This window comes from Pinus tabuliformis, chromosome 5_2, assembly GCF_031772625.1.
Source record: "Pinus tabuliformis cultivar Carrire ecotype Pingquan chromosome 5_2, CPIR1, whole genome shotgun sequence".
Classification (NCBI taxonomy): domain Eukaryota; kingdom Viridiplantae; phylum Streptophyta; class Pinopsida; order Pinales; family Pinaceae; genus Pinus; species Pinus tabuliformis.
In genome coordinates, this window is record NC_142306.1 from 553,923,388 (window position 1) to 553,984,335 (window position 60,948).

At 37.2% G+C, this 60,948-nt stretch overlaps 1 protein-coding gene across 1 annotated transcript; it reads left to right on the forward strand.

Annotated features, from left to right (window-relative positions):
• Positions 1-18,083: 18,083 nt before the first annotated feature.
• LOC149160154 (cell number regulator 8-like) lies at positions 18,084-60,581 on the forward strand. Its single transcript, XM_089436641.1, has 3 exons — positions 18,084-18,511; positions 56,588-56,790; positions 60,108-60,581. The coding sequence occupies exons 1-3, from the start codon at positions 18,289-18,291 to the stop codon at positions 60,345-60,347; spliced, it is 666 nt and encodes a 221-aa protein (XP_089292767.1). The 5' UTR covers positions 18,084-18,288; the 3' UTR covers positions 60,348-60,581.
• Positions 60,582-60,948: the final 367 nt, after the last annotated feature.

Genomic DNA, 60,948 nt, shown 5'->3' on the forward strand with positions numbered 1-60,948 from the left:
TTTGATGTATCTAAGCTTTTGAATGTTGATGACAACATAGAAGTTATTATAGGATAGCAAAGAGTGCGCCTGTACATCATTGGTGGAGTGAAGGATGACACAGTGTTTGCACCACAAACTAAAAAGGAGATTAGTGAAATTGCTTGGCATTGATTAGATGAATTGCAACCTACAAACAATGAGGCCAATTCTCGTGGACCGAATGGAATGAAGTGTTTATGATTGGACCTCTTGGCACATGCTTCTCTGCGTTGCTCTCCTCAGTGCCAATATACAAATTGCCGCAGAGTAAAAGGGCTCTTTCGTCATGGAAGACAGTGTAAAATTCGTGCTTCTGTGCATTCATGTGATTAGTCTGGGATCTAGCTCATTGGTGGAGGAAGAGCAGTATACGTGGATCATTACATGCTCAGTAACTTAGCACTTGTCAGTTTTTAGTTGTCATCCTTGTGCTGATCGCTGGAAAACTTTTAAAATCATGGCATCAAGGTGGTGTCAATTGGGTCTATTTGCCAGACATTGCAAAGTGGCTAGATTACAGCGGCCCTCATGTTACAAAATCTTTACGGATAGCCTCAGTTCTCTCAACTCCAACCGATACAGAGGTCATTTCTTAGGTGGCAGTTATTGCGTTATGCGTGCATGTGGCGGTTTGACCCGTATTTTAGTAAAGCAGCAGAACGTATCTCCAGAAATTGAGAGCAGTTGCAAAGTGGCAGTCAAGGATCATTTGCCTATTTCGGTCTTCACGCTGGAATAATGAAAAGCTTTCTATCTTTAATAGCAAATGGAGGATTTTGTGTTGTCTATCATAACCAAAGAATGCGATTTGATTTCAATCCTGATCCTATGAAGATCTGCGCTCCATGTGTTAGCCAGCAGAGGATTTCAAAAGAAACGCATTTGCCTATTTTAATCCATAGCCCTGATTCTATGAGATCTTAGCACCAGATTTTCTCTTAATGAGCCAATTGTCAAAAGAGTCAGAGAAACGCTGTACCATGTAGAGAATAGATGTAACGTTTTTTTTTTTTTTTTGGTAATGTTAGTTAAACTGCGCCCCTATTTTGGGCAGCGTTTCATGTATTGTATTAAAAAAAAAAAAATCATTTGAAGAGGGTTAAAAAAGGAGAGAGTCAGGGGAGATTTTCTGAGTGCTGGGTGCTAGAACAGAGCTTTCAATGTACAGTTTTATGCAGGGATTTTTAATGAAAATTTCACAGCTCTAACTTCTGAGATTCATGTGGTATGTTAATTTAGCATAAGTTTTCCCTTTGTCTCATATGTAAACTGTTATGTTTCATTCACCTCATGATCATATCTAATTGAGCAAATGAAGTATTTAGGTAGGAATTCATAGTATTGTATGCTCCTCCTATAAATTTGCTCATATTCAATGTTTTCTTCTGTTTAAGGAGGATTCAAAGTATTATTTGCCCTCCTTAGCTCCTCACCAGTCTTGCCATCCCATTTAAAAATCTAGATTTGGTGTTAAATTGCTTGCCTACCTTGCCTCAGTTGATAATCTATGTAGTCATTATATTTCTCTGTTCAAGCTGTGATTTTGCCCATGCAGCCCAGAAAAACCCCGTCATTAAAAACCCCCAAATCAACCTTCCTAATCAGTTTACTAGCCTAATATTAGTGTTACTTTTGTGGGTCATCTCGCCATTGAAGATTTTACCGAGATAGACCAGAGAGAGCCTTCTCATACCCCGTAGGGCTAGCTACGAGGTGAAATGGTTTGATGTTGCCTTGAAGGTTTACCTTCCTTAGCCTAGGGTGAAATCTCAAGCGCTAACATAGTGGCGACCATACTGGGGAAAAACAAACTTGTTTGTGTGTTGATGTGTGTGTTTCGCAAGTCTTAGACGGAGCCTGAAGTTACGCCAGGTAGCCTTTGAACACGCTCTTGTTTTACATCAGCGTTAGTAGATAAACGCTGCTTCAGTCAATCTCCGTGAGCTTGTGAAAACAACACTTCGGTTGCATTTTACCCCAGTACATGCGATCAAGGTGCAGATCTGATGCTGATGGTGGACAGCGGTCAGACACTTATGCAGGCTGAACCATTCACCCAGCGACTCCAACTCGATCCAGACATTCCAGTGCCTGTTGATATGTTCATGCAATGGTAGGGTATGTGGCAAACCCTGCACTTTGTGAAGCTCTAAACGAATTTAGAGAATGCTTAGTGGATATTGAAATTAATGAAGAAGTTTTAAGTTTTTTCCTTCAATGTTTGAAATCTCCGAATTATCATCCTAGCGTCTGTGAGTTACTTGTTGAAAGAATCGAGAAGGAGATTCAAGATTTAGATGAGCAGATCCAGTCTTATGATTTCCAAGACCCTAAAAAGTTCTTGGAAATCCTTCCTCCTTCACAACAAGAAATGACAGACTTGCCTATAGAGGTATACATTGACAGTGTGCAGCTGGAAGTATGTGTTGCAGAGTTGGGACAGCCAACAGAGTTCGATGTCCGTGATCCTATTGCGGCATACATGGACACATTTTTCAGTTTTATTGACAGATCAGGCTGTCTTTTCCATGACCAGGCTCAGTACGTGCATGAAGGGCTGCCAGCATTTGCGTCTGTGACTTCGTGGCAGCATTCTCAAGCGGCTTCATTGTCAGGTTTACTCGAATGGTTAATATGGCATTTTAGCATTACCTGATCTCTTGTTTATACAGCAGATTAGAGTAGATGTTGTAAATAAATAAGCAGCCATAAAGGCAGCATCTTGTTTTAGTTTGCTTCAAGATTGTTAAGTTATTTTCAGTTTGAGTTCAGTTTCAGTTGTGTCGATGATGACTCCATTGCCCAATGGGTGGAGGCACTGTCTGCTCTCCCAAAGTTCTGCGGTTCTTGGCACCTCCAGGAAGCTGCAGCTGCCATCCCAAATGGAGCCGATGTTAGACTCCGTCTCATGTCAGAGATTGATTCTTCTTCAAAACACTGTTTTGAAGAAGAAATCATTAATGTGGTGTTTTCGATTATGTAATTTATTCTTCAGCTCTTCAAAAGGCAGTGATTTCAAGCTCCTATCCCTGCAAAAGCACAAACAAAAGAAAACAAAACATCATCAGCAATCCCTGCATTTGATCATTTCTGGTAAACAGAGTTGTTGCTAATGTGACCTTGGCAAGGTGGCTCTGCTTGCCTCTACACCAAGTAGAGGAAGGACAACGCACAAACCAAATAAATGAGGCATTTCTCTAGTTGTGTACTATTTCAAGGGATATGAATATGAAAGTAAGAAGTGAAGCTCTTTACGCTCTCGGAAGAATGGGTCCCTTATCTGAAAGTGTGTTGCTTCAAGCTTTGAGTAAGAAGATTTTGGGGGCAAGCAACAAAGAGGGTATCAAATAACTTCTCTAGCGAAACTCCTGAGGGTGATAGAGACCTAGCATGCCATGGCAGAGGATTAGATCTTCTCACTCTTAGCGCTGCTGGAGCTTTTCTTCATGGAGTTGAAGATGAATTCTCAAAGGAAAAAACACATGCATATGTTTCTTGGTATGTTTGACGACATCAACTCTGATATACGTTCCGCAGCAAGGAAATTTCTTGGTCGAATAAAGCTACCCAGCATATCTATGTTTAAAATGACAATTGAAGCCCTTATGACTAATCTGGACAAGCATCCCCAGGATGAGCAAGATATTATCTCTGTTATGTATTGCATGGGCAAAAGCCATGGCACATATATCTTGTGCTCTGTGAATGAATTTGCACAACAGATAACAGCATATTCAAATAAAGATTTAGGTTTGGATCAACCTCAAGTAGCAGCATTATTGATCATGATATTGGCAGCAGAAGTCTCAAATGTAGGAATCCGCTTTCAAATCCCAAAAGAGGTGGTTTCATAGGCGAAATATTTCCATGGAAAGTTCATTAGTGGCTCTGGGATCAACTGTAACTGTAAAAATGCAGAGTCCACCTTCAGACGATTGGCGGAAGAGTTCAGAAAACAACAATTATGAAAACTTGATTGCGTCCAGTTCTATAGTTCCATATCAGGACGAGGGAATCTCTGAAGTACTGGGTTATGCTCTACAAAGTAGCACTGAGGTGATCCCCAAGAACTAGCATTATTATTTGTCCATTATTATAAAGGAGATGTACTCGAAGATTTGCCTGGACTTGTTGATTTCACTGTAATGTTGAATCTAAATGATAAACAGAGAGGAGCATTGAGCAAGGTATAACACTTGGTGGGAAATAGAGTGACTATAGATATAATGTCTTCAGCAGTCGGCATACATCCTTCACCTGAAGGAGAGAACCCTTCGGGATGATTAGAGCCCGACGTGACTAATATCGGGATTACTCTTAACAATGTTAATGCAGATCCAAATGATGGAGTGAAAACGAAGTTTGTTCTTGACATTTTGTCCCTCTGTGAGACAAATAAGGAGAAGACTACTTTTACTCCTTGTTTGGAGGCCATACCTCACGTGAAGTCTGCCGATGGTGATATACAGACGAAGCCATTTTTGGATGCCTGCAAGCTTGTATTACTAGTCATTGACAAGTTTGGCGCTGCTATGGCTCTTGTGAAGGCTGATGTTGTTGGCAACATTTCGAGATTAAATAAGAAACAGGATTTGATGTATCTAAGCTTTTGAATGTTGATGACAACATAGAAGTTATTATAGGATAGCAAAGAGTGCGCCTGTACATCATTGGTGGAGTGAAGCATGACACAGTGTTTGCACCACAAACTAAAAAGGAGATTAGTGAAATTGCTTGGCATCGATTAGATGAATTGCAACCTACAAACAATGAGGCCAATTCTCGTGGACCGAATGGAATGAAGTGTTTATGATTGGACCTCTTGGCACATGCTTCTCTGCGTTGCTCTCCTCAGTGCCAATATACAAATTGCCGCAGAGTAAAAGGGCTCTTTCGTCATGGAAGACAGTGTAAAATTCGTGCTTCTGTGCATTCATGTGATTAGTCTGGGATCTAGCTCATTGGTGGAGGAAGAGCAGTATACGTGGATCATTACATGCTCAGTAACTTAGCACTTGTCAGTTTTTAGTTGTCATCCTTGTGCTGATCGCTGGAAAACTTTTAAAATCATGGCATCAAGGTGGTGTCAATTGGGTCTATTTGCCAGACATTGCAAAGTGGCTAGATTACAGCGACCTTCATGTTACAAAATCTTTACGGATAGCCTCAGTTCTCTCAACTCCAACCGATACATAGGTCATTTCTTAGGTGGCAGTTATTGCGTTATGCGTGCATGTGGCGGTTTGACCCGTATTTTAGTAAAGCAGCATAACGTATCTCCAGAAATTGAGAGCAGTTGCAAAGTGGCAGTCAAGGATCGTTTGCCTATTTCGGTCTTCACGCTGGAATAATGAAAAGCTTTCTATCTTTAATAGCAAATGGAGGATTTTGTGTTGTCTATCATAACCAAAGAATGCGATTTGATTTCAATCCTGATCCTATGAAGATCTGCGCTCCATGTGTTAGCCAGCAGAGGATTTCAAAAGAAACGCATTTGCCTATTTTAATCCATAGCCCTGATTCTATGAGATCTTAGCACTAGATTTTCTCTTAATGAGCCAATTGTCAAAAGAGTCAGAGAAACGTTGTACCATGTAGAGAATAGATGTAACGTTTGTTTTTTTTTTTTGGTAATGTTAGTTAAACTGCGCCCCTATTTTGGGCAGCGTTTCATGTATTGTATTAAAAAAAAAAATTCATTTGAAGAGGGTTAAAAAAGGAGAGAGTCAGGGGAGATTTTCTGAGTGCTGGGTGCTGGAACAGAGCTTTCAATGTACAGTTTTCTGCAGGGATTTTTAATGAAAATTTCACAGCTCTAACTTCTGAGATTCATGTGGTATGTTAATTTAGCATAAGTTTTCCCTTTGTCTCATATGTAAACTGTTATGTTTCATTCACCTCATGATCATATGTAATTGAGCAAATGAAGTGTTTAGGTAGGAATTCATAGTATTGTATGCTCCTCCTATAAATTTGCTCATATTCAATGTTTTCTTCTGTTTAAGGAGGATTCAAAGTATTATTTGCCCTCCTTAGCTCCTCACCAGTCTTGCCATCCCATTTAAAAATCTAGATTTGGTGTTAAATTACTTGCCTACCTTGCCTCAGTTGATAATCTATGTAGTCATTATATTTCTCTGTTCAAGCTGTGATTTTGCCCATGCAGCCCAGAAAAACCCCGTCATTAAAAACCCCCAAATCAACCTTCCTAATCAGTTTACTAGCCTAATATTAGTGTTACTTTTGTGGGTCATCTCGCCATTGAAGATTTTACCGAGATAGACCAGAGAGAGCCTTCTCATACCCCGTAGGGCTAGCTACGAGGTGAAATGGTTTGATGTTGCCTTGAAGGTTTACCTTCCTCAGCCTAGGGTGAAATCTCAAGCGCTAACACATGTAACGATTCTTCTTAATGGAATCCTTCTTCTCTCTCTCTCTTATTTTTTTTAATGTATCCAATCATTGCATTTTTATTAATGATATTGTTATTAGTTTCATGGTAGATATGTCTATTTTCTCTCCTCCTCTTTGTAACAACCCCTAGTTTATTTTCCATGTAAAAAAGTATAAGACCAAGGTCACTAAACACATATTCCAAGTTGAATGGTGGGAAAAAACATCCTAGTGGGTGTCACTTTCAGTTTATTTATGACTAAGGAAATTGGCAAAGGAAAAGAGGCAATAATTGGTATTTTATTTATGAAAATAAAGGAAAATAGGAGAAAAGGAAAGTGAAGAAACACAACTTTGCATGCAAGGGAAATTAAAGGAAAAATGAAAGAAAATGAAGTAAATAGAGGCCTCAATAATAAAAAGGCTTATGAGGATCACCGCACGAGCTTTTTTAGTTTAGCTTTGTTCTCACATACTCTTTCATACTTGGAGTATTCTTGGAGCATGCTTGGAGCACTTTAGCATACATTGGATTTGGAGAAAGAAGGCAAAGGAAAGCAAGAAAGCACAAGGGAACAGTTGGATCAACAACTAAAACTGGATTTCTTTGTAGGTAACAGGTTGCATGTGTGATTTCCTTGTTGATTTATGGATGCATGGTATATGCATGTGATTTTATGGTTATGTGTTGTCATTGACATGGAGATTTTCCTGGATTGACAGTGGTTTTAGCCTTGCCTTGCCATTTCTTGGATAGCCATGGTGTTGTGGGTTTTTCCACTTGTTGTTTTTCTGATTGGTGCTCAGGTTCCTTATGGTTGTGGGTTGGAACAAACGCTCTGGAAGCCTTGGAACAACTTGGGTTGAGTTACTAATCTTGGAGCCTAGGTTGGGATAAACACTTTGGAGCCATTGGTGGGTTGAGTTACTAGTCCCTGGAGTTGGATTAGACAAATGCTCTAGATCCCTGGAAGGTTGTGGATTGAGTTAGTAGTTCCTAGAGCCCTTGACAACTTTGGTAGAGCTGATCTGGTTAGTGTTCGTGATGTCTGGTTGTGGAGGTGGAATCACTGTGGTTGAGGGTTGAGGTAGTTTGGCCTCTGGAAAGCCTGGTTTGTTTTTGTTTTGGTTTATTCCATGAGATACCACATTCATGCTTGGAATATGGTGCAAGGGTGATTGGATGAAAGAAAGATTTGGTGTAATCTAATATATGGTTAGGTAGTACATGGAAGTCCCTGACTTGGTTGGCATTTTTATATGTTAATACGAGACATTTTCCTATTGTGATCTATGAGCATTTTTAGTGATTATGTTGGCGATATTATGGCTGAGTTGCCATGGTTTCTATGTTGGTTATTTTCTGGTTATATGTTGGTTATATTATGTGTAATATCTATCGACCTTGTCATGAATTATTCAGTTATTGAATGGTTGATGAATGTATGGACTAATAAGTGTTATTCCAACTATGTGGAGATGGAATAGATCTTTCTTGGCAATTCTCAAGTGAATCTCAGACTATTATGATCAAATATACAATCATGACCTGTAGCTTACGTGTTTTCCATGTGTTTGACAGAATGTTTGTGATGGACTAGGCATGTCCTGGGTCAGTTCTTGTTCATGTTTTGTATGAAAATATTTGTCTTATGTCATTTATCATTTTGAGAAGTAACAGGTAGTTATGGGCAGTGGTCTAGATGTTGGCTTAGAAAGGTGGCTTAGATCTCGGGACCACACCCTTTGAACTGGAGATTTTTGGCTATAATCGCATGGAGGTAGTGTTGTGCATGGGGTTAGAGGCCAATAACTGCACCCAATCCTTGTCATGCATGTGGTTGGGGGTCTATGTTAGTGAAAAAGAGCCCCAACTTAGGGTTTGGTCACTTGGGGTGGTCCTTTGGCCTCTAAGTGTCCTATAGCCCTGAGGGATATTGTGATTTGTCAGTTTGTCGACCCCACTTCCATAACTGGAGCTTGGAGGTCGGGTCATGTCATAGTAACTCTTCGTCTCATGTTTACTTTGGCAGGCCAGTGAAATTGGGTAAATGTGGGAGGGGGTGGTTACACTCTCTTAACATTCAAGCCTTCAAGATCTGGATCATTAGTATCAAAGTAGGTTACCACTCCATGGGAACTAGGGTTTGAAGCATATTTCAGTCTCAAATTTTTGCAACAATCTCCAACCTCCTTTTGACACTTTTAAAGGCCATTTTTTGGGCCATACATTGTAAGTATCATACTTGGTCCACAAACATTACATGGTTTTCTACCCTTGGATCTTCATTCGCCATTGTAGGATCATTCTTACATGGATTCACTACATCCATTGGTTTGCAACATTTTAGAAGTTTTTTGGGTTTCCATGTTGCCCACAAAGGTTCCATGACCTCTACAACAACCCATGTTACTCTCCAAAACCTTGGCATCCTTTGTGGTCCTATGTACTTTGTGTTCTCACATTCACTGTAATTGCAATTTTTTTTATTTTTTTAGATACAACGTTGTATATTTCATATGAGAAATATACATGTAATGTAAATGCTATCAACATCCATCATGTCACTTTCAAGAATTGATCTTGGGTGAGGAGGATACATTCCTTCCTCCCAACCATTGGGATAACCCCAATTGATGAGTATTATTACAGATTTATACAAGCATGCTATAACTTAAAAAAATATGTATATAGCATCTAGCAACCTCATTTTAGACATTTCTTAGCTTGCCCATAGTGGTATGGCTACCATAAAAGCATAATAAGGGATGGAATACAGGGCAACAATCTTCAACAAACTTCATGTAGGTGTTGCAACATCTATAGAGCATTTAAAAGGGTCCATGTTAGATGAATTTAAAGGATTTTCTATTAGCTTAAATGGGCTTTTTATAGAATTTGATTTCATTTCCTGGTTTAAGACATATCATCGATTTAAGTCACAAACATTTGTAAAGCAACATGACTTCTCGTGCCTTGAACTTCAAGAATGACTTTCTTACTTCACATATAATTATAGAGAAATAATTTTATATCAATGTAACGTTCTCTTGAATATCTCAAATGGGTCTTCAACGAAATTTGATTTCATCACATGTAACAAAAGCTATCAACAAAGTTGTAATGATAGGTCCATGCAAAAAAAATTGAAAAAAAATAGAGGTTATGGGTCATCCACAAACCCACTGTTATGGTTAGACCACACAAAGTCCCTCTCCAAGCTTTCCATTGCCAACTCAATCCACAAACCCATGGTTATGGGTTAATTGCAGAAAACCCTTGTCTTCATTGGCACTTGGCACATTGTAATCATCATAGTTATGGTTCCTCGACAAACCCATGGTTATGGGTTAACCGCATAAAACCCTTCTCTTCGTTGGCTTATAACATATTGTAATCATGATGGTACATCAAACATAGTGGGATCCCTCTTTTTTTAGTATGAGTAAATAATGAGGATCATCATTTTCTAATGGAGGAGGATTGATTCAAATCTTAGGAAGGTTTAAAGCCTAAGTTCATATGTATAAGTCATAAAGTCATATTTTTATGTAAAAGGGAACTTGGTAGATATGTAACTGATAAAATAAAACCTAATTAAAATTGACTCAGACAACGACACATCCTATAAGAAGGCAATATGAAGAGAGTGAAGGTTATGAAGAAGAGGTCCCAAAATTGGTCTCATTGCATGCAATGATTCTTCTTAATGGAATCCTTACTCTCTCTCTCTCTTTCTCATTTTTGTGATGTATTTAGTTTTTGTATTTTTATTAGTATTGTTGTGATTAGTTTCATTACAAACCTATACGTTTTCTCTCCTCCTCTCTCAACATTCAAGCCTTTTGGATCTTAGCCCCTACGATTTGGATCAATAAGAGAGTTCACATAAGGCCCTCCAATCCTATATAGGACGAGAGTAACACGAAGTGAAACTTCAAGAGACTAGCCATGGTCCGACTGAGACAACAAGATACAATTACAAAAGACATGAAACAAGTTTGGTATACCTAATTATGGGGCCTCATATGGTTTTTACAATGCTTTTGACTTATGACCTTGGGCTTACAATGGTGATGAAAAACGTTATGCTGATATCTATGTACCCTTGTTGTCATGTGGAGTAATAGGACATTAACGCAGGGAGTGCATTAACAATGCATTTATTTTTTGTTTGCTAGTCTATCCATGACTTGCAGGACTAGCCTTGGCTAAGAAACTTTAACATAGGGGAATCTAAGATGTCAAAATCACCTAAGGATTACACCCAAACTTGCCCACACAACCCTTAAAATGGTTGGATATTTGGGCGCCATGAGGTTTCTGACCAATGATATTCACACAAGGAGTGTCTTAACAGAACACCCTATCATTAATTGTTCTACATCTCGTGGGCTATTCATATTTTATTGTTATTCTTCACTTTTTAACTTCTTTTTATTTCTCTCTCTCTCTCTCTTTTGTTAATTAAAAACTTCTATTGAATCATAACCATTGCCCTTTCAAAATTTCACCTACTTATCGTCGTAGTATGCCACAAGGGAAACCAAACTGACGACAGTGAGGGTTGCTAACTTATTGTGCCAACATCCAAACTTTCTTAAAGTAAATATTGTTCTAACTAGCCTACTATTAAATGACTGTTGGAAAAGTTTGACAAAATTACACTATATCGTTTGCCAGTAATCATGACCATACATCTAACTAAGAAGATAAAATTATGAAACCAAAATTCAACCAAGAGATCTGGAAAATCATCATTTGTTGGATGACGTTACTAGAATTTGGTCTTGTGCGCTAGAGCTTGTTGGATGTTTGAGGCCACACGGGAGATGGCCTTCGATATGTGCTAAGCAAGCATCGAGGTTGGCCAAGTAGGAGCGCTAGTGGCATTGGACTTTTTGAATTTCATTGAGGCACACAATGATCTCACTGTGATCCTTATATTTTTCTTTGAGTACTCAACCCAAGAGTGTCTTCATTTTCCAATGAAGAGTGATGGAGTTCAAGTATTAAGTGCACCATCCCCTAGTGTGACTAAGATAAGGCACCCAACTAGCAACATCAGTTTGTATTTCTGAATTAAAATAGGCTTGTCAATCATTAGTGGTCAAGGCTCTAATTGATGTATTTCTGCCTAGATTTTAGGGGGGAGGTGGTAGAGTAGAAGATGGCAGCAACAACCTGAGCTTGCATATGAGATTGAGGCTAACTTGGAGAGTCACGACCTCCCGACCCACTTTAGGATCTCATTCTCTGACACAACATAATAATTAGGAATAAGCTAGATACAAGAGTAAGAAACCCTTAGAGGAGGTAAAGACCAATTTATTGGACAAGACTTAGCTAGGAGAGAGCCAAGAGGGAGGCTAAGGATTGGGTCTAAACAAGTAGAGGGACATGTGAGGCGACAATTGCGGGGGAGGAAATGTTAGGGATGAGCTCTAGGCTTTGAAGAAAGGCCAAATAAGCTAGAACAATCCCTAAGTATTTAATGCCACCAGGTCGCCCTGCACACCAACCACTTAATGCCACCATGCGAAGAGAAACAAACTCATAATCTAATAGAGGCTGAGCATAGGTAATATCACTTGTTTCCTGACAGCTCACTAACCGCCGAAAAGCAATGTTAGTGTCCTCCATTTTATTTCTCAAAAAATGATCTTAACAAATTATATATATATATATATATTTCAACATTTAATATTTTATTTCAATTTTAACATTGACATAAATTGTTTTTATTTTTAACAACTTTTCTATTAATTTTAGAACATGTTGTAACTCTTTTTCATAATTCAAGTTGAATTTTGTCTTAAAAAACTTTACCCTAAAACTCTTTTTGAATTATTAGGTAAATTTTTACTTCCAATGTTAGATATTTTGAAATTTTCCCCAAAATTTTTAACTATTTTAACTATTTCCACACTGAATGATATTTTTTAACAATTATTCTTAATTTTTTTAAACATCTAAAAACTATTTATTATTGTTATTTCAACTTTATTTTTACAGCGAAGGAGTCCCTTTTTGAAATTGGTTAGGCTAACCATTGTCTACCCTTTTCATCTCTGTTTGGCATTTGTCCTAATGTACAACCATGACATTTATCCGTGTGTATGCTGCTACGGGTTGGAATCCTTGTTCGATTGGGGCCTCCATAACTCTACGAATATCATGGCGTGCAAAATGGACTTTCGCAGAGATGGCCATGCCACATATTAACACATGGAACTCCAAGTTCGCGTGAGATCCTCCACAGGAATGCGGGTTATGCAACGAGTTATCATTTGTTCACCACATCATGCAAATGCCAGGTTGCCACATCAACTTTGTCAATCTCCTCCTTTAACAGAGCCCAGGTGCATTTGCTTCCTCTCCTATCTTTGCCTTAAGTTTATGATGCAAACCATGAAGCGTCGACACCGATGAAGAATGGCCCATATGTACCGTTTCGATTTTAATGACAAAGCATCCACGAGAACATCGTAGAGGAATACTGTCATTGCCATGTATTCATATAAAATTTCATGTTCCAGGAGTCGAGCCTTGCTTGAATTCCCACTTGTTGGGGGCACTAGCAGCTTCTATTCTATTTGTCTTAGCATCGAGCTGCACTTGTCTAGTTTAGAGTGCTTTGGGCAAGAGGCCTGTAGACCCTACACCTCTTTCTTGACAGAATGCTTGCCTTTCATGAACAATCCCCCTCTCAAGCTTTAGTCACAACAAAGTACTTACTTGATTCAACTGCAACTAAACTTTCCTTAAATTCCACTCACTTGCACCTTCTCATGTTCTTATCCTTCCTTTTATTCCTAAGAATTCAAGGGAAAAGTATGCCCAACCTTCCTTTGATGTTAATGCCTTTGTGAAACATGTTCCCTCAGGTACATGGAATTTTATGAAACTAGAAAGTCAAAGTCATAAGGCTATCAGGGTAAATGCAAACATGACAAAGATCCATTGTTTGTGGCCTCTATGCCACATGTTACTCACCTCTGAGATAGATAAACTAGAAACTTTATATCCTTTCATTTTTAGATGAGGAGACCTTTAGAGTTATCATTAAGCTTCTACTAGCATTATTTTTTCCTACTATGTTGAGTCCCCTTTTTTTGGCTATATCTTGCACGTTTTCTGTCTGCTAATAGTTCAAAATACACCTGTAACAAATACTTGGAAAAGCATATGTTGCTGTTGTTATGACAATACATTTATTTTGTTTTTCCTTCATTTGGTTTTTGGTGAATGCTACATTTCGATGAGTAATACAATTTAAACAATTAAGAGTAGGTGAAAAGAGAAAATCTTTGAAACATATAACTTAAAAGGGTCATAATGTTGATATGTTTAGTTTCTTTCTTTCATTAACATTTATTTATAAACTAACAATATATTATAAAATATTTTTACTCATATATCTTCTTACAAAACATATTTAATCATATATCTCCTTACATATTTGTGTGTTTTAGGGAAAATTCATTATATAATTTAACTCATCTTAAAATTCATTATTTAGCATTCCCTTTCTTTTCACAAACAGTGTGAAATGAACAAACTTTTATTACCTATTATTACTAAAATAACATTAATCTATGATAAGATTTTATCATTTAACATTTATATTCTTTTGAGAAACAAATTTTTATTAGCAACACACTTTCATTGATAAAATGACATTTATAATTTTAAATTGTTAAGCCCCTTTATATCAATCCATGTAAAACATAATAAATTTTCTCATATTCCCTGCATTCTAATGGAACCAACAAAAAAAAGAAAAAACATAACATCCACACTTTGGTGATTTTCTCAATTAACTTTTAAATATCTTCAAATTGTTTCTATATTATAGTAAAACGATCGTCAAAACAAGTATACGACATTGCTTTTATTTACTGTGTTTTTAATCAAAATTTTGACCTCAATTTCTAGATATATGGCCAAATTTTGCGTACTTTTTGAAATTATTATCCACACAAAACTCTGACAAATACATTTATCTCGCAGCTCTTTGGCATAAATAACCGTTCACGCCCACTGGTACATAGGATTAATGTGCGATTAAATTTCGAGTGACATTTACCCTTAGCTAACTGTTCACTGTAGCAATTATTTATGGAGATTAACATTAATTGAGCTTTATCTTGACCATCCATTCATCGCGTTAAGTATTAGTTTTTTACAAACTACGCATTGTGGAGATTGCAACAATTTACGCTCCGTAATACCTTTCCTCGACATTCGACATATAATTTTAAATTTTTACTGCAATTAAATTAATAATATTTTGTTAATATTTACGCCTTTTTTTTTTATCTCTGTTTGACATGTCCCGAGTAATAAACAAATTGCTTTTAATTGAAGAATCCTGGCAACAAATAAGTTGCATAATTGAAGAATCTTGGCAACAAATAGATTGCTTAATTATATGGGGTGGTTAGGTGGTTATGTCATGCATAATTAATTTACAATTTCTTTCAACATCAAACCAAATACCTCTTTCAATCTCATATATTATAAATTTTCTTCGCAATTGGAAAAAGAATCATCTTGAGAGCTACTTCGCTCGTTCTTCTCAAAATTCATTTCTTAGTCGATTCTTAACATGAACAGTCGCACGCCTCAATATTTGCATAAATCCCTGGTAAAACGGAAAAATAAATACGCCTCTACAAGAATTTACAACCATTAAGGCTTTTTGATTGATTGTTTAAAAAAAAAAACACCCTTTGTAAAAACAAATTCTTTTTGCTTCAATATTTACATAAATTCCTGGTAAGACGGAAAAATAAATACGCCTCTACAAGAATTTACAACCCTTGAGGCTTTTTGATTTTACAACCCTTCAGGCTTTTTGATTGATTGTTTAAAAAAAAACAAAACTTTGAAAAAACAAATTCTTTTTCAAACTGGCCCTTTAAACTGCACCAGAATACATAACTTCTTTTTTCAGAGAAACCAGAATACATAACTACAAACATGCATATTTTCAAAAGATAAAACAAATGCATGACAAGATGCCGAAAGAATCGCAGATTTTCACAATCTCTCCAAAATGAGACTCCAAAAAAATACTAAAACTTATAAAGCGAGTAATCCAGAACCAAACTGCTCGCAAGTCGACAAAAATTGAATAAAATCACAAAAAAAGATCGACTCACGAGTGCAACATTGCCTAGGTACATACAAGCCAAAAATTCACAAATGTAGTGGCTAATACAACTTCGTTTTTTTAATACTTTAAGTCTCAGACCTGGATGAGCGGTTGACAATGGATACACTTCGATTTAAACGTGCAATTGACACACAATTTCCCCTTCCATGTCTCAATGATCCAACTTGCAAATTGTTACTCGAAACAGCTGATGACAACTGATACACCTTGATTCAAAAGTGTGTGGTTGACACCCGACTTCCCCTTTGATGTATCAATTAATTCAACTCTAAAATTGCTTACCCAGATGAGCCACTAACAATGGATACAACTACTCCTCTGCATCACATGGCCACAATGTTTAATTCAACGTCAAACATTTATTTATATTCATATGATGAAGGTCATAGATTTTGTAACAAGAGAAAATTTTCAACTGAAGTATATCTCTAAACAATATCACAAGAGAGAGCCACCGTTTTTTGAAGTCATTGTATAATGAAATATAAAACTAATAAAAAGTAACCTATGTGAATCAGTGCTTAGCCCATTGATATAACCAATTTAAACTATAATTATAGTAACGGAAGTAAATATAAAAATTCTAAGAAAAAAAATTAATGTATCTGAATCAATACCGAGTCCATCCACATCATTAGAATTTAAATGTACCTGAAATAAATATTATTATTCCAAAAACAATAAATATAATTATATTTATATTTATTATAAATATAATAAATATAAAAATATAATAAATAAAATTTATTGTAAATATTTATGTTTAAATATTATTATTTCAATAATAATAAATATAATAATATTTATATTTATTATAAATATAATAAATATAAAATTATAATAAATAAAATTTATTGTAAATATTTATATTTAAATATTATTATTCCAATAGTTAAATATAATAATATTTATATTTATTATAAATATAATAAATATAAATTTATATAAATAAATTTTATTTAAATATTTATATTTGAATATGAAAATTCTAATATGCTAATATTATTATTTCCATAGCAATAAATATAATAATATTTATATTTATTATAAATATAAATTTATAATAAATAAAATTTATTGTAAATATTTATATTTAAATATGAAAATTCTAATATGAGTGTGGCAGAAGTATATTCATTGAGTATATCTTTTATCTGTAAAATTAGTTTAATGTATTATTGTTAAAATTGTTGTACATTTACTAATTATATGGAAGGTGTCTCTCTGCGGGGTGGGGGTTGAGCAAAGACTATGTCAAACTAAGACAATTCCTAGCAATTTTTGCCACGTCAATTTTTTTTGTCTAGCTCTTTGAAGTTGTCCTCTAAGTTGTATTGACTGGGCAAAGACTCTGCAAAACTAACAAGTTGACAATTCCTAGCAATTTGTGCCACGTCAATTTTTTTGTTTAGCTCTTTGAAGTTGTCCTCTAAGTTGTATTGACTGGACTAGTGAAAGCTATAGTGTAAAAACTAATTACTAATTCCTAGCAATTCTTTGAGTCAATTTTTTTGTCTAGCTTTTTGAAGTTGTCCTCTAAATTGTATTGACTGGATTGGTGAAAGCTATAGTGTAAAAACTAATCCATTTTGTCTCTGTAATTTGCGACTCCACTGGTGAAAGCTATGATGTAAAAACTTTGTCTCTGTAATTTGCCTTGCCCAACACAGAAATATAATAAACCAAGATTTTTTCAATACTCCAAAGAATTAAATAAGGAATTGTATAAATTGTGTGGTCATTTACCTATTTACCTACCTAATTTTCCATCAATCATGTTACTCTTAGCATAATCAAATGCTGTAACCACAAATGTTCTATCAACAAGTAAGCAACAACTGAAATAAAAAGTTTCTGCTAGAGTTTTCTCAATTTTTTTTTTCAAATAATCTTTTATCCAATATTTGTTCTATTATATTTAGTGATTTAGTTTTTCAAAATAATCTTATAAAATCTTATATTCTATGTATCTTTGCACCTTTAAAAACAACGTTAATTTATCATGAATAAAATATCTTCTATATAATTTATATCCTTAAACTTCAACCAAATCTCCTCAAAACTCTACACATTTCATAAATATAAAATATACCTCATTACCATTAATTGCCGCACAAAAAATAAAAATTGGAAATTCAATTTTGTTCTCAAAACTCTACACATTTTAACAATATAAAATTTACCTTAATTACCATTAATGGCAAAGATATCCACTTTCATCGAACCATATTTTGAAAATTCAATTTTGTTTTTCATCGTTAAAACCGATAAAGTAAAAAGTAACACAAACTCCAATCCCCGCAACAAAAGCATGGCTGTTTTGATGGCGACTTGGAATGTAAATCCCATCCCAACAACCATCAAAGTGGTCCGGCAGGGCGCGAAGGCTAATAACCACGGTTGGCACGTCACCATCCCAATTTTAAAATAATGTCCTCGCTCTCACCTTCCAACACCATACGTTCTGTGGGGTAAGAGGGCGTTGTCGGTAAGTATACACGGCGTTAAGTGCCGTCCAACTTCTCCGTCATCTGTCCTCATTACCTTTGATATACTCTACCTCCCTTGACCAGAGTGCATAATAGGATAATCGAGTGCAGCGCAAAGCAAAAGTCATCGCAGAGCGTATCTATTCTATTCGTCTCGAGTTCGATCCCCTGACAAACACGATCTCAGCGTAGAAGCGACGAAGATGGGCGCGGGAGATGAAGAAAGCCCTCTTTTACCCAAGGAGGAAACCGCTCAAGGAGTAGCAGTTCCTGAACAGAGAGAAGCCGTGGGATGGACCGTGGACGGCCTCCCGGTCGGCCATGGGAATGTCATGGGGTCGCCTGTGGCGCGATCTCAGTGGAATTCGAGCCTTCTCGCTTGCCTTGGCAGGAATGATGAATTTTGCACCAGCGATCTTGAAGTCTGTAAGTGCATCTTCTCATCTGGCTGCATTTGATGTGAATTCCTTTATATCGGTAACGGAGAGCGCGCAATTTGAGCCCTGCGAGATAAATTTCTTCAGTCTTTACATCATTGATTAAATATAATATAATTCTGGATTTTCCTTCAAAGTTTAGAGCCTGTATTAGTCTAAGTCTTAAGTCTATGGAAACTTGGGACAGTCTGATGTGTAAATTATTAAATTTAACTTTCGATTTGGAATTAGTTTTATCAGACTTCAATTACGCGCAAATCCCTTTCTATTGATAAAGAAACGGGTCAATTGACGCCTCTGGTAAAATTTGTTCAATATTTGCAGCAGTAGTTAAAATTAAGCTGTTCTTTAACTAGTTTCATCAAGTTTTAGATCTATATAAGTTGTATTCAATATCAACGAGTAATTTTACCTCGGCGAGATAAGTTTCTTTATTCTTCACAGCAATGGTCAAGTTTAATTATTCTTTGGAATTGCCTGCAAAGTTTAGAACCTATATTAATCTAAATCTTTAGATCCATGGAAGCGTGGGAGGATACACAGTTTAAATCAATAAATCTGACTTTACATTTGGAATTATTATAAATTGACCCTAATCTGATGCTAACTCCTTTCTATTGGTAAAAGAAACAGGGAAAATGACGACTCTGATAAAAATTTGCTCAATATTCAATCACGATTCGCTGGTACTTTGCTAGTCTCACGAAATATTTGTAAACAACGGCGTGCTCACGGGTACATTCACATGTGCATGCCCTACCTGTCATTGGAATTGAACATGTGACTTACAGGAAAACATATGTTCTTATCCCTTAGGTCTACTCAGGTTGTGCAAGTTCTAGAGCTTATATAAGGTCATATTATAGATTAGGCAGACTGGACCGAAATTATAAGTTTTAGACAAGGGAAATTATAAATTCACTTTAAGTTTTCCAGTAACATCCTTTGTATCGGTAACTAAACTTGCATTATTTGATCCCTTTTTGGTTGGAAGTTGCTTTCAGTGGCATACCCGAGGGGCTGCACCACATAACATTACTTACTCTGGCTTAGGTGGCAGTTCTGAGGGGCCAGTCTCGTACCTTCTTAACACGCTTGATCCCTTTTTAAGTAACATTCTTTCTATTGGTAACAGGGTCGTGTCATTTGATCCCTTTTATTGGTGGAAGTTGCTTCCAGAATCACATCGATGTGACTGCACCACATAACATTACTCCCTTTGGCTTAGGTGGCAGTTCTGACGGCCAAGCCTCATCCCTTTTTGACATGCCATTCAGGTGGGGCAGACCACAGAAGAATGGAACCCTGTTGGATTGCCTAACGTTCAGTCAACCTCACCAGTGGACCAATGCACTTATATACGTTCATATTATAGATTGGGAAGACTGGAGGAGAGGTCATTGTTTGAAATTTTAACTTATATTTTAGACAAGAAATTGTAAATTCACTTTAGTTTTGAAGTAACATACTTTGTATTGTAACAGGATTAGGTTGTGTGATCCCTTTTTTTGTTGGAAGTTGCTTCCAGAAACACATTCTGAGGGGCTGCACTGCATAACATTACTCCCTTCGGCTCAGGTGGCAGTTCTGAGTGCCCAGCTTCATCCCTTTTTAACATGCCATTTGGGTGGGGCAGATCACAGCAAGAGTGGAACCCTTTTGAATGGCTTAACGCTTGGTCAACCTCACCAATGAACCAATGCATCTATATAGGGTCATATTAAAAATTGGGAAGATCAGAGGGAAGGTCAAGGGCATCACATGAAATTTTAGGTTCTATTTTAGACATCGGAAATTGTAAATTCACTTTAGTTTTGAAGTAACATCCTGTTGTATCAGTAACAGTACTGGGTTATTTGATCCCTTTTTCTGGGTTTCTAGTTGCTTCCAGAAACACACCATTGTACTTGCACCACATGACATTACTCCCATCAGCTTAGGTGGCAGTTCTGAGGCCCATCCTCATCCCTTTTTAACATGCCATTTGGGTGGGTAGAGCACAGCAAGAATGGAACCTGGTTGGATGGATTAATGCTTTGTCAACCTCACCAGTAAACCAGTGCACCTACATAAGTTCATATTATAGGTTGGGAAGACTGGAGGGGGAGGGTATCTCTTGAAATTTGCAAGTTCCATCTTAGACATGGGTGATTGTAAATTCAATATAGTTTTGAAGTAACATCCTTTGTATTGGTAATAGAATTGGGTTATTTTATCCCCCTTTTTGTTCGAAGTTACTTCCGGCAAAACACCTTGAAGGGCTGCACTGCAAAACATTAGCAGTGTTGTAAACATCAGGATAAAATTGCGAAAACATCAAGATGTTGCGATTTTCAGCCCAGCTGAAAAAATCAGCAATTTTTTTAATCCTGAAAAAGTCATGATTTTATTGTGAATATTGTGAGAAAATTGCTCAACAATTGAAAAAATCGCCAGGCCATGGATAGGGGCAATTTAAGTTGGCTTTTTAAAAATTTTTGTATTTTTTTGTCTATGTTTGCTGATTTTTATCGATATTTTCTCGGTTTTTACAATTTTTTGCTTCTTTGGGCCCCTTCTGATTTTATCCCAATGCCAATGTGAACAACATTGAACATTACCCCTTTTTGCTGAGGTGGAAGTTTTGAGGGCCCAACATCCAGCCCTTTTAGCATACATTTGGGTGGGGCAGACCACAACAAGAATGATAACATGTGCACCTATATAAGGTCATGTTTTAGATTGGGAGTAGCAGAGGGGAGGGCATCACTTGAAATTAGAAATTCTATTTTAGAAAGAGAAATTATAAGTTCACTTTAGTTTTGAAGTAACATCTTTTGTTTAGGTTATTTGACCCTTAATTTGGTTGGAAGTTTCTTCTAGAAATAGACCCCAAGGGGGTATGTATGCCCCTTCCTTCTACTATGGGCTTAGGGTTAGCTAGAATTGTTTCCAATCTATTGATTCCTTGCTTGCGGTCCACATGGTGCTTTGGTTTAGAGATGGCTACAAGCACAATAGAAAATTAGTGAAACTAGGGTGCTTCAAGAACTCGGTGGAGCTTTTGCATTCTTCGGCATTCATGAAGAACATGACCAAATAACTATATGTCAAAAAGTGACTAGAAATAGAAACTCAAGAATGAGATGAATGGTTCAGTCAATGATTGGTAGGGGGCATTGTGCTCATGGTTAGAATTTCCTTGGCTTAGTGATCTAACAGTTGGCATAGGGGTGCCACCTCCAACTCCACCTTTAGTGTGGTCTCGAAATCTCCAAGCGTATATGAGCACATATTTATTTATTTATTTTTTTCCACGAAAAATTAGGGTAGGCCCACTTGAAGGGACCACACCCCTCGGCCAAACTAATTTGAGCCTAACCCCAAGGATGTTGAGGAGAATTGAACCCATGACCTCCCAATGGCAAGGTGTGTTAGCAACAGGACCTCGACCAATTGAGCTAACCCTCAGGGCTAAAATTTTAGGCATTGGGTCTCTGCCTCCCACTTAGCCCGAAGGTAAGAGAGAGGTTGTTGGTACTAGGCCAACCCTCAATATAGACTCATTTAACAATGCAACAAGTTACTCTATTTCAAAGCATAAACATGTCAACTTACAAGACTTGAACATGGGGGAGGAGGATAACAACTATTCCACACAACCACCCAAGCTAAACTGTTAAAATTGGCAACTAGGGGCAAACTCCACGTGGGTCATCTTATTTATGACAACTGGTATTTTTCTTGGATTCCTCTCCCTGAGAGGTGTAGGATTGATCTAAAGATCATCCAATTTTGACATTTACAAATGAAGTTATGAATTTATTTTGATTATGGACAAATTGTTAAGGTCGGCCAACAAACTTATGTAGGCTCAGAAGCCCAACAACCACGTTTATTCATCCACAATGTTTGCTATCAATACATGATGCCTTAACCTCATTTGGACACACTCATCTTTGCACTTCTCTCTCTCTCTCTCCTCATTGATTGGGTATGGATTTTTGGGCCTCTCTCTCTCCACACGTCTGAAATTTCAGGAGAGCGAAATTTTAAGAGGCCGAAATTTCAGGAGATGGAATTTTTGGACAGTTTGACCAAACATTGGCCAGCATGCGTTGACCTCTTTTGACTGTGTTGTTGTGAGGGCTATCTCTGTTTGGGCAGGCCACATTTCTGGGCACAAAAATAAGGCTAAATGTTGATTGTTGACCAGCGTTGACTGTAGCTAGGGTTGACTGCAAGTGGGTTGTTTGACCAGACTTTGACTGGGCTAAATTTGATTGTTTTATCTTGCTGTTTAGAGGCCGAAGTTGATTGATTTGTTGAGGGTCAAATCTGCCTTGTTGACCAGTGTTGACTTTTCTGGTCAGAGCTCTTTTGCTACTGTTATAAATTATCAGATTTATAAATTGTACTATCTCTCTCAGCTGAACTATTAAAGACTAAAAGAAAATTTGATCAAGGGTTTCCCCACATTGGGGTTTGTCCCTTGCTGGTGCCACATCTTGTGTCCTCTTGTCTTGGCTTGTCTTCTACTATTTATGTTTATGTTCTATCTGCATTTTACTATCATGATGATGTGATTGCTAATATGAATATTGATACTGGGCTAATACAGAAATTGAAGTAAAATTGCTTTAAAGCATGGAACATACCATTGTTGCCTAAAATTAACATAAACTCAATTGACATATATGAACACATATTAGAGAGCTATTATATCACATAAAGTAAGTGTAGTGTTTTGCTCTCTGAAAAACATTCATTTTTGTTTTTCAAATGTGACGTGAAATAACGACTTGAATGATTTGCCATGTTGTGTGAAACTAAATGGTCCACATGGGTTTATCTCTTAGAAGGACTGGTTTCTAACAAATGGGAGAAGGGAGCAACTGGTTGTAAAATTTGTAGATTCACTCCTAGGCACATTTGGTGAAGCCACAAAACCAAAATATGTGCTTGATGGTTTCCTTTTTCAACATAAGGGGCATTTGGTCCTAGGCACCCTCAACTATTTCAACATTGCTTAGTGGTTAGGTTGATGTGTGCCAAAGATCATGCAATGTAGGCATTTCTAGTTTCTAGAGGGAATTTCCATATGGCCTTAAGCTTGTAAAATCTTACGTTTGATGCGACACTGGCAATGAATCGTCAATAGTGTTACATTATATATACTTAAATTTCCTAGTAAGCTTCCACCTCCAATCACGCACCTAGCTTAAGGCCCTCGTTTGTCGAGCTTAAGGAAAATATTATATGAAATCAAGCCTTGAATACTATCAATGAGAATCTTGTTAGAGTTGGTTATACTGAACTCATTCTTTAAGGCCGACCAACTCTTTCATTCTCTTACATGAGTATCATAAATATCCTCAACAATGTTAATGCCTTTCATGAAAAGCTTCTTGTTCGAAAAGCAATTTGATTCAACCATAACTACTAGTGACCATCAAAGGCTATGATTGTTGAAAGATATGCTTGATTTTAGAGATTCACTTTTTCAAATTAACGTGTGCTGATTGCTTAATGGCCTCCCAATCCTTCAAAACACGCTTAACAATAAACATCCCTTTAATGAACAATGGGGTTGGGATTATCAATAATGTTTGAAAATTCATATTACTTGTTACTTTTCTATTTAAGGAGACCCTAGAGGTATTGTAGTTCCTCAACCATATTTTCTAAACTTTATGTCCTTCCATGACCTCAATGACTAGTTTAGCATGTAAGGCTTGTTCCTACATTCTTCATTTGTCCTGGGGCATGCCTCAAAAGAGGTGATAGACTTTGTAGAAACGATTTTGTTTGATAGAGTTATCCCTTAAGAAACTTGTAAGCGGTGTTGCGTATTGTCAATAGGCTTTGGATGAGGGAACCCAACAAGAAGAATAGGACACAAGTGGCCCTACTACTTTAACGAAAATTTGAAACTTGGTTGCTAGGGATATGGGTTCTTGCAATCCATCTATCAATTTTCTTAGCTACATTGTGCAACTCCTTAGGGGACACACATGGAATGTGAAGTGGATCCTTGAGAATTGAATACATGCCCAAGATAAATCTAAGCCCATCCTTGGCTTGCTAGCCTCCTAGGAGCATCTTTCTAGATGAAAGAAAGCATTGGGTTTTGGCCATTTGGATTTTGGAGCCAGAGGCTTTTTAAAAGATTTGTAGATAGCGGAATGTTACTTGGGAGCGGGAGCGGAAGCGGGAGCGGGAGCGACCATTTTCAGAAGCTCCCGGTTTGGGAGCGAATCCCGGAGCGATTTTTTAAAAATATATATATTTTTTATATTTTTTAATTTTTGATACATATATGTCAACAAAAACATGTAGAATGATGAATTAGATATAAAAAACATAAAAAAGCATAGATTGAAGTTTGAACCATATAACAACAATCATCTAGAAGTTATAATCTTCATCAACCACGTCCGCAAGTTAGTAACATAGTAACATACAACATATTGAGTCTCATGATTCATCAATCTTAAAGTTTCAAGCTTTCAAAATTCAATATATAACATTTATCATCATTGATCACCAAAGTTGTACTTGTAAGCTAAGTGTAACCATTACAACAAATAATATCTAACATGAAATGAAATGTTATAAAATGAAATGAAATGAAACAACTTTCAACTTTCATGAAGCATCATATTCATAATTCATTACTAATGAGTTATAATTGCCAACTTCAAACTTAAATTGTCATATATTGTTTAAAAAAATATCATAATAAATATGAAAGAGTCAATAGTTATAAAAGCTACTAGAAACTAGAAAAGAGAAGTAAATCTATTATCTATTTCTTATGCTTGGGCCTCTTGCCACCACGAGAAATGTCTAATTTTTTAGTCTTGTTGCAAAATCAGGATCTTTGTCATTAATATCACCCTCCAAGCATTAATATCCAGAGGTATCTTTGTCATTACCTTTGTATCTGTATAGGGATCTTTGTCATTAATATCACCCTCTAAGCATTAACATAAGATAGAAAAAGCATAGCATGCCAAGTCAAGATTTTGTTTGAGTGATGCGTACATTTTTAGAAGGGTCATGATAGAGGAGTTCGACAACCAATGTCACTAACATCAAGGTACATAGAGGGATTGGTACTCTTGATTAAATATGAGTTCCATACCCTAATACATGACAAAATTCAATGGAAACATTGCAATCCTCCAATCCTGAAATCCTGAAAAACTGATAAGTCTGCTGGATTTTGAATGAAATCTAAAATTCTACTTTCTCCATATGAAATCCAATGAGGACGAAACCACTCTCAAACATCCTGAGTCATTTCATGGTAATGTTAAAAATTTAAGTAAAAGGATGAAAATGAAAATTAAAGAAATTGTCACTTTTACTTTAAGAATTTAACATTACCATGAATAGCATATCAATACTAGGGCCTAGACTTGATCATTAAGTTGCCCCACTAAAAAACTATTTGTTTCTTTCAAAAAAAATTGCATTTCGAACATTACTACAAAAAAAAAATGCAAAAAAGGCAAAACGCTCCAGAAAAGGCAGGGAGCGAAATTTTTTTTAGGGAGCGCGCTCCCGACCCGTTCCCGAGTCGCTCCCGCCCGGAGCGCGGATCGGGAGCGGGAGCGAGGGGGTGGGCGCTCCCCCGCAACACTGAGATAGCCAATTGCGTTATCAAGGTTGTATATTTTCTCCAACAAAGTGAGGAAGGAGCATCAATTTTCTGCTCCCATGGTCTGAATTTGAAAGAGAGATGCCTTTGATAAGACCTTGGTCTAGCTTGTTATGAAAAAGATACCCTAAAGGTGTTGCGGCCAATATATCCAAATCATGCGCCAATTTATGACCTTATCTAATCAATTTGAAGAGGTCAATTTTCATATAGATCTTACCTAGTTGTAGAATTGATAAAAATAATTTTCATAGCTTTGACAAAAAATATTGCCAAAACTAAGGGCTTTCAACATGGTAATGATGAACGACCATTCCACTTTGTTAGATGCCTTCTCATAATTAGTTTTAATGGATGTGGCATCCAAATCAAGCCATTTGGCACATTCCATCCTTTCTTAGATAGTGGGAATGTTGTCCAAGATATATCAACCTCTGGCCAAGATTGTCTGTTTAGGGTTGATGAGTTTTGGGAGTATATGTTTCATCGTTGTATTGACCACTAATTAGTTCTTTGATGTATTTGATTCGATTACTAAGCTGGCAGTGCTGATGATGAGAAAAAGTACTACTGGTGGTTGTTTATGCTTGGGATCTGCCATGGTTTCTTGGAAGAGCAGGAAGCATGATTCTATTGTACTAAGCACCACGGAGGCAGAAGATATGGAAACTTGTGCAGTTAGTTGTGAAGCAATTTGGCTCTGTTAAATGTTTGATGAACCGTTTGATGGCGTGTTGGATTTGACTATGATACATTGTAATAAGTTGTATGAAGATTGTCACAGAACCTGATCTTTCATGGAAGGTTGAAGCACAGTATGATTAAGTATCGCTATTTTGATAGATGGAGCAAAATGGAGCCGTGAAGCTACAATATCTCCACGGATGACTATATTTGAAAGATGGAACAAAATGGAGCTGTGAAGCTACAATATCTTCATGGATGAACAGGTAGCTGATAACTCCTCTCAGATTGAGAGGGAGTGATGATGGACACCTATTTTCTCCTTGTGTCATGTACCGTGACCGATTAGGATTGGTACACTAAGTTAAGTACATGGACCCAGATAGGGAGAATGGTAGATTGGATAAGCATCATGGACTGAAATTCTTGTGTCGTGACTAATTAGAGATATTGTCTCTAAGTCAAGTACATTGACCCAGATTAAGAAGAATGGTCTAGTGGACTGACATTTCCTTGTGTCAAGTACTGTGGTGGATTAGGATTGGCACCCCTAAGTCAAGTACTATGACATCGAATTAGGAAATGGTCTTGTAGAGGGCATACTCTGGGGAACCTAGTGGAGTATGTGCCTTAGAGAGGCAGATGTGTGGTGTCATGTTAAAGCCTCCCAACATTGTGCTTTAATCTAGTGGAGAGATAGAGCTTATAGACAAGGCCTTGGTAAATTGATAATGCTGATGATGATAATGTTATCATTATTGATGATGCTTATCAATATGGATCCTTTCTTATAGAATTCTTCAACTTGAGAATATCTTGATGAGTCATTATGAATACCTCCCTAGTTAAGAGGGAGCATTGACTATGGTCGGTCTTCATAATGTATATTTTATTATTATGATTTTGTAAAGAGTCAAAAAGAATTTATTTGATTCAAAAGGAAAATTGTTCTTGTCATGTTCCATTTGGACATTTAAAAGAAAAAAAAGGATTTTTAAAGTATTTTTTTGTGTCCCCAAGTTGTCCAAGTCAACCATTCAAAAGACAAGTCGGCTTAGCCTTTAGAGGCACATTTTTAGATGAAGAGACCACTGTATGTTGGTATCAATACTCCATTTGTGAACCAATTCACAACTCTTTTGCAGAGGAGAAATTCAGAGCTATCTGAGGCATTATTCTTATATAAAATGTGAGCTATCTGAGTCATATTCTTTTGTGGCACGAGGAGGACGTTTGAGGCTGGAGTATAGGCCAAATTTTGGCCCTATTAAGAACAAACACGAGGCATATCTTGGGCAGACTTGTGGCAAATTTCTTATGACTTTTGAAGGCTATTCTTGTTCATGCAGGGCTGACTCGGCACTTGCATAATTGGTCCACTAGTCAGGTTGGCTATGACTTGGATTTCACACTTGTTGACAATGATTCTATAAGGAAAGGATTGCTGGGTTTTTCCCAGGGTCAAAATTGTCTCGTCTCTTTTGCACTGTGATCTCTATTTTCTTGTACTTGAATGGTTGAATTGCTAAAGTATTCTTGCTTGATGAAGATTAAAGAAAGGCTAAAAGAACAATAACATCTTCACAAGTAATTATCAAGATCATAAATTCTAGTTTGCAAATGAATTTCAACACAATACCTTGTAATTGTGATTGTATTTCTTTGTTGATTCTAGATGGGGACTTCCCAAAAAGAATTTGATAAACATACAACATGATACTATCACAAATATCATAGAAATGATTCTTATATTTGCTTTCCCAGAATGTAGAGAAAAACTGATGAATGGGTTGGTCGCTAAAAGACTAGTTTTAATTTTTTTATCAATGGAAAGGGAATTGAAGCTACTACAATATCCATTATAAAAGATGACATATAAAAACCTGGACCAAATCCTGGTGGAGATGATTGTGACAACTTGATGGCATTTGATAGGTTTTGTGACAATATTTGCCCAATTGAACCTCTTAGAATGGTTTATCATACCATAGACCAAGGGAATCCATTCTAACTTAAAATGTTCTGAATTTGATTCTCCATAAAGTCTAGCTAACATTTTAACTAGAAATGTGTAAGGGTTCTTAAATTGTCCAATTGGGTAGAGTTTAGTTGACCTAGTCTTAAAAGTTACAGAATCATCTATCCATTCCTTTATGCATGCACCAAACCACATCAATTTTCAGTTCCTTTAGTACTTTTTTTCCGAAATCAATCATGTATTCCTGATCAAGATAAATTTCAAGATAAACTTCAGGAGGACTCAAATTGTACATTGATTGTAAAACTTTAGGCTTCAATGAAGCTATAACTTTGTTGGAACGATTTACTATTAAACGTGTTTGAATATGAGCATGAGATATAGTCCAACTTACCATATCATTGCGTCGAGTGACACTCTCCAGCCCAGTATGGTAGAGATGTTGTAAAGTACTGTCTTGTCATGTTTAACATTTTGACTCAGTCAAATTATGTTAAACACACACATGGCATAGACAATATAGGAAAGATAAACATGAGATTATATTTATTATTGACAATGATATACATTTATAGTACATTCGTGTGACCGTTGGGTTCCACATCCAAAGGTCTCTTGGACTCTCATCGCTGTTCACATTCTACACCAACCCATAGAGGATTAGGTGTCCAACATTCCCCCCCTTAATCTGAAGGGTTATGTATGAGTCCAAGAAGAGAGCTGTAATACAAAATGTGCAAAAATGCATGGCTAGGCTGAATGTGCTCTCTGAAATGTTGGTATAAAGGGCAGTGGTTTAAGGATGACCACTAACATTGGAACGCTTAGTGCAGTTCCTAGAACTCTTCCAAGTTTGGCATGAAGCTCAAGTCTTTTGCTAGAGGAAGTGCTCCTGATGTTTTGAAGAGGGAAACCTTCAACCATGAAAGGGAGGTCTCACCCCGCATAAAAGGGAGAACCTCAACCTGAAAAGGGAGATCTCAACCTGTGATGGTTTAAGGATTACCAACAACTCTGGAATGCTTAATGCAATTCCTGGAACTCTTTCGAAACTGGCAAGACGCTGAAGTCTTCTGCTAGAGGAAGTGTCCCCAATTCTTTGAAGAGGTATCACTGACTGAAGGCATGCTCAGGGGCATATTTGTCTTTGGCTACAACTCCAAATTTGGTGTGGCAGGTTGTGGCTTAGGCTCGCATGATGTGGCTTTGAAGCTTGTAGATGACCATCATTTCCTCCCTGTCAGATACAAGGTGAGAAGATGAAGAAATCTCAACTGCAAGACTTTTAAATATTCGAGAACAAATCTTGTTGTATGAGTGAAATATCTTCTTGGCTGTTGAAGCCCATTGCCAAGAAGCGATCCATCCAAGATGAATAATTGTTCTTGCAGGATGTTTTCCTTGAAGCATCTATTTGAAGAATGACTGGTTTTATGACAGTGCTTACATGGATGAAGATCAAAACAGTGATCTTTCATATGGCCAACTCGGTCACAGTGTTGGCATTTCACAATCTGTTGTTGTTGCTGTGGAAGAGGAGCAGAAGCTAAAGGTGAACTGTCATGAAGGAATCCAACACTCTGAAACTGGATGGGCTTTGAGTAATCTGGAATAAGAAAGGAAACGTCCTTGTCATATCCAAGACCAATTCTGTGCTTGTTGTGGACAAGCTCTTCCCAAGGTCTAATGATGGGCTTGGGAAGTGCAAACTAAACATTTGGATCTGCATGTAACTTTGTTGCTTTATTGGGCACTGGATCTGAATCGATTTCAACAATATTGACTTGCTACTTATGGGAGTCTGTTTCATTGTTCTGAACCAGTGTTGCGGGGGAGCGCCCCCCCCCCCGCCCCCCCCTCGCTCCCGCTCCCGATCCGTGCTCCGGGCGGGAGCGGGTCGGGAGCGCGCTCCCTAAAAAAAATTTCGCTCCCTGCCTTTTCGGGAGCATTTTCAGGAGCGTTTTGCCTTTTTTTTTTGTAGTAATGTTCGAAATGCAATTTTTTTTGAAAGAAACAAATAGTTTTTGAGTGGGGCAACTTAATGATCAAGTCTAGGCCCTAGTATTGATATGCTATTCATGGTAATGTTAAATTCTTAAAGTAAAAGTGACATTTTCTTTAATTTTCATTTTCATCCTTTTACTTAAATTTTTAACATTACCATGAAATGACTCAGGATGTTTGAGAGTGGTTTCGTCCTCATTGGATTTCATATGGAGAAAGTAGAATTTTAGATTTCATTCAAAATCTAGCAGACTTATCAGTTTTTCAGGATTTCAGGATTGGGGGATTGCAATGTTTCCATTGAATTTTGTCATGTATTAGGGTATGGAACTCATATTTAATCAAGAGTACCAATCCCTCTATGTACCTTGATGTTAGTGACATTGGTTGTCGAACTCCTCTATCATGACCCTTCTAAAAATGTACGCATCACTCAAACAAAATCTTGACTTGACATGCTATGCTTTTTCTATCTTATGTTAATGCTTAGAGGGTGATATTAATGACAAAGATCCCTATACAGATACAAAGGTAATGACAAAGATACCTCTGGATATTAATGCTTGGAGGGTGATATTAATGACAAAGATCCTGATTTTGCAACAAGACTAAAAAATTAGACATTTCTCGTGGTGGCAAGAGGCCCAAGCATAAGAAATAGATAATAGATTTACTTCTCTTTTCTAGTTTCTAGTAGCTTTTATAACTATTGACTCTTTCATATTTATTATGATATTTTTTTAAACAATATATGACAATTTAAGTTTGAAGTTGGCAATTATAACTCATTAGTAATGAATTATGAATATGATGCTTCATGAAAGTTGAAAGTTGTTTCATTTCATTTCATTTTATAACATTTCATTTCATGTTAGATATTATTTGTTGTAATGGTTACACTTAGCTTACAAGTACAACTTTGGTGATCAATGATGATAAATGTTATATATTGAATTTTGAAAGCTTGAAACTTTAAGATTGATGAATCATGAGACTCAATATGTTGTATGTTACTATGTTACTAACTTGCGGACGTGGTTGATGAAGATTATAACTTCTAGATGATTGTTGTTATATGGTTCAAACTTCAATCTATGCTTTTTTATGTTTTTTATATCTAATTCATCATTCTACATGTTTTTGTTGACATATATGTATCAAAAATTAAAATATATAAAAAATATATATATTTTTAAAAAATCGCTTCTGGATTCGCTCCCAAACCGGGAGCTTCTGAAAATGGTCGCTCCCGCTCCCGCTTCCGCTCCCGCTTCCGCTCCTGCTTCCGCTCCCGCTCCCAAGTAACATTGCTCTGAACAGAAACAGGTTCAGAATGATGACTCCATTGTTGTAATTCTGCTCGCTGTAGCTGAGATTCAAGCTGCAAAAAGTCAATTTTCTCTTGTGCATTTTGTAGATAGACCTGAATGTCTGTGAGAGAAACTTTGCTGACTTTTAATGTATCATGAGTAGTAGACAATATCAGAGTTTTGAGGAACTCTAATACTTCATTGATTTTAGCCATTTTCATTGAAAAAATAAGGTGAATTTCACAAATACAGATTCTTGATCTCAAGCCATATATAAATAAGCCAAGTCGTAAAGATATATAATCAGTTCAAAATCACAATTGAATATGATTGAACATATGAAATATGCAAGCCTTCAACGTATTTAAAGCAGCATACAATAGTTCCAGGTTGTGGAATTTCAACCGCCCCCATTCAATTTTGAACAATACAATGCCAAAGAGATTGCCTTATTCAATGCTCAACGCTCAACATTCAAATGTTGATGCTAATGCACCAATACCCAATGGAATACAACTTTCTCAAAGTGACTTGAAAGCTCAGATTCTAGTTGCTTCAAGAGATTCTCTTCATATAGTTCAAAAATAACTTTGCTAAATAAATTTGTGTTGTGTTGTGTTGCAGTTCTATGCCCTAATATATGTATGATTGACTTCTCATTCGTGCCTCGCCATTTGAAAAATTAACCACATCGATTAGCATAATGAAACATCTTCAACAGCTTTCCTCAGGCGTTCAGAGTCTTCAGTTGATGTTAGCGTTGGCACTAGAAATTAACAAAATAGTTGTTGGTTGTACTTGTTTAGAAAACTAGAAATTCCCTATGCAAAGAGCAGTTGCGAGCTGTGGTAGTTACTTCTCCAGGAAACAATAAAGTTGGCTACTAGTTTTAGCGACCAGAACTATGGCGGAAAATTGCAGATGCAAAACAACCAAAATCAACTTAAATCATTCGACTTTGGACTTCATTTCAATCAACGATGCTAGCACATATGCACTTTTAACGCTGGGAGCCTCTGGAATGCAATAGGCACTGAAACAAAGAAAAAATATGGAACAAAGGAATTCACTGCTCACATAATTTTCAAAACTCAAAACCCATCAAAACTCCTAAAGGATGCGCGCACAGTTCACTTGAGGAGACTCGAACCGTCGGCCTGAGGTTTCAACGATGGGTCTCTCAGCAAGAACAAACTCACCAAATTTTTATACCTCCAGATTCTGACGTGACTATATCCAAACCAGTTGAAGGAGAATCCACGCTCCCAAATTCAGCCCTGACTTTGGCATTATCGAAGCCTTTAGAAATACATAATCCCTCCAAGTTGGCTGAAATACATCACCATTCGTCAACAATAATAGTGGGAAGCTAAGGAATTTACGCCATTGACCCACGAATAATCTTCCACAACGATGGTATGGCTTTTGAAAGTGGCAAGGCTTGCTGCGATTGAATATTACTTTGAGTCTGAGCTCAGTAATATTTGTGATGGCATTCTACGTCTTCTGGATACACATCTTATCCCGTCATCCACATCTGGTGAGTCCAAGGTATTTTATCTTAAGATGAAGGGTGATTACCATCGATATCTTGCAGAATTTAAACACTTAGAGGAACACAACAATTATCCTGGAATCGTTGTTCATAGCTCTTCCCATCGAAAGAGAAGCTCAGGTAGCATTGCAGAGGAGGATGTGGGCAAACGCAATCACGTTGCTTCAGTTCTTGAAAATGGAATGGAGACGTCCCAAAATAGCTTTTGCAGCTCTCAGATGTCGAAGATGTGCCAGGCACAAGGCCCGCAGTCTGGTGAACAACTTATTAACAACACGTTCAAACAGAATCCAGTTCTCTATAACGCTATTGATTCGCCGGGTGAAAGAGCAAATAGCCTACCACTGTCAGTGACCAAGAGTAGCCTTGTTCGTCACAGTAGCTCCCCTAGGAGAAGAATACAGTGCTACTGGATAGAATCTAATGATCCAGATTGGAGAGTTGCTTTGAAGTTGAGCATTTCTCTGTGTAGAAGATTTCCTAAACGCAAATCATTCAACATTCATCACAGAAAAACAACACATACCACAAATCGCTCTTCAAGGCAGAATCCAAAATATAAATGGTCGTGGCAGCAATTATGATGAGAAAACAAGGTATGACAGCAATTTCAATGGGTGGAGGGCAGAACTGATACGCAGGTAAAGGCCACAGTAACGCTTTTGAGATTCAGGGCAGAACTGATACGCAGGTAAAGGCCACAGTAACGCTTTTGAGATTCGGGGTCCGTACTAGCGAAACATTAAGTGTCAGCATTCTGACAAGGTAGCAGTCGAGCAGAGAAAACCGTCATGGGAATAATGCTTGGCTGAGAGAGGTTTCAGTCTGCAAAAGATGCACAACAGAGGGACAAATCTGATAGGAGTTACAGTTAGAAAATTAATTTGAGACTTGTGCACCTCGGTATGAGGGAAAGATGTCAGTTTTTCTATATCAGGAAAATGGGCAAAGCTGCAGGACAAGCATGCACAGAAGGGCCACAAAAACAAGTGGCTCACAGTTGAGCAGGGCAGGAGATCGCCCGCTCTGATACCATGTTAAACACATACATGGCAGCAACAGTATATTAAAGATAAGCATGAGAGTATATTTATTATTAACAAATGATATACATTTATAGTACATTTGTGTGACCGTTGGGTTCCACATCCCAAGGTCTCTTGGACTCTCATGGCTGTTCACATTCTACACCAACCCATAGAGGATTAGGTGTCCAACAAATTACATAAAATAAAAATAAATATAAATATAAAATAAAATAAATCAATAAAGTATAATAGTTTATTACTGTTGAGAGTTTTTGGATTCTAGATTTTGAATATAATATTTTAATTTTAAAATATAATATAATTTTTTTTTGTTGGTTTTTAATTTTTTAATAAAATTACCTTTTTTTTAATTGTGCGGTGTGAGGCCTCTCTAGCCTAGTATGGAAGAGATGTTGTCCTGTCCTACAAACAATACAAGTAAAATAATAAAAATAAAATTGGCTGTATGTTAAAATAAAATAAAAATAACTTTTTGTCATTGTATTAACCCATGGTTTTTACCATAGTATTCTTAACCTATGGTTTTTCCCATGGTATTCTTCTCTAATATAGGCTATTTAAAAACATGAATTTTATGTTTCTCCAAATAGAAGGATTTGATTGGGGCTTTGAGTAGTATCTCTTTGTGTTAAAATTGGCAACTAGGGCCAAATTCCACCTCGAGACAACTCATCTGATGGAGATGATGATTGCATTGGATTCCACTTTTTAAGAGACCCAAGATTGATATAAAGATCATCTCATTCGGACAAGTAGAAGTGTGATTTTGAATTTATGCCCACACATGTGCAAATTGTTTAGGCCGGCTTCATCATTATATAGGCTCAAGAAGCCCAATGGATGTGTCTCTTCACCCACAACGAAGTGTATAAATACAATAGACCTCTCTCCTCATTTGGCACATTCATCACTCACACATTTCTCTCTCTCTTCATCAGATTGGTTCGTACAACTATTTGGGCAAGCTCTCTCTCTCACATGTGTGGCAAAGAGTACGAATTTTCTGAGCAGAAATTGCAAGCCAAATTTTAGGCTTTAGGGACAGGTTTGACCAACATCGACTGAGGTATTTTTTATTGAGTTTGACTTTGGTTTTTGGGTCAAAAGTTTGATTTTCTCAAGCCACATTGCTGGGCACAAAAACTGAGAATTTCTAGGTTGGTTGACCCGTGTTGACTTCAGGGTTGGCTGCTATTAACCATTCCCCTCAACCAAAAGTCAAACTTTTGATCTTCTCCAACTAGTCCATTCCGACCTATCTGGTATGTTGCCCATAACATCATTAGGAGGATACTTATATTATGCTATTTTTGTGGATGGCTTATCTCGCAAAACATGGTTCTATTTCTTGAAGAAGAAGGATGAAGTATTCAAATGGTTTCGTGCTTTCAAAGTTTTGGTGGAGAATCAAACAGGGAAGAAGATCAAAATATTGAGGATCGACAATGGGACTGAATATGAATCAAATGAATTCAATGACTATTGTAGAGAAGCTGACATTAAGAGGGAGATAACTGTTGCATACACTCTTGAGTAAAATGGAGTTGTTGAAAGAAAGAATCGAACGATCATGGAAGCCACCCGTGCCATGCTTCATGATCCAGGTCTACCGAAATTCTTATGGGGAGAAGCGGTAAATACTGCCGTATATGTTCAAAACAGGTATCCACATCAAGCGTTGGATTTCAAGTAACCCAAAGAAGTTTTCACTGGTAAGAAACATGATGTTTCTTATTTTTGAATATTTGGTTGTCTCGTATATTTTCATGTGCCTAAAGAGAAGAGAAACAAGTTGGGAGCATGTGGGAAGAAAGGAACTTTTGTGGGCTATAGTGAAAACTCAAAGGCATATAGAATCTATGTGCCTGGTCAACGAGATGTGGAAGTAAGCCATGATGTCACATTCGATGAAGACACTGCTCTTGGGAAAGCCAGAGATCTCCCCATTCCAGGAAAAGAAAATGATGATGCTACAGGAAAGCAGGAAGAACCTCCATCCGATGAGCCTATGCCCGATGTTGAAGGTCTGATGGATCCCATTGATCCACCTCCTAGTGATCCCTCTACCTCAAAGAAAAGACTGTTGTGGCTCAAAGACACTCTCGAAGATGCTGAAAAGCATATTGCTCCAAGAGGGACATTTCGTGAAAGTAAGAAGCCCACCAGGTATCAAGGATACCTTGCTGCCATGAGTACCCTTGTACGTTCGAAGAAGTCGTGAAACACCAAGTATGGAAGGATGCGATGAATGAAGAGTACAAATCCATCATGAAGAATGATGTCTGGGTTGTGGTTGCTAGACCCAAGGACAAGTCTGTGGTCACCTCTAAATGGCTTTACAAGATCAAACATGGAGTCGATGGGAGTGCTAAAAATACAAGGCTAGGTTCGTTGCTCGAGGCTTCTCTCAAAAGGAAGGGTTGGACTATGATGAGATATTTGCACCAGTTGCCTGATATACCACTATTTGTTTGATTATAGCTCTTGCTGCCTCTCAAGGATGGAGCCTACACCAAATGGATGTTAAGACTGCTTTCTTGCATGGCTCGCTTAAGGAGGAAGTCTACTTGGAACAACCTGAGGGGTTTGAGGTACATGATTGAAGGACACATGTATGCAGATTGAAGAAAGCCCTCTATGGGTTGAAGCAAGCCCCCAGGGCTTGGTATGAGAGGATTGATAACTATCTTATGAAGTTGGGATTTACAAGGAGCGATGCTGACCCTAACCTATATTTCAAGGTTGAGAATGACAGGCCTCTCATTCTGGTCCTTTATGTGGATGATCTCTTTCTGACAGGTGCAGACCCTCTCATTTACCAATGCAAGAGGGAGTTGGCTTCCGAGTTCAAGATGAAGGACCTAGGACTGATGCATGATTTCCTAGCCCTAGAAGTTTGGCAAAAGCCAGGTGAGATTTTCCTTTCTCAAGGAAAATACATTGTGAAGCTGCTTGAGAGATGTGGGATGGTGGATTGCAAGTTCGTGTCTACTTCGATGGAACACAACTTCAAGAAGTTATGTGGAAGTGCTGCTGGCCCCAAATTGGCGAACCCTTCCAAATATAGACAACTTGTGGGGGCCTTGATGTTCTTGGTAAACTTCCATCCTGACATATGCTTTGTTTTGAACACATTGAGTCAATTTATGGTTGAGCCTCATCACATACATTGCATTGCTGCTAAGAATCTCTTGAGATATCTCTGGGGCACAATCCATTAAGGACTGAGATACACTGCCGGGAATTTGAGGCTGCATGGATATATAGAGGCTGACTGGGCAGGCAGTGTGGTGGGTCATAAGAGCATGCTTGGCTATTGCTTCTCATTGGGATTTGCTTCAATTTCTTGGATTAGCCGGAAGCAGAAATTGGTTGCACTAAGCACCGCTGAGGCCGAATATATTGTAGCTAGTATGGCTTGTGATGCTGTTTGGTTGAGGAAGCTCTTTAGTGAGCTATTTGAGCACGTGCTGGACACCACCGTGATCTTCTGTGACAACCAGAGTGGGATTCACCTTTCAGAGAATCCTGTGTTCCACGATCGCTTCAACCACATTGATATCAAGTACCATTTTATTCGAGATATGGTACAACGGGGAGCAATAAGGCTCCAACACATCAGGATTGATGAGTAGGTCGTAAATATCCTCACGAAGCCCTTGGGGAAGGTCAAATTCTTAACCTTTCGAGAGAGACTTGGAGTTGTGGAAAGACCCTCCTATGAGGGTCCCGCTTGAGTTGGACATTGAGCTTTGGGAGCTCCTGGGGGCTTGGGGTACTTCTTGGAGCTATGAGCGACCATAGGGTGAGTGGTTCACCTTCCCCTATTGGTGCGTTATGTACAGGGTGAGTGGTTCACCTTCCCCTATTGGTGCACTATGTACAAGGCTAAGTTGCACGAAACGTCGAAACGTTTCGGATTTTTCAAAACGGGTATGTTTAGAAACGTTAGCTCCCAAAAATGGAAATGTCGGTTGAAACGTCAGCCAAAACGTCATATATGTTTATATAAAAATATATATATAAATACATAAGTGAATAACACATTATCTTTGCAAGAAAAAAGGGAATAAGGCCCATAGATGACAATTTAGAAGGGAAAACAAGTCTATATTAACTCTCATAGATGATTACATGATGGTCGAGTTTCGGCCAAGTTTCGGGTATGGATATGGCCCAAAACGCCAGGTTCCTAGAAGTTTCGTGCAACATAGGTGCAGGGTGAGTGGTTCACCTTCCCCTGTGATACCTTATGGTGACATGTGTGTAGGGTGAGTGGTTCACCTTCCCCTGTGATACCTTATGGTGACATGTGTGTAGGGTGAGTGGTTCACCTTCCCCTACTAGACACATGCGTGTAGGGTGAGTGGTTCACCTTCCCCTATGATTGACATATGCATAGGATGAGTGGTTCACCTTCTCCTATGGCATATGAGTAGGATGAGTGGTTCACCTTCTGCTGCTGATGCCCCGGCATACATCTTACCCATGTAGTCTGGTACTCATGGGAAGTACCTCTCATTTGGCCAATGAGTTGGGAAACGTGGATAGGGACCATAACACTACCGATGAACGCATCGTGTACTGCCGTACTCCTTATTTCTAGGATGCATGGTGTTCAACAACTTGATCTCGGATCATTTGAGATTCTACCTCTAGATTGACTTTTGTCAGTGGAGAGTGGTAAGGTCTTGTGACTCACTCTCGGTCGATTCTTCTTCATTATTACTTCATGGTTCAGCAGAGTAGAGATGAGATGACAAAGATGGTACATGACGACAGGATGGCATGAAGACAGATGGATTGGCAGGGGGAATTCTCCCTAGTTGAGAGTGAGTGTTAAAACTGGCAACTAGGGCCAAATTCCACCTTGGGACAACTCATTTGATGGAGATGATGATTGCATTGGATTCCTATTTTCGAGAGGTCCAAGATTGATATAAAGATCATCTCATTCGGACAAGCAGAAGTGTGATTTTGAATTTATGCCCACACATGTGCAAATTGTTCAAGTTGGCTTCATCATTATGTAGGCTCAAGAAGCCCAATGGATGTGTCTCTTCACCCACAACGAAGTGTATAAATACAAGAGACCGCTCTCCTCATTTGGCACATTCATTCACTCACACGTTTTTCTCTCTTCATCAGATTTGGTTTGTATAGCTATTTGGGCAGTCTCTCTCTCCCACAAGTGTGGCAATGAGGACAAATTTTCTGAGCAGAAATTGCAGGCCGAACTTAAGAATTTAGGGACAGGTTTGACTAGCGTTGACTGGAGGATTTTTGACTGAGTTTGACCTTGGTTATTGGGTCAAAATTTCGATTTTCTCAGGCTGCATTGTTGGGCACAAAAATTGAGAATTTCTGGGCTAGTTGACCTGCGTTGACTTCAGGGTTGGCTGTTGTTTGACCATAAAAAATTACAAGAGTTTTCTCTCTCCTTTGACCGAGTTTGACCGAGCTGTTTTGGGCTGAAATTGAACTCTTGATCAGGTCGAGTTTGACCAAGTAAGACCGAGCTGCTTTGAGGAAGATTTGCTGCTGTTTTGACCAGCATTGACTTTCTGGTTAGGGCTGAAGTTTGACTGTAGAAATTTACAGGGTTGTTTTTATTTGTACTGGGCAAGTCAATTTGACTTTTGTACTCTGTCTCTCTGCTGAACTTTTGATTTTGATAATAAGAAGAATTGATCAAAGGGTTTTCCCCACATTGGGGTGTTTCCCTGGCATCTGCCAAATCTGGGGTCCTCTTGTCTTGGCTTGTCTTCTGCATTTTGTTCCATGTTCTATCTTCTTTTATTGTCAATGTGATTGCTATTGGGAATTGGAAATTGTTATTGGGCTACTAAAGAACATTGAAATAAATTGTGCTAAACATTGAACATACCATTGTTATCTAAAATTAACAATTTGTTGTATCCAAGGTTAAACATTGAATCTGAACAATAATGAGAAACATAGTCATAGTTATAATGGTCATTCCCTACTCATGTTCCATGGTTAAACATTAAAGCTGAAGAATAATAAGAATCAAAACAATAAAAGGTGAAAACGCCAGGTATCTTCATCTGTTCACTTGATTTACGCTTAATTTTGTGAAGTTCATTAGTTTCAAGTTCAACATTTTTGATGAAAATTTGGTTGAATTTACCATTTAAATTACTTGGTTGCAGAGGTTTTATTTAATAGAGTGCAATAAGCATAAAATATATTTTACACTGCTGAAGATCTACCAGTCAAAGCCTTTGGAACTAAATATTAGATTAGACCCATTGTTTACACCCAGCAGGAGGTCAATAATTTGCTGCAGAGGATTGTGTGCAACACTTTTACAATTTTCCCGTTCTTTGTATTCCCATTATTATTTACATTTGGCTGATATTTCACTGTGTTTCTGGTTGACGTGGTTGATTCATTAAGATTGATGTTAACTTCTTCTCTTCTTTTCTTTTAAAAATTTTATTTTGGCCTTTTTAGTTTATATTTCAATATTCATTTAGGTTGAGAAAATTTAAAGTTTGGCAATCATTTTGAGATTTATTTTAAGTTGATGAAATGAGAGGGTTAGTAGTCGGAGCCTTTGGAACTCAATATTAGCACAGACCTCATTGTTTACCCCTAGCAGGAGGTCAATAATTTGCTGCAGAGGATCGTGTGCAATACTTAAAATTTTTCTGTTCTTTGTATTCCCATTATTATTTACATTTGGCTGATATTTCACTGTGTTTCTGGTCGACGTGGTTGTTTCATAAAGATTGATATTAATGTCTTTTTTATTTTATTTTGGCCTTTTTTAGTTTATAATTTCAATATTCATTTAGGTTGAGAAAATCAAAAGTTTGATAATCATTTTGAGATTTATTTCAAGTTGATGAAATGAGAGGGTTACCAGGAACTCAATATTAGCGTAGACCTCATTGTTTACACCTAGCAGGAGGTCAATAATTTGCTGCAGAGGATCGTGTGCAACACTTTTAAGATTTTCCTATTCTTTGTATTCCCATTAATATTTACAATTCGCTGATATTTCACTGTGTTTCTGGTCGACGTGGTTGATTCATTAAGATTGATGTTAACGTCTTCTCTGTTTTTGTTTTTTTTTTTAAATTTGTTTTTGGCTTTTTTAGTTTATAATTTCAATATTCATTTAGGTTGAGAATAAAAGAAAGAATAAAGGAAATCTTTAACTTTTAATGATACTAACCAAAAAAACTGATATCCTTCAGCCAACAGGGTTTCTTTGAAAAAACTCAACTATTTTAAACATAGGAAGCACAACAAATTCTCTAAATATTGAATTTGATTTGCAGTGTGAAGGTTTCTATGAGTTTCTTCAATAACATGCAGAAAATCCCAAAAATCACTAAGTACATGTTGGAAATACTGAGAAGGGGGGGGGGGGATGAATCAATATTTCTTTACAATTGTTATATTATGCCAATTAAGATCACCAGTTAAACCAGAACACAAGATGTACAGCAATAAAATAATTTTATTAATGAAAATGATGGACTCTAATCCTCTTACAAACAATCAGGCTCCAACTTGTACAATAATTCTAACTTGTTGAAGGCTCCAATCCTGAATGAGGACTCCAATCCTCAACTACAAATCCAGGCTCCATATTAGTATGAGGACTCTAATCCTCAAATTTCAATCTAGGTTTCTCACAAGAATCCAACCTTGTATGAGGACTCCAATCCTCTAAGGCTCCAACCCTCTAAGCTTGCTTCAATCCTTCAAGGTGGCTTCAATACTGCTTCAAGACTTCCAAAAGCTTCTTCAATATGTCTTGAAAGATGTCTCCAAGATCAACTTAACAAGTTCTTCAGGTCTGCAACAAGGGTCTCCAAAAACTGCTTCTGCAGATGTCTTCAAGGGGTCTTCAAGATCAACTTCAACAATACTTCAAGGATGCCTTCAACAATGCTTCAAGTATGTCTTCTATAATGCTCCAAGGACATTTGTTCCAAGAAGTGGCTAAAGTTTGCTTCAAAAAAAGTCCTAAATCTCCTCAAAAAACTGATCCAACAAAGGTTTTTCAAGATGACTGCTAGATCTTCAAATTAGGCTGCTTTGACAAATGCTCCAAAGATGACTTTTACAATGATTCAAACAATAATCCTATGATTCAATCAATGCTCTAAGAATATCTTTGTCAGCCGCTACTGAAGTCTTCAAAAACTGCTCAAGTAGGTCCACAAAGTAGAGACTTCAAAGATCTTCAAGGGTACTCCAGTTGGTCTACTACAAAATTCTTGATATAATGCTCCAAGTTTTCATCAAATAGGCATGTTCCAAGGCTTCTTCACATCTTTACAAGGTTAGAACCAAGCCTTAACAACATCTGTCTCAAAGTTCTAGAAGTCAGCCCAAAAGATACACAAACGCTGCTCCAAAAACTGTGGTAAGGTCTGCACACTTCAAGGTTAAACTTCCTCATAGGTCATTGTAACAAGGTCAAACTTGTCTGTCTCAAGATCGAGCTAACAAAAGTATGTACTTCCCAACCTCAGGGATGAGCCACAAGTCCGAGGTCTATTCTGTCCTTGCCTCAGGGCCGAGCCACAAGTCCGAGGTTTGTTATGTCCTTGCCTCAGGGCCGAGCCACAAATCCGAGCATATAGGTATGTAACATTTTGAAGCTACTTCCTTAAAAAAAATCGAAGTCTGATCAAAGAAGAGTCAAGGAAAATTTGCTTCAAGGTAGGGTAGTAATCTTGCTCCAAGGTAAGGCTGAGGTCTGTTAAAAAACATATCCCAAGATGTCACGAAAAACCACAAAAAATTATATTCAAAATCCCAAAAGACCATTGCCTTGATTACTTACTTTAGCACCTAAGTTCATGAGTTGTGAACTTCTTCTTCTTTTACCTCAGGTCGGATTTTCTTTTTGCACCTTTCTTTTATATTATTTCTCCCCAGATCCTTGGACGAGTTTAGTGGTCGAGTGAGGAGGCAAATTACTTATTTATATGGTTTAGGTCCTCCCAAATAGAGCTGACCTGAGTGCATCTTGAAGCCAACCTATGTAATAATTTGAATTTGTTTGGGGCCGACCTCAAATAGTTTGTTGTCTTCCTTCAAGTTTCGGTCTATTTTCTTTGTTGAGAAAGGTTTAGGATATTAAAAATTTGTTTCCATGTATAGCAGGTTGAACTCCTTCAATAGCTAGCCCATGAGCAACAATTGTAGTGTTCAATGAAGCTCTTGGTAATGGTGTTCTTTGAATTCAAATCCTTATCATTAGTGTAGGCTACATCTGTATGCAAGCTTTTAATTGAGCCGAGAGGCTCATTCTATAGCCCAGTGTGAAGCCGATGTGTAAGTATGTCCATCCTCAACTTGGAGTTGACACATGTCCCTCTTAAAATAAAATTCAAATATTCTCTAAATAGAAAAGCAATGTTGGCTATAATAAAAAAGAAAAAAAATGATATGCACGTTTAATTAGTTGCCCATATGACCCAATATAATTTCATGTAAAGTAATTAGAAGTAAAAAAAAATGTGAGTAAGATGTTTAAACTGTATACTTGTCAAAAATATTTTAACACATGATATCAATTTCATATATATCTATATATAAAAAAATTTTCAAAAGAAAATATTTTATGTTGTATAGAATAAAATATCCATTGTGGGTTATTAATAAAATATTTTAATATGAATTAATATTGATGTATACTTAAAAGTATATTAAAAACAAAAAAAAACCATTTTAATATGGGCTGATAAAATGGCTCAATACAGTGTTATGTAATCTCTATAACATTCAAAAATACAATTTAAACACTGGAAAATTACACCTTGTTTTTTGCACTCTAAAATAAGTTTGCACCTGAAGAAATTTGATCCATCTCGGATCTTGTTAGATCCGTGCTTAAGATGGATCTATGCTAGTTGTAAATGCAACAAGTTCTGCATTGATATTTCTAAGTCCCCAATGATATTTCCTTAAACACTTGGAAACAAGACAAGTAATTATCGAGGGCATCAACTGATATAAATGAGGTTCAAGGTGTATTGTTTGAGTTTTGTATGAGAATAATCTTCCAAACTCCTCGTTCCATCATAGCTAAAGTTTTATCGACAAAACATGTTTGACAAGGAGTTTTATATAAAAAAACCCATCATTCTTGCTTTGTTTAGTCTTCCTGTTCTTTGAGGAAAATTCTTTCAAAGCATATTCTAGACTCATTCTGGCAAATTTTGGCCTTCCTTTTAGGGCATCAATGACTTAATGGTTAAGACATGCAATTCATTAATTTCATTCGTGAGCCAAGATATTACCAACCATAGCTAGCCTTGCTTTGCCATCAATGACAATATATCAATAGTACAAATGTTTTTTGGCGCCTGGGAAAAATGTTAATGACCATCATGCGTGAATTAATTACCATAACTAACTGTCTTTTCAAGATAGAAATCCCGAAATTTGAGCATCCGGGGTGTGAGGAGTGTTTTATTAATGTCATCAATCACTTTGCACTGGATACCAGATATGTTTTGTAAAACTAAGTTAAAATGAATTAAAATGATTTTATTGTTTTTTCTTCAAATTTTCCTTATTTTGTAAATCCCCAAATTCAGGCATTCGGGTCTAAAACAAGTTTGAACAGATCACTTTGGACCAGATATTGGATGTAATTGTTTAAAGAAATTCAAATAATTTTATTTAAATTTAATAGTCGAAAAGAATTCGCAAAAGAAAAAAGCTAAGTTTATTAAATTTGGGATTTCGCGTGTATTCGTGAGTCTGGGGTGAAAGCAATGGTGTGCCTATAGATATTAAGTGGATTCCAGATATAAGTTGAAAAAGAAAAACAATTAAGAATTTCAAAAAACTTAATTAACAAATGAAAACAAACTTTATTGGAATGATACAAGGGAACCTAAGATATTCAGGGTCTATAACAAGTATGAATAGATCACCTTGGGCCGGATACCAGGTAAGTTTTATTAATAAAAACGAAGAAAAAACAAATAAAAGAAAAGATGCACAAATAATGAAATTGGTTTTATTAAATCCGGATGATTCGGATATCTGGGAGTTTGAGGTGGAAGCAATGTTGAACCTCTTATTTGTACCCTGATTCTGGATACAAATGGAAAAATAACGAAAGACTTTGAGAAAAATAAACAAATTAAACAAATAAAATTTTATTGAAAAGATATATATGGGAGTCTGGGATATCTGGATGTGCACAAAAATGTAACATGGTAAAGTGTCTAGATAATCGGATATTTGTATTAAAGGTTATCTGGGTATCTGATGAATCCAAATTTTTTTTATGAATATGAGCTTAGTTCTCGATCCAATTTTTTCTAGAAAATGTTACAAACTCTCCTGATACTCGGATATCTGGGTATCTGATGAATCCATAATTTTATTATGAATATGAACTTAAATAGTTTTGGATCTAGATTTTTCTAGAAACTTAGAGTTTTGAGATTTTTTCCTTTTTTATTTATTTTTTTTATTTTATAAAGATATAAAAAATCAAGTCTTTAAGGGTTATTTACAATGGAAAATAAATTTTTTAGTCAAAATTGAATTTTTTTAAAAGGGTATAGGCTATTTTATTAAAATAAAATGGGGGGTTGTTGTAGACCTCACAACACAACCCTACCATGATCCATAGGCAGCTGACCATAGATGCCTCTCATATTCTCTCCAGTTAGTGCATTCATTCATCTAGCTTACTCATTCAATGAAAGTGGGTCTCCTATTGTGAGGTACATCAACCATTTTTGTACTCAAGTGTTCTCATTTAATGTTTAAAGAGATTCTAGTATGCATCGCAGGTTGAATTGGATAATTGATTGGTATTGGCTATACTGCGGTGCTTAGCTCTTGCCCCTAGTTTAGTGTGACCTTTCCTAGGGAATTTCTTTAATTGTCTAGGAGGGGCACAAATAAGAGGTTCTGATGATGGTAGCATTCCATTATATCCATACTTTGTCATCATTCCCCTTTCTCCATTATCCCATCTTTTTATTAGTTATTGCATAGTTGCAGGAAGTCTCCCTCGCCCCCCTTGCTTTAGCCCCTGGAATTGTGCTACAAGTGGAAGCGCTTAGGGAGTACCCTCCTAGGAGCGTGGTTTGGACCTTTTGGGCAGGTTCCCTGCCAATTCGAGAGCATGACTGTCATGTCTCCATGGCTTCATACGGTCACAAGGTGCCTTTTGGGTGCACCATGATCTCTTGAGCGTGCGACACTGACGTGTTTCGCCTCTTCCTCGTGGAGCACAAGGTTACTTCACCTGGACTACGCCTCACAATAAGTTCACTTATATAATCTCTATACCATTAGTTACTTAGCAGAATATCATAACTCTTCGATATAGTGTAAGCAATCTTACTGTCACTTCTACTTCAATTGGATTTCCATTCATAAAGACTTGAGCATTATATGCAAGATATCAATTCACCATTAACATCATCATACACATGCACAAATTTATAAAGGAACGACCCACCAACCTTCTACTTTTATTAAAAATCATAGTTACAAAGTTCCCTTGAGGTAATGGCTCAGTTCACAAGTCCACAAAGCCAAGAAACCCCGAGTGAATACCAAAAACCCTCTTTCCAACCTCTCATAACTCACTTGGGTCACCGTCAACCCATTGCTGTCTGCTTTCATCTTATGGGGCCAGTTCGGTTCAGTTGCAAGGTTCCTTCGGGTCCTGCACTACTATAGGTCCTAGTCACTTGTCTCGGATCCTTCACTCCTTCCCTTCGTCCTTCGTACTGTTCCAAACTTTGGTTGCGTCCCTCGTTCGACACTTATTCAATGCTTGGATCCTTTGGATGCTTGGATGCTTGTTTGGATCCCTCCTTTGTTCCACCATGCGGTTTTGTCTACTTATATGGTTCATTGCCTCACTTTGTGCGGTTCTCCACCTAACATGATGGGTTGGCTAATCTGTTCGGTTCATGTGCGTTGGGACAGGATGACTCGTCGTTTCACCCAAGCACTCACATAACTTGCCCACACGACGTGCTCGCTATTCCACCACGTCGTTCCACTCCACTTGGCTGACCTCACTTTGATTGATCGTTTCAACCAATGTTTTAAAAACCGGAACTGGTGACTGGACCGATCCACCTAATGAATTGGGTTACCGACCGGAACCGGTCGAAACGGGACTGGTTAGGTCTAAACGAACTGGTTTTAGAAAAATACATTAAATAATTAATTTTTAATGAAACAAAACTATTTTTAAGATTTAAAACCACGATTCCAAGCCAATAGAGACAAAATATGCAAAGTTTGCTCATTTATATACCATGTAAAGGTGAATATATCAAAATGGCACCGAGTGCAATACATATCATCGACAAAATACATAAGCAATGAGGCTCTAAATGGCCTCTAGAGTGAAAAAAAAGCCTTCAAACTATGGGGCCAATGGCTTACTACAAGACTCAAGTCTACATATATGATAATAGTGATCAACATTATCACTTGAAACTTCTCATGAGTCATCATGATCAAACTCAATTGGTTGAGTCTCGACTCTCTAACTTTGCAGTTACAAACTTCTCTATTGGTTTAGTGACTTGAGTCTCAAACTTTTGAAGGTATTCTGCCCTATTACTTCATTTGGTGCTCCACATGGCTTTACATGGCCTCCTATCCCAGCTAAGTGTTGCTTGAACCTGTTAATACCCCCTCCTTCAATGGATTTTTGGCAATATTTGCAGATCATTTTGCCATCAATCACATCACAATGAGCCCATGCAGTATCTTTGGCTTTTGGAGGCATGATGACTACTACTTAGCTTAAACTCTCTGTTGTTCCACTACTCCAGCAAAAATTCAACACTCTCCAAGCTCCCAATCAAACTCACAAATACTCCAAATGAGATGTGTGAGACAAATGAGAGGGAGAAGGGCCTCTTAAAGGCTTGGAGAAGGTGTTTTTGGAGGGAAAGGACCCTTGCTTTCCCTCCAAAACACCCTAACCATCTTGGATAAATCACTGCGTGGGTCCTTTGCAGCCGTGGCAGTTAACTGGCTGGTTTGACCACAAACCCACTGGTTCCGTCCTAAACCGGCTGGTTAGGGCTCAAAATTGGCGAAATGGGGTGGCTGACCGGGTTTTTCAGTCGGTTTGGACTGGTGGCCTTGCTGACTGACCGATTACTGATTCCAACCGGCTGGTTTTAAAAACAATGGTTTCAACGTTTGGCTCGTCACTTGTTCCATCTCTGTTGCTCTTTTAGGGGACTCGACCCACCACTCGTTCCACCATGGTTCCCTCCTCTCGGCCTAACATGCCCTGGGCTGACCTCCTCCCATTGTTTGGTCGCTCGTCTAGGGGTGCTTTGGCCCATGCCTTGGGTTGCTCATTTTGCCTCTCAAGGACTCGTCTTGGGCCTTTTTACCCATCGCTTGGCCAAGTTAGGTGCTTAGTCACTCACATCCATCATTCCACCAAGCTGCCCACACGCCCAATGGAAACCCCAAGTGTCGGTTTTTAGACACCTCGTGTTGGTTTGCCCTCGCTGAACATCCTCTTTCGTCACATTTCTTGCGATATATTTGTTGCAAATCGTGCGATGGAGATGTCACCATGGCACACACCTCAGTTAAAGGCGCTCCAAACTCTAGGGCTTGACAGTGGGACTCCCAAGGATGCTACCTAGGCGTTCCCTAGACAATTCATTTATCTTTCCTTTTTAACCTTTTACTGTAATTTTTAACATTATCATTAATTGTTTTAGGATGTTTGAGAGTGGTTCCAACCTCATCGAACTTCATATGGAGAAAATATTATTTCATATCCCATTCATAGTTTAACAGATTTCATAGTTTGCAAGATTTCAGGATCGATGGGATTCCAACATATTCATTGGATTCTATCATGTATGAGGGATTGTGATTGGCATTTAATCAAGAGCACCAAGCCCTATATGTATCCCAATGTTGGTGGCGTTGATTTTTGAACTCCTTTGTCATGGTCGTATCAAAATTATACCCTTCGCTCAAAGCAAAATCATTGATTGGGCATGTTAAGCTTTTTCTACCATATTTTCAGGCTTGGGTTAGGCATTTTCATCAAAATTGTGTGGCGTGTACTGATGTCCCTAAAAGATCAAGGTAGAGGCAAAGGCTAGACGAGAGGCAACAAATATCATTTTATATGCACTTTCAACTATAATTTGCAGGCTTGGGGCATATGAATTTGCTAGTCTGCACATTTGTGTTCCGTGAATCCATTAATTGCATGTGCAACCCAAGAATTCGACCCTTATAGGGTAGTATCTGTAGGCAACTCCATAAATGGAGGATGAGTCATGCTATTTTAGATGGTAACCTTTTAGGCTCTCGAAACACATATCTGTATGCCTACATTGACTCTCCAACTGATGTTTTTGCTCTTTAGTATGTTCCTCCAGAGATGCCTTCACTTTTATAGAATGATTATTTTGTTGATTCTCTCTTAAGAAGAATAACACAAACTTGCTACTAGAACTGATCAATTTCTTGGCTTGGTTAGCACTTACCAAAGAGATTATGGATTTATCTTTTTGTGCATTGACCATTAAAGACTTCCCATCCTTGATTAGGTGGTATTGATTTGCTTTCCTCATGATGATTTCATCCCTCATATTCATGTAGGGTATTGCAAACACACATCTAGTGGTACTACATCTACCTCTACTTAATCAATATAATTTGCATTCATAACAAATTTGATCTTACATTGTTTAGTGACCTTGAGCTTTGCCTTATTTACCTGTCCCAATGGATGTGGGTTAGGATGATCTTGAACTTCTAATCTAGGATAGTTGACTAGATCTTCTACTATAAGTTTGGCATGTGAATAGGAACTGAATAGAGCATCCATCTTTGTCTTCTTGACCTTGATCTTAATATGAAGTAATTTAGTCATCTTCTTCTCTTCCTTTTGATGAAGGCTACTTATAACCTCCTTTTGTACCATAATGCAGACAATCTCTCCATTACGTATAATCTACGCTCTACTTGGTTACATGAATCCATGGATAGTAGGTTCTTCTTCTTGGCATCCTTCATATGGTTCTTTGGATTCATCTTAGGATGTAGATTCCAACATTAATATTTGGTGTGACCATGGGTATTACAAAGGTTACAATGGTTGTTTGGATCCTTGCATTTATGTGCAATAGCGGTTGTCTTCTTGTTCTTTCTTTTCCATTTCTCCTTTCCCTCCTTGGAAACATCTTGGTGCTCTTTCTGTTTGCAACCACTTGGCTATCCTTTCTTTTTGCCTATATTCTTTAGGTATTGTGCTTGTAACACATGCCTCATTAATCGTCCTAAGTTTAAAGAACATCACTTGCTTCCATAAATCACTATGTAAACCCCCCAAATTCTGGAGGAGTACGATTGGGGTTTGAAAGATACACCTAACATAATCACCATTTTTAACTCAGTTTGCTCTTACACATTCTGCCCTTGTCTCTACCTAAAGTGATTCCAACAATTCAACTGGGCCTCTATATACCCAAAATAGGGTGTATAATTATTCTTTACCCATGTGGCTTTCCCACTAGGTTAGGGCACAACCTTCTAATTTTAGTTGGGGCAAATGAAATATTTTCCTCTTCTCTTATGTGATGGACATTAAAATAGACTTCTAACTGTTAACCAATGATTCAACTTAACACTATCAATCTCACCTTGGTAGGGTCTGATGCCCACTTTTGCTTCCATTTTAAATATAGATTGCAAAGAGGTGAGAATATTGGAACTTGGTTGCCTTTTCTTTGGCTCTTTTTTCAACTCCTTTTCTTTGTCTTCATTATCTTTTGATCTCTCATTCGATCCAACTTTTGAGTTAGAGCCACCAACCTCCCCAAAAGATCCAAACACGTTCCGTAAAGCCACCATGAGCAGGGCCATGCTGCAAGATATATTAATGAATTATTCTTTTAACTTTGAAAATCTCTCCTGTACCTCATCTTGTGGGTTGTTACACCTGCACTCATTTGCCATGGCTAGAATTTCGAGACTCCCTTCTGAAGGCAATTCTTGGATTCTACAATTTCCTACAAAACCCCAAATAAAATTGCTCTGATACCAATATGATTTTTAAACTACCATGGATATTCCATTGCAACAATTCATTATGGTAGATCTCACAATATTATGAAATCTTTTATTATATAGTTTATTATCTTGGATCTTAAATTTAATGTTACTAGTATAGTGCTCAAAATTATGGAAATATTTTGTTTGAACTTTTCTGGATCGATCACATTAAGTTTTTAGAATCAATGTTTCGAGCCAACAAGTGTGGCTCATGATGATGATTAAAAGATGAGAAATCTGATCATGACCAACAATATAAATGGGAGATAGATAGATATACGTTAAGTCAAAGATAAACGTTAAAGAAATCTAAAAAATAAAGTTAATTCAAGAATAAAGGAAAACAAAATTAATAATAAAAATAAAAATAAAAATATTAATATAATAGTGTAATAATATAAAAATTGATAGAATAATAATATATACAAATAAATAGAATAATAAGAGTCTATAACCCTAAATAACAAAGGTTATAACTATATGTATTAATAATAATAGGGAAATGAGTTATTCAAATAATTATTAAACAAGAAAGCCCCATATATTAATTATTTATATTAAATATATTTATAATGTAAATAAATAATCTTTATTTGAATTTTTAGGTTATCAATTGTCATTATTATATTAATTATTAGAATTACTTTATTTTGGGGCTTTCCTTGTGTAATAATTATTTGAATAACTCATTTCCTATTACTATTAATACATATAGTTATAACCTTTGTTATTTAGGGTTATAGGCTTTTATTATTCTATGTATTTTTATATTATTACACTATTATATTAATTATGATTATTATATTAATATTTTTATTTTTATTATTAATTTTGTTTTCCTTGATTCATGGATTAAATTTGTTTTTTTAATTTCTTTAACGTTCATCTTTGACTTAACGTATATTTGTCTCTCTCCTATCTATACTGTTGGTCACGATCAGATTTCTTATCTTTTATTCTTGATTGATGAGCCACACTTGGCTTGAAACGTCGATTCTAAAAACTCAGCGCGATAGATCCGGAAAAATTCAAACAAAATGATTCACATAACAGAAGTCTTAACTCTGAAATTGTGGAAATAATTGAAACTGAAATGTGAGAAACAAGCAATTGAACACACCATCCACGTAGATGCACATGATATGTGATCTGGGAAACCAAATATGGGAGGACCTAACTAGAAGGTGAGGCCTATACTCTGCTCTGTTTTTCTCAGTTATGAAATGCAAGTACAAAAAAAGGGAACTCACCATGGAGTTGCCATGGACACTATGGCCTGAATGGTTGATACAAAAAACTTTTACCTCCTTTATTATGCTTCAATATCACACTCGTAGATGCTTGACACAAGTATGGAACAAAAACGATACCTAAAGAATGGAACCCCATCTTTTCCTAGCAGCCCAATAGTTAACATAGCCTGATAGCTGTCTAGGGTTTCTTGCATGCCTCTACCCTCAATTAGTTTTATGGTTTTGGACCCTCTAGAATGTTCTTGTTAGTCCACACGTACGTAGTCCCACATGTGTTAGTAGTGGTGGTTGATATGGCAACCACTTGGTACCCCGGTGGTCAATAGGTTAGGTCAACTTGTGGGAGGCATAACTTTCGCATACTAACTTCATTTGAAGTGATTTTCATATTGTTAGAAAACTTTCAGTGTGTAAAACATTGCTGAGGGGCTGAGAAATATACTTCAAAGTTTTGACTGCAAAAACTGCTGTTTGATGCCTCAAACCAGCTCTGGAAGTTTCTGGACCCCAAATCACCAAACTTGGTTCTGCCCATCAAATGGGACATGCAAGTCAATTCTTCCAATTTTTCTGCCTATAAAGTACCAAGATAGATGGCAGATTATACAATCATCCATTCTGTATCATATATATTGGATATAGTAATGTACTAAGTAGTGTTTGCGTGGTAATGGGAATGGGAATGGAACGAGAGATAGGTCTCCTGGCCAGGTTTCTGCCTGTCTATGGTCAGGTTTCTGGTAACATTTCTGAACTCTTGTTCTTATCTTTGTGATCCAACCATCCACTTCAAGGTAAGAATATGAACCTTAGGAAAATGATTTCATTTCCTTGCGTGACTTCAAATCTTTTGCACGGAAACATTCTGATAGTTAGTACTAGAAAATGACAGAGGGTCTTACCACTTAGTCATCACTGTTCTACACCATTACCATTGTATAGGATTCAAACAGTGATTACTGGCTTACACGATCATGTTCTTGTAGAGGGATAACAGATAACAGATTTGTTCTTGTATATATCCAATGCTCAGGTTTTTTAATAGATGCCAAACTTGTTTTACTTCCCGGGGATTAACATAGTTTTATGTTACTTTTATTGCATATCATACATAACAGATACAAAGCTTATTTACTAACAATTTAACATCATAATCATTAATCTCAGAGTCTATGATATGTATAATTGACTATAATAGATCCCTTAGTTTTGACTTCAGTGTGAAACCCTGACACCTGCATTCTCAATATGCAGGGAAACAGAGTATAGATTTGGAAAATAGGGAATTTATAAATGATGATGAGAAATAGTTGGTCCTTTAAGGTGCAAGAATCTTTACATGGCAAAGGATTCATCCTACCTATTCTCTGGTCTGATTGCATGCCATTTAATGGACTGTTCCCACTATTGAATTAAACAATGATATATTGTATTTTTGGGATTCAACTGCGTTAAGTAAGTCATTAACGTATGACCATTTCCATGAGAGGTAGTCGTAACTGACTAATTTCTCATGATGTTTGAATTGTTCACTTAGCACTCATTGCATCGGGTGATGCTCACAGGGGTGAAGAAGTGGGATTGAAACTAGTGAAATGAATCACATAGCATCAATTGTCACTTCCGGGGCTTGCACCCGGTAACCAGGACTTCCCGGGAGGTCACCCATCCCAGATCTCCTTTGGCTCAAGCGCACTTAACTGTGGAGTTTTCCCCACAATCAAGCCCACTTAGCTTGCTACCCCATTTGCAAAACCTTAGCAAGTATTGTGCCTCATGAACCATTCAAGTAGAGATCCCTTCACTCTTTTTGAATTTAAGTATTAGGGGTTTACACAGTGCATTATTTTTTTGGGATTCAACTGCGTTAAGTAAGTCATTAACGTATGACCATTTCCATGAGAGGTAGTCGTAACTAACTAATTTCTCATGATTTTTGAATTGTTCACTTAGCACTCATTGCATCGGGTGATGCTCACAGGGGTGAAGAAGTGGGATTGAAACTAGTGAAATGAATCACATAGCATCAATCGTCACTTCCGGGGCTTGCACCCGGTAACCAGGACTTCCCGGGAGGTCACCCATCCCAGATCTCCTCTGGCTCAAGCGCGCTTAACTGTGGAGTTTTCCCCACAATCAAGCCCACTTAGCTTGCATGTACATAATAAAATTCAAGAACCCCAGATTCAGATATCGTCAATAATGCATGCTGCCAACACAAATTACTTGCCAATTTATCAATCTTTAGACTCTAGAGAGTTGCTAGTAATCTGTCAATACTTAATACATGGTGTCTGTCAAAATGCATTATATGCTGGAATGTGGTAAAAGGCTTCCTGAGAACCTTGAATATCCTGCCCTTGTTACTCAATTAACATTAGCAAAACTTGTTGGTATTGCGAATTTTGCGGACAGAGACTTGTTGGTACCTGTGGATTCATTTCTTATGTCTAAAACCTTTGTACATGGTTTTAGAATTGTGGCAATTTCTGATTCATGATCATTAGATTGCTTGTTTAGGAATAACTCGATAGGATTTTTCATGCTTCAAATAAAATATAAAAGGCTCTACATAATTCAAAAATAATGTGGCAATTTATGCTATTTTTGACTTCATTTTTATAGGAAATCTAAGATAAATCCCAGTAATTGTGATCAGCAATAGTCCTATGAAGGGTCAAAACTATTTAGTATAAATAATTTAACATAGTTACTAAGTTGTTAGGCTTTGCACTAATGTCTCAGAATGGAAGAACTTGTGTTTCATGCATTATAAGTATTTTATTCCGATTTCACTCTCTATATAGACAAATGTACTGTTCAAACTTCACACCGTTTGATTGATCAGGAAAGTTATCAGATAAAAGTCTGAAAGAAAACAGACTAAATCTCTTCATGAATGTGTCTAAATTTCTTGAATGACTTATTTCTCTTTTACAGCAGTGTGATATTCGTCATGAATCATGATGCGTTATCATGCAACAGCTCTATACTTTTTCCAGCATTGTGCTTATGAATTCTTTCTTGGGTTCATGTTATTCTTTTCATATAAATTCTTTAGTAATATGCACAAAATGTTGGCATATCTGTTCATTTGCAGGGTTAAATATTTACACGCAGCAGTTTTCATTAGTCATCATTCTTGTAGAATTAAAGTGATTATTAATGGGGGTGCTGTCCAATATTCAAGTATATTAAACCTTTTACACAGTCCCTTTCGACAGTTAACCTAGTTCCTTTCTGGATTTATACAATTAGTGAAATTTAAATGAATCATGTTGCTGTAGTCCAGAGAGTTGACAGGTTCATCAAATTCACTGCTCTCAATGTTTTGATTTATTATTCAGAAGAATTGTGTAAAACTTAGGTTTAGTATGATTTAACTTTCTAATAGTGAAGTGATGCATACTTTGTATTGGAAGTTATTTTTCTATATCTACCTGTGTCATTACATGATTTATTAGGAGATCTGATGAAAATTAATGTGCTTTGTCAGGTTTATTAGGAACACTTTTTCCATGCTTCCTGTATGGTAGCAATGTTGAAAGGCTGAGCTCAACTCCTGGAACATTTGCCAACCATTGCTTACCATACAGCAGTCTTTATCTCCTTGGAAAATTTCTCTTTGGATCAAATTGCTTGGCTCCTTGGTTTTCATATCCTAGCCGTACAGCTATACGCAGGAATTTTAATTTGGAGGTAATCTCTGTTCTTGCCAGCCTCTGCATCTTATGCTTACGTTGTGAACTATTGATGATTTCAATAGCTAAATATCAAGAAAGAGTTTGCATTACCATTAATTGTTTTATGATATTTGAGAGTGTTTTCAACCTCATCAGTGTTCATACGGAGAAAGTAGAATTTCATATCCTATTCAAAATTCAGCAAACTTAATAGTTTTAAGAATTTTAGGATTATTTTGATTAGATTCTATTATGTATGAAGGTGTGGTAGTTAATCAAGAGCACCGAGTCCTTTATGTACCTCAATGTTAGTGATATTGCCTGTTGGACTCCTCTATCATGGCCTTAGCAAAAACGTACCCTTCACTCAAACCAAAATCATTGATTAGGCATGCTAGGCTTTTCAGAGCATATTTTAAAGCTTGGATTAGGTAGTTTCATCAAATTTGGGTGATGCTAACTGATGTCCCTAGAGGATTGAGGTAGAGGCAAAGGTGATACTAATGATGAGGTTCCCAATATAAATGATAGTGGAACATTACCTGTCATTTATGTTTTTTCATTTAAATGTTCTTGCTCAATTTCTTTCCAATTTTTAATATATATATATCATGTTTCCTTGTTTCCAAATTTTTGGGGGTCACGTTTTCAGTGTGTTCCCGTTTTAGAAACACGTACCTTCAACTTAGGCATGAACAAAAGCCTAGCCCAAGCTCTAGCCCCCTTATTAGCCCTCACCCAACTTCTAGCTAATGCATGCGTTATCTAAACGAAAGAAACTTTGGATATCCCAACCTCGATGAGCGAGGAAGTGTTTCGTCTTTAAGGGGTCAATGATGAATCAACGAGAGCTTGTAACCCAAACTATATATGTAAAAATTAATGATGGAAAAGGTGCACAAGAGGGGTAATAAAAATATGTCGAGGAAAGGGGTAACTCAAGTCCCTTGATTGCTCCCTCTTCACATAATCCTGCTCAAGGATGTTGTAAATTTAGGTGGTATAAGATAGTGGCATCCTTCATGAAGTAAACCCCACATCATATCTTTGATCATTTGCACCAACTGATTGATTGTTCGGCCTAGGAACTGTTTCTCCCCTTAGCATTGAAAGCACCTAGTAGGGCCTTATGGTAACCCTCCCATATCTCTATGCATGGTAACTTTTTTACAAGCCATAAGCTAAAAAGAGATTTGAAGATGATGCTTGTGTAAAGCATTTTTTTGCCTTTAATTTGCCTTTAACATTAAATATGACCCACTCTAATACTCTATGGTTTATGCACCTATGATGTTGTTTTCACTTGATTTTGTGAGTATGTTGCTAGATCTTGCTCCCAAGATCAACTTTGTTCCTTGAGGAACTGCTTGATGCTTTTCTAGCACTTCAGAGAGGATGTCTAGCCCCACTTTATGAACCCACTTAGCACTTTGACATAGGACATTGACCACTTATTGAGTAATGTTGACCTTGGAATGCCTTCAACACAATTGTTGACACTGTTCACTCTCTCCAGGATCTTGAATGCTGCTCTCTAGAGCTAGGGCGTTGATTAGAGAGTCGATGTACCCAGAGCTAACAGGGCGTGCCCATGTTAGCAGTGCACCTATTTGATGGACATTGCCCTGTTTTTGTGGGATGATATTGACAAGTGGCTCCTCTTGAGGGGATGGTACACTGCTCTACATGATGATATCATACCTTGGCTCTGTGATGTTCTCTTCATGAGACCAAGATTGATGATGTGGGCTTGTTTGAGGATGCCTTGTGATGAGGGAGCCATTGCTTGATGATTGAGCATTGTTTGATGAGGATATGTGACCTTTTATATGAGATGCACCCCTTGGGTCCATCCATTTTGGCTTTGACAAAGAGACACACCTTTTGGAGGATGACATCACCTTGGAAGAATTTCGGCTCACACATATGGGCTAATTGAGGTTCATTTTTATGTTTTATCATTGAGTTAGCTACCTTTGGGGGTAAGCTTGTGACTTATCCAACTTGTAATCACATTTAATTTTATTTTTAGAGCTTTTAGACTAAATTAGGTGAAATTCGACTTGGTTTCCCTCATATAAATAGAGGGAGGTCAAATTCTCCTTGGATCATTGTCACACACACTTGGAAATTAATGCAAACTAGTGATTTTTTTCTCTCTTGATCTCTATGTAGTATTTGAGCAAAATTGTCATAGTGAGGATATTTTGATTGGATGGTTCTATCTTTTGGATGATTATTGGTGTTTCTCTGATGATATGTGCTAATTTGTTATAAGTCTTTTCTTCCATTTTGTACTTGTTGAAGAAGTAGGATTTAATGAAACTTTCACCAAAGTCTTGTTGATGTTTTATCGCTCTAGCATCTCTTTGAACAAGATTTTTATCAAGTTTCTCTCGAGGAACCTAAGAGTAGCTCCATCCCTTTCAATCTCCAAAGAATATAGAAGGATACTAGGGTTTAAGGAATTGCGAAACACATGCTCGTTGGTCCTCTCCCATATATTTATAGCACTAGACTCCATTAGCCCCTTGATTGAAAAAGGCACGAGTCTTATCTCTTGTGCCAATCCATAAAATAAAATGATAAACCCTAATTATTTTTCTGCATTTTTCAATATTATTTGCCTTGGACCATATTGTCCTAGAGTTAGAAATTGTATGCATTCATTTGGAAAAGCAAAAATATCATTTTACATGCATTTTTCAGCCTCCACACTAGGGCTGATGTCAAGGAAAAATCAGACAAATTTCATTTGGAAACATATTGTACAGATGTTGAAAAGCGTTCCAGTATGTATGAAACACATTTCCCACATGTGAGATGTGTTTCATACAAACTGAAACGTGTTTCAGTCGAGTTTCAGAGTTTCAAAATGGAAATGCAACAGAAACACAGGGGGATGGGAGTGGTGGGGGGGAGGGGGGAGGGCAAGTTTCATGCAACATAGATGAAAAATTATTCTCCTTCATTCCAAGCACGTCTCACAATTATCTAGCTTGTTTGTACATAGGGGCTTTGTAAAAATATATGCTATTTCATCTGGTCATATAAATGTGCAACAGAATTTGGACTTTTATTGTAACTTTTTCAAATAATGTATGCATGCTTCAATGTGCTCACTGTTTGAACAAAAAGTACAAGTGGATAATGTACGTGGCTAGTGAAGGTAGATAATTAGTGTTTGTTGATCATTAGTTCACATTTCTCTTTTTACGAATTGCTTTAATGTTATCCTTTGCAAGTTTTTACTTTGGCCTTGTTTCTTTTTCTTCACATGACTTCCGTTGGTAATGTCTCTTTCCTCTTTATCGTTGTATTTTTTGAGAGCAGGGAAGCTGTGAAGCAATGAGCAGGTCATGTGGATGCTGTAGAGGATATATGGAAGATGATGAACAGCGTGAACAGTGTGAGTCAGCTTGTGATTTCACTACACACTTTTTCTGCCACCAGTGTGCTCTTTGTCAGGAAGGCCGTGAACTTCGCCGAAGACTGCCACATCCTGGCTTCAATGGAAGAACTGTCTTGGTCATGCTGCCTCCCACAGAGCAGATGATGGAACGTAAAGCTTGATTTTCTCTGCAGCTTGCAGTGTGGACTTATATTTTCTATTATTTGTATCTATTTGTAGAAAGTAATATCTGACAACCTTTAATATTGTTTTAGGTTATGTCTTATAGTAACCTGTCGACTTTACGAAGGTTTCAAAGTTTTTAGAGGTATATTATAAATTGTATTGGATGATAATAATTGTTTGCTACTGTAAGATCGTGATTGCTGCATAATATGATACTTGATATTTAGAGATGCTTGCATATTTTGTGGTCTATAAAAAGGCATTTAACATTAAAAGTTCAAGTTGAAAGAACTTGTTCAAGCTTTAAGAGCCTAGTACAGGTGCATTCATGCATCCATGCGCACACATAGACTTGATTGTGTTGGGATCTATATTCAACCTTGCCAATCTCTCCTATGCTGGTAAATTGGTTGATACCGTGTTGGTGTACCAATTAGATGAAAATGGACGAAAGTATGTGAACCCATCTCATTTGAATGTAATATGATTTCAAACTAATGATTATTTGAACATTCCTGTCAAAGTTGGCTTAAACATCTCGAGCCTTTTCATTTTCAAGGACAAGTTGAAGGTAAGAGTCCTCAAATGCATTTATTG

What these genes read in the sequence shown, in the direction of transcription:
- LOC149160154 (XM_089436641.1), top strand. Translation starts at nt 18,289, where the DNA reads ATGGGCGCGGGAGATGAAGAAAGCCCTCTTTTACCCAAGGAGGAAACC. An exon ending in CACCAGCGATCTTGAAGTCT is followed by an intron (nt 18,512 to 56,587) that starts GTAAGTGCATCT and finishes GTGCTTTGTCAG; the next exon opens with GTTTATTAGGAACACTTTTT. An exon ending in GCAGGAATTTTAATTTGGAG is followed by an intron (nt 56,791 to 60,107) that starts GTAATCTCTGTT and finishes TTTTGAGAGCAG; the next exon opens with GGAAGCTGTGAAGCAATGAG.